This window comes from Chelon labrosus, assembly GCF_963514085.1.
Source record: "Chelon labrosus genome assembly, chromosome: 12".
NCBI classification, from domain to species: Eukaryota; Metazoa; Chordata; class Actinopteri; order Mugiliformes; family Mugilidae; genus Chelon; species Chelon labrosus.
The window spans coordinates 3,792,801-3,864,889 of record NC_140345.1 but is presented as its reverse complement, the minus strand read 5'-3'; the positions used below and the strand labels follow the sequence as shown (position 1 = coordinate 3,864,889).

Below are 72,089 nucleotides of genomic sequence, written 5' to 3'. Positions count from 1 at the left end.
TTGGCCACAAGGGGGCAGTGAGCAAACACACAAAAAAAGAGTATCATCAGCTTCATGGAGAAGAAGCCTAAATATAGTCACAATATGAATTTTCAAACATGTTTTCTCTGATATGTCTGTTTTGGTGCTTTTATATTATATTATATATAGGGTCGAGGAGCTCAGCAAATTCAGAGAGATACACTTTTTCACAATTCTTACTCAAAATGAATGTATAAATTGCCACACAACATTAAAAACAACAGATCATCCACATCTTCGCTGATATTTAGGGAAAGCAAAGAAGACAAAACGGAGTACTACTGTCTAAACGCTTTACTTTGTTCACCAGCAGGTAGTCTCAAATATGTCTGTTGCGTGGTAGCTCTGGTACAGTCAATTTCTAGAGCAGTTTTACTGAAAACAGCTGCCTGCTTCATCTGAAATTAAGAATAGTAAAGCAGTGAGGCTTAACCAAAACAAATAACCAACAAGCTGAAGCACAATATAAAGCTCTGTGAAGCTGACAGAAGCTGCAGTTTTGGGTGATAATCATCAGTTCATCAGTATGAACGACAACTTTTGCTATTTTGATGCATCTAAAATGATCAGTAGTTTTCAGATCAACCCAGTTCACATTTCTTTCACATTTTATTGAAAGGAATTACTGCAGCTTCACTAATCTTACAAACAAAGTGAGGTTCTTTGTTTAAGCACTCCTGCTTCCAGATTCCAAAAGCACACAGGTCCTCAAACTTAATCACATTTTAACGGTTGAAACAGTTAAATAAAATGTTCAGAGCACTCCCAGTTCCATACTCCATCCTAACTGAGCTGGTGTTAATTAGTTTGTAGTAAATTAACACACTTTTTATTAAACAATGTCAGTATACATACTTAATCCACTCAACCTCTGTATATATTGTTTAACAATGCAATGCTGTATATTATTAAAAAGTAAAATCAGAAAATATCTTTTCTTCCTTGCTGTGAAGTTTCAGCGGCAGTGACAATCTAAGATCACAGTTTGTGTTTTATGGTGCTTGATGTTTCTGCAGAACAAAAAGAATATTGTGTGTTGTTGGATACAGGACATCCACGCTGCCCTATACACACCTTCACCCCTATAGGGTATACCTATATATCGCTGAAGTAAGGATAGTTTGGATAATATTAAGCATTTGTGACAACAGAAGCACCAGGAGTGATTTCAGAAGATTCATTAATGTTTAGTTTGCTATTGTGACCTTTGCAAAGAAAATAGAGATTTTTTAATAGTGTTTAATAGGCCAAAAACTTAAATTGAATTCTAAGCTAATTGTATTTCCAAACTCAATTCAAATCACCTTCTCTGATGAGTCACAACTGTTGGTTCGATAGTATAATACATCGATCAGGGATAACATTATGACCACCTTCCTAATATTGTGTAGGTCCTTGTGCCTCCAAAACAGTTGTGACTCATCAGAGAATGGGCAAGAGCCTTCTGAGGGTGTCAGAAGAGTGTTAGTTGGGGCCTTTGGTCCTATGGGTTGAGGGGAGGGGCCTCTTAGGAGCATCCCACAGATTCTTGATCAGTTTGGGATGCCTGTGTCAGGCTGCATCCTGCTGGGGATGGCTGCTGCCATCAAGGAGTGTCACTACTATGGGGTGGGGGTGCCTGGTCTAGTCTAAGTAACATCCACATGAGTGAACGCCAGGTCCAAAAGTTTCTTAGCAGAACATTGTATTGTCACAAGATGGTCAATGTTATTTACTTCTCCTATTATGTTGTGGCTGATTGGTGTATCGGTGTACTCTGTAGACTCAAAATTGTATGCTTATGTAAGCTTGGAATAGGACTCATTCACTTTCTCACAGACTTACACTTGACAGCCAGGTACATTGAGGTGTTCATGACTCCGTAGCCGTTGTCTCCTATGCATGTATAAACTCCCTCCTGTGCAGGCGTCACATCATCCAGAGAGAGGGAGACATTTGATGCCGTGTCCCACAGCAGCTCCTCGTCTCCAAACATCCAGGTGATCCTGGGAAGAGGGTTACTGTCCACCTCACAGTGCAGCGTCACAGAGCTGCCCTCCATCACCTCCGAAGAGACGTTTACCCACACCGAGCGGGGAGCATCTGCCATCAAAAGTGAAACACAAAATTTCATTTTCAGGAGTCCAGATATGACTAGATGTCTGTATACACGGTCAGCCAGACGACAACTTTGGAAAACAATTAGATAGATTCTCATTAAATTTAGCCATATGTTCTATTCTTGCTGGTGATCTGAAAACTTGTGATGATCTTTGAAGCACCCTGATCAGATCAATCTTAATGATTATTCAATCTTAATCAATCTTAATCTTAACTTCTATCAAAAAACTTTAAAGAGAATGTTTGGGGCAATTCTGAATGACTCAAAAAAGAAGTCTCTTAAGAGTAACGAATGCAGGGACTCAAAGACATCCATCATTTTGAAAGTATATAAGGACGGTTTCTTTTTCACTCACACTTGACGTCTAGAGAGATGAGTCTCTCGTAGACCAGGGTGGTGTTAGGGTAGTAGACTCTACAGCCCAGAAGCTGTCCGTTGTGCATGGGTCTGGGAGTGAAGGTGAGGGTATTGGAGAGTACCGCTGTGTTGCTCTCCTCTAAGTAGTCATTGCTGAACTCTGGGTCAGGCAGGTAGTCGGTGTACATCCACTGGATCTCTGGAGTCATGTCAGGGCAGTTATCAGGAGCATAGCATGTCAGCTCCAGGCTCTCGTCACTGACAATCTCCTCTGGCACGTCAATGTTGGGCTGATCTGGAAGTCAAAAGAAGTTTTTCAGCTTTTGCGTGAAAGCGATTACAGGCAAACTGAATTACACTGAATGTCCCTTTTACTGTCAGCTAGGAAGCTATAAAAATTTTGGAGTTTACCAAGTTTAATTTAATTCCTATCATCATTCACTCACCCAGAACTTTAAGCTCAGCGAAGTCTGGGTACGTATACATGTTGGCTCCACCAAGGTCTGCACGAAAGTAGTATCTCCCTGAGTGTTCTGTGCCAATGTTGTTGATGAGCAGAGTGCAGTTCCTCTGGTGCAGATCACCCAGAAGCTTGGTACGGCCCTTGTAGCTCTCATGCACAACGTCTGTACGTGATTTGAAGACTACAGGGGGGAAGAGTTGAGGGTAGGGCTGGCCAAAGTACCAGATACCGTGAGTGCCACGGTACGGCCTGATGCCAGAGGGATACATGAAGGTGCACGGGATGACCACACAGGAGTTTGTCATGGCCGAAATATCCCGAGGTACCCAAACGTTCCACTGGCAACTGACATCTGGGGGAAGAGACAAATGCACAGCGAAATCTGAGGATATCTTCTCCGAAGGTGGTTAAGTGTAAAGATCAATACGTCACCATCGGACGAGAAAGAGTTACAGGAAATTATTACCCTTGATGATCAACAGCAGAGGTAAGAGCAGCTCCAAACACCACATGGTCTTTGCTCAATGCTGGACCATAGACAAAATCCTGTTAGTTATAACACATGCATCATCACAAGGGGAAAAAAACAACAACGCAGAAATCTCAGCGATGGTGGGTCCGCATGACTCAGAAACAGCATCGACCCCTAACAATCACACAAATTCAAAATGTTCCTGCGGTTTTACAGCAAAAGAAGGAGCATTACAGATAGTTTTTGAGTTCAGATTGTTTTAAAACCCCCAGTTTTGACACTGATGAAAATCGAATCTCTTAAGTGGATCACAGATCACCGGTTAGGCAGTGCTGTTTAAATGGCAGCAGTGACGCATTTCACACACACTTCCTCTGCTTAATAAAAGATGTCTCAATACAAACGCCCCTGTATCTGTATAACATCATACCATGGCCTTAACCAAAGCAAAATGAACATAATATTCCAGACATGAGTAAAAAAAACTACATATTTATCCACCAAAACACAACGATGTGCAAGTTTCTCCTGGAAATAACCTCACAGCAGTTAGAAACCAGGAGGCATCTCACACTATTTCATTTCAGTCTTTGATTGTTTAAATTGCTTTTCATTTTGTGGCAACAGAATAAAGACATCTGTTCATCAGGAAATATTATAATACATACTACAGAGGCACAGTGTAGTATGAAACACACTGTACTGTATAAGTACTAAAATCTAAATGGACAAAATAAAATTCTAGATTCACCTTTGTTGTATTGTAGATGATAATAGATGTTAGTGACTTATTTGTGATGGTCCAACATTTGTAATATAAAGGAATTTAAATGTATTCCAGTGAATTTAAAACGTAATTAAGCATCCTGTTACATTTTAGACTATGTAGCTATTTAAAATGTATTCAAAAGGCTGATTAGAATCAACACTAAGTAATAAAAACAATAATTTGTGCACATAAGTGATTGTAAAGTGGACTAATAAAAGAATCTGTAAAAAGTGAATCTCTAAAAAGTATAAAAACACCGTTTAATGCCTTCTAAAAACTCTCACTTGTGACTGTGACTTTACCTTGAAATGCTGATGGTTAGAAACAGACAGTCTCTGCAGGACAGCTTGTCAGCAGATCCACTAGAGGGTGCTCAGTCACACCCAGACAGCTCCACAGCCTCCTTCTCTGTGGAAAATAAACAAACCGGTGGTATGAGCATCATCACGCCATGACATCACCCCCCAGCCCCCTCACTCTCACAGACCCATAGTAATTCGCACAAACGCAGCGTCAGTCAGCACCTGCTCGCTCCCCCTCAGTGGAGTCACCCATTACGGTCGCCATACGTAAGCCCGTACAATGAATGACCCGCACTGTTGGCTGAGGGCTGACTCCAAGCCAATCTCCAGTCACCACACATCATGTCACCAGCAGATCACTGAAACTAACTGTGCGCTACTGGAAGTAAATAAGTAGGTAACAGGCACGTTCTGCTCTCGGCCCTTGAGTCAAAATCTTGAAAAAGCACCACCAGAGAAGGTTCTCAGTCATCCTCAGTCATCCTGGTCATGGTGTATCTAAAACAAAGCTAAAACGAAGGCAGCTGGACTAGACTGAGCCTACCTGCAACTTAGGTTACATAACACTCAAAGTAATTCCAAATAAAAACCTGAACTCAACCTCTCTGTTCTAAAGATTTGGCTATTTCGTTTTTTTTTTTACATTTTCCGGCTTATAAGAAAGGTGGTGTGTACTCTAACCCACGAGATATACACTCAACAGTAAAATAAAATGTCTTTGTTACGTTTTACATATTAGTATCTGTGTTCTAAAATAAATGCAGAGCTGCTTCACTGTAGTATACAAATAAAATGTACACCAATGCAATGGTTTTGAAATGGATGTGGAATTATTGCTTGCAGAAGCATGAGCAGAGGATTTCAGCCTCATGCTGCAGCAGCCGGCGCATGCAGATGGCAGGCCTCAGAGTGGATTGTGATTCTAGAGCTCGGCGATTAGCACATCCCAACATCACCCCTGAGAATCCATGACCAATATTAGCCTTGTTGATCGAGAGAAGTAAAAAAAAAACTCTGTCGGTTTGACATTAATGGGTCATCATGGGTGCATCAATCTGCTCGTCAAATCCCGTTCCACAGGTAACGTGCAAAGGTGTTTACTTTGCTAGAGGCGCTATAGCTATAGTTTCATTAAACCTGTAGTGATTGATTTGTTTTTTGCCACTTGGGGCAGTGGAATCGGGGTTTAAAATGTGATGAATTTAAGTTATCTCTCCATTTCCGGTATGGAGAAGCCCTCGTGTATCTGGCCACGTGGTAAATACCTACAGAGAAATACCTCTTCAGTGGCTAAACACTCCGCTTTCTACTATCTAGCCGGATGCTAACCCTGTCTGGTGCTGAGCAGGTATCATGCAGTGGGTTTTTAGATGACTGTTGAATACCACCTCACGCTGCAACTGAAAACAACAATTTGAAAGATGAAACTGAATAAGAACAGTTTGAGTGTTCCTGGCTCAGACGACACTTCTCGTTGTGGTTCATCTCTCGTAGAAAGTCGCTGAATATAAACACGTCAAAAAGGGGGTCACATTTCTTGGCGCATAATGTCACACCGCTGGCTGTGGTAGTTCTGAATATTCTCCAACGATGCGTCAAGCTGAACCATCTGCACCACAACAAAAGGCCTGCAACTAGGCGAGAGTGCGGGGCGAGAGGCTGTGCATCAGCAGGAGAGAATAGAGCCAAGAAGCCAGGCAGGGCCACTGACACCACCACCAATCCCAACAACAACGGCCTCATTGACGGGGCAGACAAACGGCTGGCACGGAGCATGCAGCATACGTGTGCACACTTTTAAACACACGCACACACACACACACACACACACACACACAGAGAGAGAGAGAGAGAGAGAGAACACTTGCCTCATACCAGCCTCAGCACCAGGCTCCTGCTGCCTCTCACTACTGACTTCTTCTTCCAGTTGTTTTCCCTGAGTTGGTCGTCGTGCTCTGAGTCCTAGATGCCAGACTCTGTGGGAAAAGGGCGATAAAAAGAGATGTTAGAAGCAGACAAGGGGTCGGGGAAGAGAGGGGCCTGTGTGAGATCTGTTTTACATGTGCCGTGGGCAGATCTGAATATGTGTTCAGGCATTTGTAGAGCTGCTCTTTGGCCCACTCGGAATTCCTTTCCTCTGTTCCACCATTTTCCTGAGCTGTTTCAATGTTTTTTGGACGTCTGCTCCTCTGAGGCCGAAGCAAGACATGTTGACATTACTTCAACTTTTCCACGCCACTTGCGACCTGAGACACAGCTGCAAAGGCTGCGTGGCGGAGAGATGACTCAATATCACTTTGACTGTGTCAGAGCAGCATATGAAATGTAGGCGGAACATAGAACTTGTGAAATGAATAGGGTTATGTAAATTAGAGATTACACAAAAATGGACTTTAGGGTGCATTTGTTTGCAGTTACCCACTAAAGAGTCGAAAATAATGTGAGAGGATGGCATGTCTTCAGGGCACGATCATTGATCTCTCCAGCTGTATGCAGATCTAATATTTCCCCTGTTGAGGAATGTTCGTAGGCAGGGAGCACAAGCATGGATCCACTCAGAGGTCCACCTAGTTTACATATTAATATAACAAAGACAAACTGTCTCTCCAATGAGGAAGTTTTTTTCCAACCTCATTGTTGCATGTAGAGCGAGTCACTGCGTCCAAAAGCCATTAGGCCCCCGGCCAAGTGATGGCATGGAACGAGACGTGGATAACCTCAAGGGAATCCCTCCACAAACAGTCTGGAGAGGAGCTGGAGAAGAAAACGGTGCTTTGATTCTCTGGAGCCGTGTACAAACGAATACGCAGCGTGCCATAACCCCCTACACACACACGCAGCATAAGGCGTGCCAACACACTCCTCAGTGTGGGGTGGGCAGCTATGTGACCTTCCTCTGCGCTGCCTCTGTGCGAGCGGTGAGCTAAGCATGGCTTAATCCATTGTCCATCCAGCGCTGTAGTCATTGTCTATGCAGTACATGTTCATAACTTGTGTGATAGCAGATGCAGTTGATATCTAGTGAGGGAAAATGACCTTTTGTTTGTAAGAAACAGAAAGGAATGGATTTGGTTTTACTGAGAACCAAATAACTAATAGAAATGTGACGAAAAGGCGTGCGGGTATGTTTATATTCATCTAATTATTTTGTTGCCTTGTGCAAAAGATCATTTGCTAATATCTGAGGCAATCAACCTTCAATAAAATCAGTTATTCCACATCACACTTCAGGGATTCAAGTATTATCTGAACAATCAGCCCTGCTAAACTGGGCCACGACACCTTGTATGAGTCATTTTGCATTATTGAAATTGCTCACACAAACCAAAAGTCTCACGCAAACGATCGGCTGAGCCAAGAAGAACATTTTCATTTTGACTGTCGTCTGCGGACGATGTATAAGAGCACCGCCGAGGCTCTCGGACGCGCGGCAGCCAGAGAATGGGAACCTTGTACGCAGAACACTGCCCATTGTGCAAGGGAGAAACTGGAGGAATTTTTTCCGGAACAGGCCCGCTCACAGCTTGCGCTTTGCTGCTTGCCTGTGACGTGCGTCGATCCACCACAAGCTAAGGCTCCCACTAAAATACTCAGAGGAGCAGATGGTCTTAAAACATGACTGCTCCCCCTCCCACACATGCTGCTGCGAGCTGCGATGAGACCAGCGCACCACACACACACACACACACACACACACACACTGAGATACAAACATAAACACAGAGATATGCCAACATCCAGTCACACAGTCTGTCCAAGGTACTGCAGAAAGTGGTGGCATAAATAAAAGACTGGACTTCAAGGTAATACGAGATAATGTGTTATTTTAGTTTCAGGGCACTTTTAACTTTGCATTTTCCTGACTCTGTCTCCTCTGACATGATTATTTTACCATATTAGCTGAAATTTCTCAAGGAAACCTTTGTTGGAGGTCTCATTTTTGCATTTGTCTAAGCATATGCATGGTTCTGTGGGAGTCTGTCCCACCCCCTGCTTGCAAAATGGTTTATGCTGATGCAACATACATGTCAATTTCCCATTACAAGCTTTTATATGAAATTGTTTGGTTTAAACTTCATATCACCACTACTTTTTCCTTCTCCACATAAAAAAAAAAAAAACATTTTACCAATACCTAGCAAAGTGTGCATGACCAAAAAATAAAAATAAAAAAATGTGAAAAAGAAAAGCAATCTCATGCTGGCAGATCACCAACATAACAAGAGACCAGGAGCACTAATAGCTTCTTTCTTTCTTCCTACCTGGCAAACCCAGTGACTCTGGCTATCCCCATCCCAGTGGGCAGATGGCGAGCTACAGGCCTCCTCTCTCATTAGAACGCTCTCCCTTCCGCTCTGAACTAGAGGGGGCGACTAACGGAGCCGTCACCCGTTAAGCCGCGTAGACAGAGAAAGTGAAGCCCGATCCTGGGGCTGATTTGAACTCTCCCCTTGACTTGATGTTTCAAACAGAGACTTTAAATGAGTATAAACCACCACTGGTGCGGGTTTGTTGAAATTGGGAAAATTTTGCACTTCAAAATAGGTGGGAGGGAGATGTTATCGTCGTCGCAAAGAGTTTTGAAAATACCCCACATTTTAAACTAAAAGAGAAACTTGCTGCATGTGTCCGTGGATGTTGTGAAGTGAAAGTCTCGAGTGACAGTTCAATTTGAAACTTAAATGCGACCACACCAGTGTGGGTTAGCATAACTTGAAAGGATAACGCCTTTTTGGCTCTGCAATCTTGTTTAAAATTCATTTACTAGAAAATAATTAAGAACTAAAATGACACTGTTGCCGGCTTCTCTACCACTACTGAAAAACACACTGCAGTAAACGCGTAGGTATCACACTGGTTTCTCTGTCATTAAAGAAAACATATATTCACTCAGAAACCACTGCTAAATCACGAGTAGAAACCCTTATACCTGGGATCACACGTCTCTTTAGATGTGGTAACATGCTCAGGCGGTTCTCAGGCTGCGCTCCGAGCAGCCTCTGCAAACTTCAAACAGCACACACGCTCACTCATGTGTGCACGCGTACACCATCATCACAAACACGTTCACTCACGGAGTCACACCGATTCATTACCTAACTAACATGTGACTCATCCGACTCTTTGCACGTACTCGCTCATCAGCTATGAACACTCACGCAAACAAGCGCACACTCACCCCAACTGTAGGTGTTTGAGCTTAAACACCAAAAATAACAAAATCAGATAGAATGATAGACAGATTTGTCCTCTCCTGGTTGCATAACCTTGTATTCTCTCGCCTTTTCTTGGCTGAAAAATTCCAACAGATCCAAAGTGCATAAAGATGAAGAAGAGAGAAAGAACCGTTGCTCCTCACCTGTGTAGGTGACTGTGGCTGACCTCCAAACGCTAAAGAGCCCCTGTATGAGCAGCGCCAGCAGCCGTCCCTCTGACACTCACATGCAAGGCGTCACACCAACAAGACCTCTCGCCACTCTCTGTACCAAGCCCCAACAGTTGGGAACAAACTGCCCTCCCCACCAGTGCCAGCGCTGCCTCCACCATCATCACCACCACCACCATCACCCCTCCCATATGAAAATCAGTCCTTCAGTGTTGCATTGTTCTGAAGCTTCGCCCCAAGCCACAGCCATTCATAAATACATGCGGGGCCACAAAGGGCCACTCTGTTCCCCCCTCACCCCGACAAATACGGGTGAGGCCTTGAGCTGCTAGGCCTTTCCATCCAACATGACCAATTGGTTAATGCTGGTTTGAACTGATCTTTTTGGGCTGAAGAGAGCATCCGCAGTTTTTTTTGTTTTGTTTCAGCTGTCAGTGTAACAGAAGGCAGGAAGTCAGTTAGGGAGGGAGTGATGAGGATGATGAGGAGGGGTATGAAGAACACAAAGGAACGGCGTGAGGAAATGTGTGATTTCTCTCAGTCAAATCTGTCACTAAAATGCAACCCGACACTTCAGAGATTTGAGGAACTAAAACAACGGAAAAAAGTTTATTTTTATTTTTATTTTTTTGCATGTTTTACTCCAGTGACCACAGATCAGATTTTCAGTGTTTGATGAAAGTGTTTCTTGCCTACTGAGGCTGACACTGGTTTCCTATCAGTTTACTACTACACAAAAGGCAACAAGAACATGGTAAATGGCCTTGCTTTTATATAGCACCTTTCTACCTATTGGTGCTCAAAGCAGTTTACAGTCACAGACACATTCACACACCAGTGCCACGCACTGGGAGCAACTTGGGGTTCAGTGTCTTGCTCAAGGACACTTCGGCATGTGGCACATGCTGGGGATCGATGGACAACCTGCTATTCATTCTGCTATTCAAGATCTGATCAGGCCAGTTTGTTCTAACTGAGGTGGTTAAATAAGACATGTTCATTCTTATTACTAGTTAATACTAGTGTCTATGTAAACACTGAAACTGAATTTTTGGAAACTGATGTTAAAAACCACACCTGTTTTTATCAGTTCTCCCCCTGGGTTCTGCCAAAGAAAGCAAAATGGAGACATTTGAGACTGCTTTGACCATAGGTCATGCTTCTGTTGGCAACACAAGCCCTAAAGTCAACCGCATTAAACAGGAACAGCATGAGTTTAAGAAGGAAAGAAGCAAACCTGTGTAATATGACTTTTTACAACCGCTCATACTACAAACTGCAACATTCAGTGTCACACCACAACCCAGCAACACTCAGAGGCTCATACAAAGTCAAAGGTAAAGCTATATAACAGAGATTCTTGCATTTTGTTGCGTTTTAAAGGATGAATGGCAGAGATGGGGAAGATTCCTTTGTTTACAACTGACAAGTTCAAAACAGTTATATATAAATATACAGACAACACTTAACGTGATGTTTCTTGGGCTTTCAGGGAAGTCTGTATTATGATGGATAGTTTCTCTTTCAACCAGTGTGACTGTAGCTGTTAGACACTGTCCGTCCATGTGTCTCCAAACATCAATAAAAAGCAAGTTGTATTCTGTGGAGTACTGTTGGGGTGACTTCAGTGTGGTTTCAGATTGCCCAGATTGTTCTCAAAGATTCTCATTTTTTATTTGTTGAATGTATGCAACCTGTTTTGTTCCGGATTACTTCTGTTGCTATAAGACAGCTGAAGATCTGCTCTCAGGGTCTTCCATACAAGTCTATGGGGTTCCGCCAGGGTCTCATAACGAATTGGAAATATTTTTGTACGTTTCAAACCACGTTGTGCTTGCATCGTTTTTCCTATTGCTCCCGAAAGCATCCCTCTTATGTACATTTGTCCATAGAATACCACGTCTTATTTCTGAATAAAAACTGTCTGCTCTGATAAGGTTAAAAGCAGTTTGAAGCACAGATGGATTTTTACTATATTTTCCAATCTTACTAATTAGTTTTTCACCCGTGCTACATGTCTGCTGGTCCTACATTTCCAAAGCTTGGGTTGCAATTGAACAGTTGTGTACAACATCTCCACTGTGACCGAAGACGCCACACACTCCTACTTGCTGTCTTGTAAATGGGTCACAGTGATCTGAGGTCACTTTACAGCTGCTTTTAAACACATTGGTTTTCTTTCGGTTTTGTAAAGTCTGTTTAATAGCTCCACTTTGCAGCTTTGCAGCCTTCATCACAATCAACAAGCAACAGTAACCTAAAGATATTCCAGGTAAATAAGATCGATATAGATTTTTTTGGCTGGTAAGATTCATTTAAAACACTCCTTAACGGTCCAACTTCACCTCATTTTCATTTGGATATTTTACATCAAATGCAAGCTGCAATCTGAAGCCAGATTGTCAGTCAATGTACCAACTCCTCCTCTTTTATTATTACCATTATTATTATCATCATCACACAGTTACATGGTGCCGTGACCGTGACATTAAACCCCAAGACTCGCTTACAAACCCGCTCCCTCCTCCCAGACACAGTAGCCATTGTCTCCAGAGGCCTGCTGGGACAGAACAGCTCAGCTCGAGCCTGACACCGCACAACACTGGGAAGTCGATGTGCACAGATAATTGTCTTTTAATCACAACAATCCCCTTTTCTATGCCCTCGCTCGTTTGTCTCTGCCTCTTGTTCGACGTTTCTCTCCTGGTTGTAACTCTTGTAGCTTTTAGCAACTTTGACCGGGCCACAGGCAGGGCTCAAACTCAGAAAAATAGCTCTTATACAAGCGGGGTTCACAAAACAAATGCTAGGGGAGTCTGGAGCTGAAGATAAATTTAGTGATCACTTACATTATCAAAACTTTCAGAATATCTAAATAATGGATATCAACAGTGTAGCATGTCGTTTCTTTAAGGCTTCCTTCTTTATTTGCCTCCAACAGTTTTTAAAACTTTAACCATGAACACGCAATTGCAACACTAAGAATGCCTTTGAGACAAAACGGTCTGGGAGTGCAAGCTTGTCTGCATTTGAAAAATTATTGTGTCTCTTGTAAATAATTAAGTCTAAGTCATAATACATTTTAAACAGATTAACTATATAATAAATCACACCTGTACAATTGTCATGAATGGGCAAATAGTTAGAGATCCAAAGTGTTTTATGTGCCTGGATGTTGATTTCTACTGGTTTCAGAGGTGTATGGGGACTGACTTGCCCCCCTCAGGACAACCTCAAGAGGCCACTAGAGGAACTGCAATTTCTGGCTCCAGGTATTGGCCTCAACTTTTCTGCCCTGGAGGAAAATCCTGTCTTTGGTTTGGTAATACAGTCTCGCACCAACAGTAAGTTTGATTTCTTGTCACCACGATCACAATCTTGTGTTTTTAATAAGACGGGAAAATGATCCTACTAATGAAGCTAATAGGCCCTGGACACCCATGATAAATCCACACAGTTGATTCTAATTGTTCTGGCTGTTTAGACTTTGTTCCTCTGGGTTGTGTGGTCGTGTACAGGCTGGACTTGACTAACACTTCACTCACTCTCCCATTATACTTATTGGTTAAGGAAAATTACACCTCCAAAGTCCTGTATGTCTGAGCATAAGTATAACCCAACAGGATGACATAAAACATCTGTGCAGCAGGACCTTAAAAGCCACAATGAAGTCTTGAAATTTCATTCACAAGCAGGTTTGCACAATTTTGTTTAGTTCATGATGAAAAGCTGAAAATGTGCACAGCTGAGAATCTGCTCATTGGCACGAAACACACAAACATGCTTTTACAGTATGATGGTGTGAGGGTGGTGTGGGGGGCAGAGGGTGTGTGTGTGGGTGGAGTTGTTGTACTGGACAGAGACGAGTGACAGAATAACACGCTCAGAATGGATCCATTGTCCCTCTGTCCACTTTACTGGACAGAAGCATTGGATGGCTGCCACTTGCCAGCAGATGAATAGTTGGAGAAATGATGAAGCTTTGTGTTTTTATTGTTGGAGCAGGTGTTAACTTATTATTTAGCAGGTACAAACGTTTTCATCCGTTATTACCACATTTATTCAAAGGAGGATATAGGGTTGTGAAAACAGCAGGCATAAAACGTACATTGCTGGCGTATTGATTTCTTCTCATTTGACTGAAAAATGGAAAGAAAAACGCTCCAACATCTATCTAATATCCACAGTCAACACTTAAATTTGACTTGGGGCCAGTCAAAAATCCATCTTAGAGGGAGTTTGAGACATTTAATAATTGTCATTTTATCCCAGAACAATGCCGTGATTTGGTGTTATGTTCAAGAGATTTTGAATTAGTTGGAAATTATACTATTTAGAAGTGGTGAGACGAGACTGTGCCAATATGTCTAAGTACTGCATTTAAATTAAAGCTGGCAATGTCTCACTAAGGGGGTTATTAACGCTATTTACGATGTTATGACCCCGAGCTCTGGCATGATTCCTTGTATTACATGGGACTTTGATTCCCAAAGGTGCACCTAATCTCAAGTTTGTCCTACTTGGCCAAAGTTCCCACAGTTCTCCGACTCTCATTGAGTGACTTAGATTTGGCATGTGTTTGATATGCAATTCATTTTGTAGAGACCAAATCATGGCTCATCCATCATGAACAGATTACTGCTATTTCACAGTGACTGATAGGTAATATCAGTATTTCTTCAAAAGGTTGCTTTAGTGTTTGACACTTTGACTTCAGCAATATTTGTCCAACAACTTAACATCACAGACTCCCAAAACATTCAAGTGTGAATGGCATCCATGTATTTGTGCAAAAGGCTCAAACATATTGATTAGATCATTTGTTAAGAACAACAAATACAAAATCCACTGAGTATGAAAAGCACAGGTCGCATCTTTAGCTGTAATTGATTATGATGTGTTCATTTAAGATCAAATTCAAATATACTGCAGTAATAATAATAACCACATAGGGAGGAGCAGATGCACAACAATTATACATACACCACACTGATGTGAAATATCTGCCCCTTGTGTTGTAACTAAATAGTCACAATGCACTGCTCTTCTGGTGAAAGGCAGGGTTTTAAAGTGAGAGATTTTATCCCAGATAAAATCAAATAAAAAAGTGGATAAAACAAACAACAGCATGTTGTAGATTTGCTAATAATCTAATCAAAAAACTAATGAGTAATAATTACAGAATCAGAGAGCAGCAGAGCTCTTACCTTATCAGCTGATCTGAAACCAGTGAGGAGCGTAGAGAGGCGTCTTCTCTCCTTCAGCATTCGCTTTTTCTACTGATCCCCCTCCTCCCTCCTCTATTTTGCTCTCTCTGTGTCAGCAGATTGGCTCTTTGGCATACAAACCTGTGATGGAGGGTGGTGGTAGGGAGCTTTCGGGATTAGTTTATTTAATTAAAGGATAATTCTGATTTTACACAAGCACAATTTCAATTGTTATGGCAACACTGTAGCCATAGTTGACCAGTTGTAGTTATAGCTGATTTGTGGGGGCACAGGAGCATCCCTACAGTGACGTTCTGAACGAGAAACGTGGCTGGTCATTATAATTGGAGGGAAATTAAAGGTAAGGAAATACAAACTAGTGTCAAGAATAATTCATCACTGCACATGGAGGCTACGCTTGATGAATACAGTAGCTGAATCACACCAATATGATCATCTGTCAGCCCCATTGGACACTAAGCCATTACTTTGTTGAATAACAATGAAGACCTAATAAATAAGACTGAGATGACCGAAACGACCATGCTTTAAAATGCTACCATGTATACTGACAAACCAGTCACACCCTATAATTCAGGTGCAATCTCAATCTAACACGGGAGCTGTATCCTGTACACAAAAAGGGGGATAGCTAAAATTTATCCCCCTATCTGGACTGAAAAATAGAAGCCATTTATTGATATTAATAATCAAATATCTCAATTTAAATGAAATAAACACTAACTAGTTATTACAAAATCTTGTTTTTTATAGATAAAGTACATTCATGGATTTGAAAACATCCCTGAGGTAAAATGGGACAATTTAAGAGTTAATGAAAAGACAGCGAAGCCCAGGCGCCGACAGACAGATGATGCACTGATCAGGCCAGTTTGTTCTAAACACAGGAGACACTGCTCCCATTTACATGGACAATATTTCCCCTATCTGACTGAAATCATTCTGATTAAAGATTCCAATTTAACTGTTTACATGCATGCTAAATAAAATGATCTGATATGGTAAATGGTCTCGCTTTAAAATAGTGCCTTTCTACCAGTTGGTACTCAAATTGCTTTTACAGTCACAGTGACACATCTACCCATTCACTCACACAATCGCACACACATTCACACACCAGTGCCATGCACTGGGGGTTCAGTGTCTTGCTCAAGGACACTTCAGAGTGTGGGCACGTTCCTGGATTGAACCGCTAACCCTCTGGTTCGTGCACAACCTGCTATTCATTCTGCTATTCAAGATCTGATCAGGCCAGTTTGTTCTACTTGAGGTGATTAAATAAGACATTTTCATTCTGATTATTAGTTAATACTAGTGTCCATGTACTGTAAACTTAAGCTCTGGAAACTGATGTTAAAAACCACACCTGTTTTTATCAGTTCTCCCCCTGGGTTCTGCCAAAGACAGCAATACGGAGACATTTGAGATTGCTTTCACCATGGGTCATGCTTCTGTTGGCAACACAAGCACAAAAGTCAAATATGCAAAAAGCAGAAGCGACACATCTCTTCCTGTCACATAGACAACCTCTACATTAATATTCAGGAAAACATACCTTCAATACCAGTAAGTTACAACCTTTCTTATTCAGCGTGATGGACAGTTTAACTGACTGAATCAGATGGGGATTTTTTTCTAATATGGCAGCAGGTTTTTACAGCAAACATGTAAAAATGATGCTTGTTTTATTACATCACACCATACATGTAACCACTGTGAACACATGAAGACCATCTGCAAAAACCCTGTGCATTTAAAGAAACCACAGGGTGCTGATAGGTAGCAACGCGAGAAGGAGACACCTAACAAGTGTGGAACCCACACAAACTGACAGGAATCAGGAGACCTGTAGCACAGACCACGGTTATTTTTCTATACACAGTTAAATAGTATTAACGGCTTGTCATAAAAATTGAAATGTTGTCTTACCTGTTTGTAACTGAAATATTTTTGTTTTGCAGGTCTCAGCAGCATTGATGCAGGACATTTTGAAATTAGACTTTTTGTTTATTATGTTAAAAACACAATACACCACGATTAATGTGAATATATATAATGGTTTATGTATGGAACTGTCAGTACGCTGAAAAGAAAAACAACTATAGTGTCAAAGATGATCAGCTCTATATCCTATTTCTGTGGCCTTCTCCTGAGCACCAAATCTGAAAACAAACTAGAATTGGAACGCTTTTGCAAGATAAGATAAGTAATGAACCGGTATCCTTATACAGGTAAACGGGTAATAAACTCCCACCGTGTCTAAAAGTTATTTTTAGTGATAATGTTTCAGAATCCAACAGCAATAAAAAACAACGCCACTGTTACTTTTGACAACTATTAAATAACAGACTGTCAAGATACTGACCTCTAGTGGGGAAACTATTAAAGTGAATTAAATGCCCAGGCAATGGAGACGTTTATTGTAAAATTTCAGCATATAATAATGAACATTTGCATTTTCAGAGCGTATTGCTGGAGGGCTGTACAATATACTGAGGGTTAAATCTGCAATAGTATGTGTAAAAAACAAAACAAAAAACAAAACAGAATACAAGCAGTCAATAAAAATGATACTTAATAGTATGTTTCTAAATACAGTGAGCAAACATTATCGTGACTAAAAGCAAAAATAAATGTACATTGTTTCTTATAAAAAATCAGAACAACATCACAAATTGTTAGATCCCTGTAAATCTACCTGTATCCATTAACAGAAACTACATAAAAGGTAAAAACATAAAAACCAATCAGAACATGTTTACCTGTCAAGATGAGAATTATTTCTCAACATGACTTACATTTCTACAAGTAAAATTCTGTACACGCTAAGGCACTTGTGGCAGCCACAAAGTTTTGTAAAAGAAAAGGCACATTTCAGCCATGCACCTCTTCACTGTTAGAAAAATATACAATTACATTTAGCATCAATTTGTTCAATATTAATTATGAAAATGAAATATGTAATATTAGCACAGCAAGTTAGCAATGTGACTAATATTTACACTCTGAGAAACCAGCCGGTCTGTTTCAGATAGATCAAAAGATATTAGACTTAGTTGCTCACTTCATGGTTAGCTTTATACAACCAGGCTCTCCCGACTCACAGCTCCATTCTGTAAAACAAAAAGTAATTTCTAGTTAACCAACACAGTGACATAATATGTAGTATACAAATGGGTCACAAATAAAAAATAAAAAAAAGTCCAAATTTCCTAAAACAGCTTAAGCGGAGCCATTTTCAGCCACGTATTGGTGCTGTATTAATGCACCATTGAGTCATCACAGAAGGCGGTGTATGTCTCTGAATTAACCACACCGTGAATGTGAACCGTGATGGCAAGCTGCAGCAACTGCAACAATGTGGTTAACTGATATATGCTTTGTGACTCACCTTGCGAAGGTTGCTTTTCTTTGAAGAGGACACACTTCCATCATCACTATATGGCGGGGGTGGAGGAGGTGGGTAGTCATCGTGGCGATTGTGATATCCAGAGGGTGGGCTCATAGGAAGTGGTGGTGGCCCACGTGGCGCCCTTCCCCGATCGGAGCGGTCACTCTCGCTGTCCAGGCGCTCTCGACTGCGTGCCCTCTGTTGCTCACCCATCTTCTTCCGCTCCATAGCTTCTCGCAGGAAACTGTCATCGTAATCATCCCGGCCACCCCTGGCACCGTTACCACGCTGGTGTCCCCTCTCCAGGTCCATTAGATCGTCACGGCTGCGGCTGCGGCGCCCTGGAAGGCCACCATAGGCCCCTTCCTCTCTTCTGTGCCGATCATCAGGGGAGTAGTCACGACGTCTGCGGTCGTCAACATCGCGACCGTAGCCGCTGCGAGCACTGCTGCTCGACTCATCAAACGAGCTAAAGAGACACACAGCAGCACATTGAACAAAACAAAAACAAGCTGTGGCTGTTGAGCTGATTTACAACAAGTTAAGTTTAAATCTCACTGCTGTGTCCTGAGTTCCAGTTTGAACTCTAGCAGTTTAAACTTCTGTCACTATCATTAGAAAAGCAAGGCAAGGACACTAAATGCAGTTTAACGCTCTATAGAGTGAGATTCACAATTAACATGTTTCAATGTTTTTTATCCAGTAACACATAAGACTTGATGTCAATCAGTGAGGAAATGAAATAATACTGGGTAAGCTATGGATCAACGTATCTTCAGTTACAAAACAAATAAGTAGATGTGTCCCCTGTATTTGCACATATCATGTAAATAATTTGATACAAAGAAAGAAGGAAAAAAGGAATGTGAACAGGATGTGAAGAATTCATTTAATAATATGTAATATGCAAAAAGGCATCTGCCATTATTAAGTATAACCAACACTTATTATATTTTAACACAATAATGTGGTAAACAAATTTCAATGGAAGTAATTCAGTTAAAGTTGCAATACTGAATGTATCGCCTCTTTGCCTTCGTGCCTCTTTTGCTTATGTGCCTTATTTTATTTTTACTGTCTGGTGACACAATTAACCACAAACACATGCTTCTGAAACCGTTAACCGTTCCAATTTCCGTAAGTATAGTAGGGCAGCGTTCATTTTAGCGGTTAATCTTTACAGCAAGCAGCACTGAAACCGCAAGCATGTAACCAGGAGAGAGCCATGGGGGTAGTTGTAAAGGTTTGTGTGGGAGGTTGAAAGGTGAATCAAATACGAATGATTTGCAATAAAGAGATGTTCACAAACCGGAATCCAATCGTGATCTTTTAAACTGCTAGGACCTCACTGAATCACCTGGTTTACAATTCATGAAAAATACATGAAGAGGATGAAGCTGCTCTGAGAACTCATGTGGAAAGTATTTCTTTCACAGAAGATGTCAGGTATAGCTGATCTACTTTATATTTACAATATTAGAGGAAACGGAAAACAAATAAAACAACACAGATTCTTGTCATGATTATTAGTGCACTTCAGTTTCAAAGCAGCTTCCGTGTTGCCTAATATAGAAGAAAACAAATTCTCATGTTGACTACTCGGGGAAGTTCCACCACATCGCTGAGATGTGGTTGAGTGATGGAATTTTATCAGTTGTCAAAAGTATTTTTATTTTATGTAACTTTATGGCATAAGTAATCTTCAATATCAACAACTTAAAATAACTAAAAAGCTGTTTACTTAAACCCTAAAAGGCACTTACAAGACATGTCAATGTGCATTATTTGTTCATAAAATTAAATTCATAAAATTCATAAATAAATATCCACTGCTAGGCAATGAGTGAAGAAATATTCACAATCCAAATATCAAAAACATTTTTTTTTTCTTTTTTCATTTTTGTTCATCAAACAGGTGTCCAGTGTGCGCTCTTCCACTACAATGTGTGCTTATGTCTCAGAGATGCAGTATTCCCTCGTCCATCACAGGGGTTACGTTCCAGTTCCCCCAGCGAAAAACAGAATAGGCAAAGTAGCGACCACATATTTATTTTATTATTTATGCTGTTTTATATGTATTTATTTTATTAATTACACTGTTGTATATGTTGTATTGTTAAACCTTTATGAACCCTTCCCACACTCTTATTACCTTTTCCATACTGTTATAAACACTTTCTATGCTCTGAAACACTTTCTACACTCATAAACATACTGTGGCCATTAACGTGTGACACTGTGACAGTCCTCCGTTCTTCCTCTGCTCCTCACTCATACCCCCTAAACCACTGACTGTATTAACACACCCATGACTCTCTCTTCCTCACCTCACCCCGCGCCCTCGCTTTCTCATCCAACCACATACCTAACCGTACCATACACATTCACACTAGGGCTGCCACGATTATGTCGACTATTAAAATCGTTGACAACTAATTTAATAGTCGACGCGTCGTTCTTTTTTTTTTAAATCTTTGTTTTTCTCTCAAAACTGCTGTGGCACATTCCACTGCCGCGTCTCCCTTGTAAACAAACCCACATGGCAACTACTGCCACCGAACTACACAGCTGCTGAATGATTGGCTGTTTGCCTGTTACTGGTGACGTCCGGGGATATAATAGGCTGTTTCCGCACGCTGGGTCCGCCCGTCTGTTAGCTGATTGGCTGTTCGTTTGTTTCTGCCGGCAAGAACGAACTCCATGAAGACAGCTCCGCTTCGATAGAAATTCGCTTCAAAACAAACAACAAGCTAAAGTTCTGTCTCGCCCAGACGCCGCACGGCTTACAGTCACAAACACGAGACGACACACTCACCACGGCAGAAGCACCTGGCCCGAGCGGCGAGTCTGCCGCGGCGTCGTCGTCAGTGGCACCACTAATTTTGCTCAACATTATAAGTAATTAATAAGTATTTATAACTTGTACAAATACATTGCAGTTCAAAAAAAAAAAACTAATAATAAAAAAAGGCAGCAGTATTGCGATAATACCCGGAACCGTGATACTTTGTCTGGTATAGTATCGTGGTTACTCATTTTGGTATCGTGACAACTCTACTTGTGACAACGATGAAGAGGGACCGTGGTCTCGGTAAGCTAACTGGCTAGTTAGCTGCTAATATTAGCGTGAACAGAGAGCTAACTTACTACTTACTCATATAGCAGTAAATGCTAAAGGTTTAATGAACTATCATCTTAATTGTCTTTATTTTTAGTTAGCGTATACCTTAAACACTTCAAGCTGAAAACTAATGATGGTTATATGCAGCTTCATGCTGGTGCGATAAGCTGTATGTTTTACATTCAATTTACGTATGATCCGATTAGTCGACTAATTGAAAAAATAATCGGTGATTAATCGACTATCAAAATAATCGTTTGTGGCAGCCCTAATTCACACAGTCAGAAATCACAACTTAAACATTATAACAAGAACATTAGTGCAGGGTCGCTACAATACATACGTAACAACAAATATATGTAATAATTTTAACAACAAGGGATGCATTGTAGGGCTTTAAATTAATTAATTAACTGCAACACGCGTTACCGAAAGTTCTCACAACACCGCTCAGAAACACTACACGCAGCAAGATCACGAGTTGAAATGGACATGGCGAGATGCTGAGCGCTTGGTATATGTGCAGGATGATGCGTTTTATTTATTTTGTATTTTCCCGTGACATAGTGAATTTTCCGCAATATAAAATTAGATATTTATGAATTAAAATCGCGTGAACTAGCGAGTCCGCAAAAAGTGAACTGCGAAGTGCCAAAGGATGACTGTATATCATTTTGATTTTTTTTAATTATAGTGTCACTGCTGAGCAGAAGGATAGCATCAGAATAACAACTTATCACTTGTCTACAATCTTTTCTTTTGTTGTACAAATAGCTCCATCTCTGCTCAACATCTGCAGCTAGATGGGTCAAATCTGAAATTGATTGTTTAAAACATATTTCCAAACCCAGGCTTTTTGACTGTGTAAATGAGTACCATGACTTTCCTAATATGGAATTTCCTTTCATCTGTGCCCCGTCATGTCAAATGAGGTCAAACAGGAAAAAATGAGTCAAAGAAGGTTAAGGTTGTGTTTCGGGTGCTGCCATAGTTTTATCGTGCTGCTATGTTTTGTTAACTTTAAGTTAATTTTAGACAGAACAGCAATCTATTCCAAGTCACTGACAAATGGAACCTTTGCTATATGATGAAAGTGGTATGTGGTCTGCTGGTTTTACGCCAGACTGGAAAATTCACACATACTGGTGATCAATAACATCAGGACGTCACAACAGAGAACTTGCCGGTGTTTAAGTCCAAAGTGACGGAAAAACTAGTTTGATTTTCTAACATAAGCCTTTTTGACGTTGTTCAGAATCAAAAACTCATTTGATATATCATCCTAGGTCAACGATTTGATACTCACCCTCGCCTGCCTCTGGTCTCATCTGGACGTCGGTGTGGCGGGTAGTCGTCTCGGGGGTAACGGCGTCCGATGTCATCAAGGTTATCCATGGAGCGGGCGCGTCCGCGATTCTCCATGTAACCTCTGCCACGGTGTGGGTAGTCATCACGGCGGTGGCCCTGTTGGGAAACGCTGCTGATAGTGCTCATGGCCTCATCCCGGTCATAGACTGTGGCCAGAGGTGGTGGCTGGGAACGACCACCACGGCCTCGAGGTTCCGAGCTATCATGCAGGGAACTGACTTCAGTCATATTGTCCACTGAGGAAAGAAAGCCACAGAAGTAGGCATGCTAATTAGAACAGAGGAAATAAACTTGTGTTTAGATGTTGAGTACGGAGGAGATTGATTGACAATTGTCTACAGTCCCTTAGCCAATCAGAACGCAGAAGACGACACGCGGACTCTCCCTTAGCCAATCAGGATGCAGAAAACAATGCGCTGTAAAAAAAAAAAAAAAAGCATGCAAAATTGCACTAAAAAAATCCGCGAAACTGCGAGGCCGCGAAAGGTGAACCGCGTAATAGCGAGGGACAACTGTATACACAGTCTGTAACATACTGTGTGGATGCCCATCAAGATGCTTGACATTATGTCTGCAGGGGGCGCTACAGGTGACACGCAAGTATTTTCTATGACTGTAAGGCCTATAACTTTTGAAGCATTCACCCAATCCGTATGAAACGTTGCAACCGTCATTATAATATGCTTGCGTACAATCATGCCAAGTTTTGTGAAATTCGGCATGTAAGGGGCGCTACAACAACTACATGTTTATATCTCACAAACCACCACAGTAAACTACTTGAAATTTGACAATAACAATCTGTGGATGACTCCTTACAAGCCCACTAAGTTCTGTGCAATACGGTCTATAGGGGGCACTACTGGAGACTTATACCTCTGGCCACGGCAAGGACCCCTTTATGATCGCTTGCGATCATCTGATTTTTTGAAGTTTTCATGGAGTTAATAATAAAAAATATTTCCTTATTTACTTTTCATGAGCAAACTGTAGTAAATGGTAATTACATTAAGCATTTTAGCATTAAGCATTGTTTAGAAAGCTCCGAACATGATAGAAAAATATTCCAAGTTGATAATTATTCTAGTCACCCCTCCCCATCACACCCCCCCACACACAAAATCACCTAATGACAAGATTCTACAGATGTGACATTTCATAACAGCAATTGTGAAACTCAGTTTAAACATTATGTAATGGTTTTTCCCCCATCACAATCAACCACAACGTAACAGGACCAGAAAGTCACCTCATATTACTCTGATTTGTAAAGCACACGGAACGTGAAAGGAACAATGAAACAAATGAAACAAATACCGTCTCTTTGTGGCTTTGATCTGTTTACAGGCTCCAGTCCATGTATAAACCTCGGAGATAATTCATCATTTATAATAATTTGACTTGCAAACTGAATCATGCTATGATGGTATATTATCTTCTTACTATAATTTACCAAATTAATAATATTCTTACTTCTGCCAAAATGGTATCAACAAGCTATAGCAGGGTGGATAAGACTATGTTTGGCACTGTATTTTAGTATGTAATAAATAGTATTTTAAGATGAAACTGTAATGTTCTAAGTAACTTCAAATTAGTGTCTTGTTTGGATGGGGCCTACCATAATACCTTTTCACTGAAATAATCACATTAATAAAATACATTAGTCTGAAAGTCTAATGTTCAAAACAAATTATATGTAAACTTGAAGCAGGATGTATTGTTTGGCATTACATTCACCTGCAGCATGATTGAAACTGTTACCAGAATAACAGGAAGTGGTTTGTCACTTACAGCGCTTGTAGTTCGCAGGTCTGGATGGGTCCAAATTAGCCAGCTCTTTCTCCATATAGTAAATAGCACGAGTGGCAGTTCCATCAGGGTCCACCTGGATACGATACCCACTGCGTGCTGGCGAGAAGAAGGGAGTGACAAATACACTGAATCATTTGGGCCTCATTTTTGTCTAGATTACATGGGTGTTTAGTGTAACTTGGATGCATCAAATACTCTTTACTGCTCAACTTGTACATTGCTCATTTCAACTTTATCGATTTCAATTGTTTATAAGGAAGTGTGATACAGCAAGGTGTGATTGTGTTCAAGCTGACAAAGTATTATTCACAAAACTGTGGTCAAGTTCAACCGAGAAAAAGAAGAAGTGGGTGATGTTGCCTAGTCGGTGGCAAGAAAAAAAAATCCCTTTTAATGGGAAGAAACCGTGAGCAGAAGACAGCTCATATGGAGGGACCAGCTAAGTCACTGAATCTGAAGTCCAAACTGTAATGTCAGTTTCAAAGCAAAACGTTTTAACTGAGAAGCTTCCCTTCATTTTCAATTCTTTCTAGTTAAGTGGAAATGGTGCATTAGAGAGAAATGTAATGTAAGAAATAAGATCACACGTGAGGAAAGCTATCTGAGAATATTGCAAAAATAATGCAAAAATACCCCACCCACATAAAGACTAACTCAGCAGTTGCGTATGTGTTTTTCCCCTGTCAGTACTCACTGTGTTCCCCTCCAGTGTCTTGATTGTGCAGCAAAGGCACCTGGGACCCCTGTCCTACTGCAGAGGAAAAGTTAACAAAGCCATTTAAAACATGTTTCAACAACTTTTTCTTTTTTTTTTTTTCTGTCATCACAAAACTCCTAATTGCAGCCAAATGACTAAAACTACTATTTAGATTTAACACATGATCACAACTACTACATAAAGTACTCATAAATTAATACTCCTTATAATACCTGAGCTAGCACCATCGTATTCAGGCCTGTAACCATTATAAGGGGCTGGGGGTCCAGCTCCATTGGGTAGAGGAAGCAGGGGCATAGCAGGGTGACCACTGTATGCTGGTTGAGCATACATACTCGGAGCATAAAGGGTAGGTGCGTATTGACTGGAAACACCTTTCTTCACTGCTTTTCCTGCCTCGTACACTGCAAAATAATGGAACAAAGTTAGTTAAAGTAAAAAGCAACATGGTTGTGTGATCTTTACTAGGCAGATGGAACATAAATGAACAGACAGTCACTGATTATGACCATTGAGTCTGGTGAGAATCCCAGGAGCCAGATGTCTCATTTTACACTTCAGCTGACAAACAAATAGTCCCTTGAAACCATGTTTAAACCCTTAACCTTTTGTAGGGATTAAATAAACAAAATGCAGTTGTGGAGTGGACTTTGGATGCGTTTCTTAAATATTTTCAGTTAAATGTTGCAGCTTTTTAATGCTTGAAATGTTCTCAAGTTTGTCAGTAAACCCGAGATTAGTACTGGCAGATAAGTGACACTTTAAGAACCGAGTTGTGTGTGGTTCAAAGTGTCAGATTACATACAGTTAAAGAACAACTGGTACAATTTCTTGGCTTTTCAATTTGGTACTTACATGCTCGTGGACAACAGCAACGATCAGGGCAGCAGGGGCAACTGACATAGCAACAGCAGGTATGTGGACAACACTGGCACCAGCAGATCCCAATCAGGAGCAGCAGCAATAAGAAGCCCAGCACCACCAAAATAACCAGGAGCCAGTCTGTTTGGGGCAAGATACATGTATGCCAAAACTTTAGATTATTAATACATAAAACGTGTTCTAATTAAATTTTGGATTTTTAATACTGAACTACAGATAAAGCTATCTAGGTATAAACACAATTATGTAGAAATATGAGATAGGGATTCTGTTTTGGTTTCACTTCCCTATTGAAAAGAAACTGTGTTGTATGTAAATGTATCCAAGATCTGTCAAAATGAAAAGCAGTAGTTTTTTTTGTTTTTCATGACAAAAAATCTGATTTAATTTTAGGTTTTTTTTGTGTTTGGATCAATATAGTATCTTGGATACAGTGGTATTTTTTAATATTTTGTCAAACTAGTAATACTGGTTCCACCATGTACGCAAGGCATGATTTGACTCAGCACAGTTCAAACAGCACAAAGAGAGGGGGAACTGCATATGGAAATAAATCAACTAAAACTGAATCTGAGCTAGAAAAGCACTGCGTGAGAAGATTTTCAATGCATACACAGATAAGGAAATGTGTGCAAAATTCCACTTTGTTAGTGCTAAATAGCCATCTGTACTCACCAGTGAAAGTCAAACATGAGAGCTATGAACATTAAGAAAAGATAGCTAGAGGTAGATGATATGAGAGTAAACAGGATGTTTGAGGCTTAAATGCAGGCATCTGCTCTTAAATGACTAGCTGCTACTTGGCCAGCTTTTTACGGTATGTCTCAACAGGCTTCATAGCTTTCGACCAGAGTTGTTTGGTTGGCCTGAGACTGAGCTATATAAAGTGGCTTGTACTACCTTCCATAACCAGTAAGTCAATGCCAGGCAGGAGGTCAGTAGTATTTGACTTTCTCTCTGTGAAAGAAAGATAAAGCCACAATTACTTTAAAGTGGTATCGGTCTACCTTTACTGCCTACAACGTCTGACTATAAAGATTTAGTAAGAACCCAGCTCCTGACAAGTATCCTCTGCTGACAGCCTAGTTTATCAGCCACTTATAAAATCTTTCAGGCCAAGTGTTGGTGGATGGGAGAAGAAATGAGAAGATGGGGAAGCATGGACAAAAAAAGAAAGAGGAACTGTGCTTTAATGGAGGAATGTATGACTACATACAGATCAGACTTACCCAAAACGATTAGCTCTGTGTAATCTTCACTATTTCCTGAAAGGTCTTGGGAAGAAGTCACAGTACAAACGTAGACCCCGCTGTCTCCCCATGCGGTCTGCGCAATATTCAGGTCTGCATCTGTGAGTAATACAGAAACCTTTATTATCGTACCGTTATTACAATTTAGAATGGAGAAGTTTAATAATAATAATCTTTGCTAAGTTTGTCTAACTAGAAAATATTAATCAGTTGATACTGCTATACATTATGAGTTCTCAAAAACTGGAGTCCCTTTGCCCTTAACCTCCACTCACTCATGTTGAGTAACTACAGAATTATGGAATACATGTTTAATCTATTTTTGTATTCATTTGTTTTGAACTTGTACTATTTTTAGGTATTATATCTCTATTCTGTATTTCACTACTCTGATCTGTTTGAGAGGTACTGTAATGCCATATTAGTTTAGTGCTACATTTTTATTGGCATTGTCAATACATACATAGAGTATATTTAATGTCCACCAGGTTCAGACAGGAGGAGTTATCACTGCAGTATAACTTTGGCACAGGCAGTAACTTTGCTGTTCATACCAGAACTATGTAGAGCTGATAACAACTTCATACATTTTTAACAAAAGATTTCTTACGCGTTCCTGAATAACAACTGCACATGCATCTATACTTTTGAAACCATTATTGTAATCATCTAGGGGAACTGAAACTGCTGTGTTTGAAAATGCATACTTTCGAAATCAATCATTGCCATCTTGGCCTAAGAAGCCTAAAGCCCGATACCAATCTGATCATTTTAAAAAGGCCTGATGGGATTTTATTTTACTATATGATTCCATATGTGCTTCTTAATAGATTCTGTATTTGTCTACAATGTAGAAAATAATCAAAATAAAAAGCATGTTTTTACTGTCTGGAACAGTAACTTTCATACAACTCATTCGCTATCAGTCGCTAAACTTGAAATGAAGTCATTCAAATTTCTAATGTAGCATTACACTAATCTATACACAATCATATACACTAATCAGGCATAACATTATGAATGCCTGCCTAATATTGTGTAGTTCTCCCTTATGCCACCAAAACAGTTCTGACTCGGAAAATGGACATGTGCCTTCTGAGGGTGTCTTGTGGTGGTGTCTGGTAACAGAATGTTGATTGGGGTTTATGAGCAAGTTGAGGGCAAGCTTAAAAAATTTCCCAGTGCGTTGTCACAAGATGGTGATGTTATTTACCTCTCCTATCATATATACATATATGTGGCAATAGAGAAGAGACCACAGCAATGCCTATAAAATGTGCTAACTAGAAGTAAAATATTGTGAAACAACAACAAATCTCCTAAACTGATGACAACATTAGTTTAGTGAAAATCTTTCGCTCTAAATGATTCAATGTTCAACTGAATCAAATCAAATAAGGAAATCAGTAGCAATACCCAGCCCTAATTTAAATATTTTAAGAATCGCAGTTACAAGTTTTCATTCTAACTCAACATGGTTTTCAACTTTTTGCTGTGGGAATGAACCCCGGCGTGGCTAATGATTGTCTAACCTTGCAAGAGTAACATAGGAAATGTAACATGTGAAATTAACTTTTCAAGTCAAAATATCACACTTTTAAGAATTAGAATTTTTTTCTGAGCTAAATGTACACTTCATGTGTACGTTCTTGCCTTTTACCTCAATGAGGTTAAAGTAGTGCCTATACTTCAACTTTACCTCTGAATGCTCCAAACGCATCTCTGATCGCTTGCTTGATACTGCTATGCGCGCGTTTGTGTGTAAACAACACCTTTGCAGCTCTTGTGGCTGGCTGACAGCGCAAGTAACGCACCACATTCAACTGTCGGTAACGGCGTTGTAACAGAGGAAATAGTAATTAGTTAGATTACTCGTTACTGAAAAACGTTAACGACACTGTTTATTTTAACGCCGTTATTCCCATCACTGATTGTATGTTTAGATGAACTCACTGTTTGTAATGGTGATCTTCCGACCCTGGTATTCATTGCTAAGGGTGATGGCATTGCCTTGCTTGGAGGCCACTATCCGCACTGTTCGCTGGGTGTCAGCACACTCAATGTTGGGGTCATAATTGGGGTTGTTCTGAGCCAGGATGTTATCTGCGCTGCTGGGATTGAGTGCAGCCTGGATCGGGTCCCGACAATATGATTTGTATTTCCATGTGACAACAGGAGGCTGAGTGGCAGTTGTCTGGTAGTTACAGATGAGGGTGACAGGCTGGAAGAGGATGACAACGTACTTCTTCTGAGGACATTGGACGGACACAGCCATGGTGGACTCTAGAAGAAAACATTAAAACGATTCACACTGATTAGCCTAAGCAGTTGACAACAAAGTTTGTTATATTAAATGCTTCTAACATTTTGCCCACCCCTAAGGCGTGGTGCATGACAAACAAATTATTTCTTCACTACTAGTTTCACCGAGAGTGGGTGTGATGAGTCACTTCAGACTGGAGTGTGTTTTCAGTCTGACCAGTGCCAGTGAGAAGATTTTGATGAAAACACTTTGAGAGCAAAGGATTTGGTATTTTTATGACATATTCTCACAGTGACCAAAGTAATAATTATCTGCTGAACTTGTTTTACTAGAGATGCTCACCAGAATATGTCTACTCTGGTTTAAGTAACTGTCCTGTTAACCAGCAACTGTTTCATGACTCCTTAACACTTAACATTAACATTCATTCATTCATTCATTTATCTTCTGTACCCGCTTATTCCTGTTAAGGGTCGCGGGGTCAGTATAACATTTCATCATGAAATGGATTACGCACGGTTTAACTTTGCTTAGTAAAGTAACATAGAAACCACATTTAAAAACACAACAACTCAATAATACTTCAAAATTACTACTAAAAACAACAATAATTTAGATGCTTTAATATGGATGTACCCATCCATGTACAGAGTTTAGGCAACTATATTTTCTGTCCATAAAAAACTAAAAGAAGTAAAGTAGGTCACAATAAAGTTGGTGGGATTGTTTGAACTCCAACCAGAAGAGACAGGTTCGCTCTTGTTAACTGCACTACAAAACTGAAATGTATCATTTTGTCTACGCTCAGCGTACCTGATCTTACTCAAACTTCCTCTCATCATTTGCTCTGTGGTTCATCTGTAACACTGCACCATTTAAACCCAAATGATGCAATAAGTAGCTTCTCATTTCTTAAACAACCATGTCGAAAGACACATCCCGTTGTCATGGAAAATATGTTAGTCTGCTTGAGAAGGGTCAAATCATTTGCATGCATCAAGCAGAGAAAACACCTAAGGAGATTGGAGAAACTACTAAAATTGGGTTAAGAACTGTCCAACGCATTATTAAAAACTGGAAGGATAGTGGGGAACCATCGTCTGTGAGGAAGAAATGTTGTTGAAAAAACCCTGATTGATCGTGATCAGCTATCACTTAAACGTTTGGTGAAATCAAATTGGAGAAAAACAACAGTAGAACTTAGGGCTATGTTTAATAGTCAAATTTGACCCTAAAACAATATAAGGGTTAAGAAAACCACTAATCAGTGAGGCTAACTGGAAAAAAAGGCTTCAATTTGTTAGGGAGCATAAAGATTGGACTCTGGAGCAATGGAAGAAGGTCATGTGGTCTGATGAGTCCAGATTTACCCTGTTCCAGAGTGATGGGAGCATTAGGGTAAGAAGAGAGGCAGGTGAAGTGATGCACCCATCATGCCTAGTGCCTACTGTACAAGCCTGTGGGGGCAGTGCTATGATCTGGGGTTGCTGCAGTTGCTCAGGTCTAGGTTCAGCAACATTAGGCGCATTCGACTTCATGCAGATCTGAGCAGATCTGACTTGACGTGATGCATGCTGGGTAGAACAAGTTCATTTTAACCAATCATATTCGAGATCTATGAGCATGACAACCCAGCATGCATCACGTCAAGTCAGATCTGCACAGATCTGCATGAAGTCGAACGTGCCTATTATGTGTCCAAAGAATGAGGTCAGCTGACTACCTGAATATACTGAATAACCAGGTTATTCCATCAATGGAGTTTTTCTTTCCTGATGGGACGAGCATATTCCAAGATGACAATGCCATTATTCATGGGGCTCAAATTGTAAAAGAGTGATTCAGGGAGCATGAGACATCATTTTCACACATGGATTGGCCACCACAGAGTCCAGACCTTAACCCCATTGTGCTGGAGGAGGCTTTGCACCGTGGTCAGACTGTCCCATCATCAATACAAGATCTTGGTGAATAATGAATGCAGTACTGGATGGAAATAAATCTTAGCTAAAGGCGGTTCAACGAAATATTAGAGAGTATGACCTTTTTTTTTTTTTTTGGCGGAGACTTTTTTTTGTGGCCAGGCAGTGTATGAGACCAATAGGTTTCCAGGTTGCACATTCAACAATAACATGTCCTGGTAGCATTTCCTCAGCAGAGAGATTCTTACCAAAAGCATTTTGTTTTTCTTTTGAATTTGTCTGAACATGTCGCCACATGTAATAAAATAAACAATAAAAAAAAAGTTAAAACATAACAAACAAAACAAAAAAAAACAAAAAAAAACAGGCCTATGTTTGCATATGCTTTGCATAACATTTAGAGTGCAGGTATTATTTTCTGGTATAGAAACAAACATTCAAATAACTGTCGATAAACTACAAATATATGTCATAGCCTATATGTTTTGTAAGCTCATATTTGAGACAACTATCAGCAAAAAGAACTATTACTCATTTCGACGTAAATGATTAATTATATGAATGTTAACAGACACAAAACAATGACTGCGCAGCAACAACAACAACAAAAAAAAGCCAGACAAACACGTCCAAATTATGAAAATATTGCGTATAGAGCAAGTATCGACGGAGCCGTTTTCACGGAAGAGGGCCCACCCTGTTTGAAAAAAAAAAAAAGGCCGACTTACCTGTCGCCATTAAGGCGGCGACGACTAATATCCAAAACATTTTTATTCTTATTTCCTCGTGGTTTCGGTCGATTGTAGTGTTATTAACTCGACTATAATACGAACGATAACTTAAACAAATGCATAATATTGAGGCGCAAATGTAGTTTTCCTCAGCCTTGTACCGTCAACTCCATTTTGTGTCTTTCAGCGTCGTAGGCGACGGAGTACCTGAACGGCCCACGTCACCCGCACAGCCAACAGGTGAGTTTTGATGTTGCGAAACAGGGGGGTGTGTATAAATACTTGTGTGTTGTTCCTTCTGTCGACGCAAGATTTGCTTCTCTAAAAAAACATTTTGGTGAGAGCAATACAAGCTTCCTTTGTCCCTATTTTGTTCGCTAAGTTAGAAATTTGGCTAAGAAGCATGTTATATCTACCCGCTCTTGGTATGCCCCAGAGACTGATAACGACATGAAAGCACTGTTTGTTAATGTTCAACTTGCGTGTTATCGTGTTTTTACCTTACTATCTTTGTGAGGACCAAGTTAGAGAACATTTAAAAAAGGACGATTTAAGCGGTATTCACCCCTTCACACTAGTTCAAAGTGCTTGAGGATTCATTCTAGAGGAAAGCATGTATTTGTTTGTGTTTGTGTGTGTGTTTCCTACAGGAGAGAGATTTCCATTTTAATCTCTATTTTCTTGCAGTAGTGGAATATTTTATAAATGACAGTATATAAAGCACAAGTAGCCTACTTGAGCATTTATTTTTCATCGTAGCCTATGCTTCTTTCATCGTAAGCACTTTCAGAATGTAGTGGAGCACTAATTCTGAAAGTGCTTATTTTATTATGGTTACATTTCTTGGCAACTATGCAATTCAAATCTTAGGACCTCATAGTATCAGATCAGGGATGGGAAACTGGCGGCCCACGGGCCGTATGCGGCCCGCGACCTCACTCAACGTGGCCCTTAGATTAATTTTTGAAAGTTATAAATCTGTATCCTCTGCGGCACTGAATCAGTTGTAATGACACAGTTAGCCACTAGATGGCGGCTCTAATGCAGACGCCGCCTCGCACACGCTTCCACCTGGTCTTCTCTACCAGTGAAGAAGAGGCGTTGAGCCGTGGTTCAGAGCGGAAGAGAGAGAAAAGTTGATCGAGAAAATCGTGTCTTTCAGGTGAAAGAAGGTTATCTGTTCACAGAATGTAAAGGCAAACCTATGTGCTTAGTCTGTTTGGAGACGCTGTCTGCCGTGAAAGATTTCAATTTAAGTTGCCGCTATAACGCTTTGCACAAAGCTAAATACGAGAAGTATACTGAAGCTGCAAGGGCTGCTATCGTAGCGGACCTTAAATCAAAAGTACGCAAACAACGGCGGCTTTTTACCAGTGCCCACTGCTGGTAGTGGTGAGGTAGAGTGGGTATACAAGGAAAATATTGAACTGTTTCTTGGTGTAAAAATGCACAAATAAAAAAAAAAAAAAATCGTGGTTATTTTTTGTTTGCCTCAATAAACACACACACACACACACACATATATAATTATAAATATATACACAGACAGACATATTTATAATGGCAGTTTTATCATATCTGGTTAAGTGCGCGGTCCTATGTGGCCCTCCGGTAGTGTCGATGAAAAATTGTGGACCCCTCCATCATTTAGGTTGCCCATCCCTGATATACAGTAGGTGATGTCACTCTCACGGTGCGTTCACACGGTGGCGTCAATTTAGTGCCAAAATCCGCGCGTATAAAAACCATAATTGGCGCGCATAAAGACCACTCTCTACGCGCTTGCCGACACTTGCTGCGCATTCGCCATCACTCGCTTTGCGCTCGCCGTCAATCTCTGCGTGCTCGCAGTCTCTGTATACGCGCTCGCAGTCTCTGCATACGCGCTCGCGGCCTCTGTATACGTGCTCGCCGTCACTGTCTGCGTGCTCGTGGTCTCTCTGTATATGCTCGCTGTTAAGCCCAAGTTATGCTTCCGCGTTGACACAGCGCGAGGGGGCGTACAGACCTATTACGTCCTTGCGGACCCCCGTACGTCCTACGCAAGGGCCAGACGTGCACCTCCCAAAAATCCTCGACGCGCGTCGAGGCGACGCAACAGCAACGCAGCAGCAACGCAGCGGCATTGGCTGTGATTGGTCCGCTAACTACATCCGCTGGAGACCGCTTTTCCGGTTTCCACTCATAAACACCGCCATTTTTAAAAAGTCTTCAGTTTGGTTGGTCTTTGAGAATGGACAACATGGAAGAACGTCTGGCGGAGGAGGAGGGAGGAGAGTAAATAACTATACGAGGCGAGATACGTCACAAGAGTCTCGGTCGGTCGGTCACAAAAAATCATAGCGCCCTCTACCGGTGTGGCATTGAATTGCATTTCGACACGTAAACCCCACGCAGAACCATCACGGTCTCACAACTGCGTCCAAGCAACTGCGTGGCCATTGCGTGACCACTACGCGGAAGCATAATCCAGGCATTACTCTCTGTGCTTTCTAGAGCAAGTATAGCCTACAGTGACGCGAGCGCGTATACAGAGACCGCGAGCGCGTAAGTGGTCTTTATGCGCGCTGATTATGGTTTTTATGCGCGCGGATTCTGGCACTAAATTGACGCCATACAGATGGAACAACTCAGTCATTGTTGCCAGTGACATTGTTGCCAAGTCGCCATTAGAGTCACTCAAGCACTTGGTTACATCATTACAGACAAGTTTGGGATATCAGTTTGTCATATCACCAGCTTCCACTAAAAATACATTTTAGCTCTCTCAGCAAGTGTGAACCTAGCATCAGAGTCCAGGCTTACTTGTGTTTCCTAGAACTACCAAAAGTAGCACTGGAGACAGAGTCTTCGGCTATCAGTCACCTTTTGTGTGGAACCAGCTCCTATTTTGAGTTCAGGAGGCAGACTTCTTGCCTCTTTGATACCTTTATTCTTGCTATTGGCTATTAATAGTCAATAGCAAGAATAAAGGGTTACCCCTGAAACCCTGAAACCATCCCTTTTATGCCGCTATAGTTTGCTTGATAAGCAACGGACCGACGCAGAGTATATTCCATGGTGGGTTATCCTGGTGTCAGCATTTATACTTGCGCGCTGGTGTGTTTGCAACATTTTGTAATGATGCTACTCATGGGGAGGTGCATATCAGGCTACAGCAAAGTCCACAAAGTACCTGTGGCGTAGATCAGACAACCATAAATCTGGTTTAAATGTCAAGGCTGTTTGCTTCCCATGATGCACTGAACACCACATGTCACCCCTTTGCTCTTTAATTCAATTCAGTTCAATTCAATTTTATTTTATTTATATAGCGTCAATAACAATACAAATCGTCTCAAGGCGCTTAACAAAAACCCGGCCTGAAACCCCCAGAGCAAGCCTGAAGGCAACGGTGGCAAGGAAAAACTCCCTTTTAACAGGAAGAAACCTTGAGCAGAACCCAGCTCATATGGAGGGACCCATCTGCCTAAGGCCAGCCGGGTACAGACAGAAGAAAGAGAGAAGAGAACAGCAAAGAGAGAAGAGAAGAGAACAGCAAGATAAACAGACATCTGTCATAGATACACATATCTGACTAAAGCGTACATGTGGAATCTTATGATTATACTTGCACGCTGTGGAGAACCCGCTCAACCAACTATCCATGCGTTTATATTTTTATGTAGCCTCCGTCATAACAGTCAGTAAGGGCTCTCCAAAGGGGAAGTTTTCTCTATGCTACTGCAAGATCATGACCATTTTTGCGAAGTGTCCTGAAATGACTAATGTAATATGTCATGTTATGTTATGTTATGACACAATATACCATATTTATACTGGCACTATACACTGTATAGAAAATTGGATCAAGTTTGATTAGATTCAGAATAATAATATCAATCAACCAATTGTAAAATATGCGACCCTATGGAGAGTAAATTGAGAGAAACTTTTACCTCCCACAACATAAAAGTGATGCTGGAACATATATGTATCAATAATTATAATACAATGATATATATTATTCTGAAATGGGCCATTTTGCATAATGATTACTTAAAATTTTAAATAAATAAATAATTCAATGGCCTACTTCTGTTTTTTTTTTAAATTCATTGAAGAACACATTGAAATGCACAATTTTATTCTTAGTCATCTTTATTCATCAAATACAACTGATGTTAATAATGACACAACCACAAGCTTAAAGCATTTTTAAATAGGACAAATGGGGGGAAAAAAGGCAAATTTTGTCCATCGCTATTTGCTAGCAAGCAAAGCTGAAAGCTAATATAACATTTTTAAGATTATCATCAGTTTTAACCAATGCTTGTTATTAATCCATAGACTGCAGATACAAACAATGACGCTTCTTCCCTATCCTGGGGATACGGGTGGCACTACCTTGTGATTTTGGAGCCAGAGTCTGAGCAGTACTGTCCGAGAGTGGAGCACATAACTGCACTTATTTTATTTCTATTTATTTATTTATTTGCTTCACAAAGTGATTGACATAGCAGCTGTCAACCATCAAGATGTCACATCCTTTTTTTTGTAACTAAAACAAAAATACCTAAAAGGACAGGAATTGTCCTTGAAAAAATGTTGTTTGAGGTGTACTGTATGTGCCATCCACTAACATGGAGGAGGTGGAGCTTATGACCTATACTGCAGCCATCCACCAGGGGGCTCTCCACTTGCTTTGGCTTTACTTTTAAGGAGCTGTCATGGTGTCCACTTTTCCACAGTCAAAGGATTAAACAAAAACAAACAAACAAAAAAAACTTCATGCAATGCAGCTATTTTCTATATGTTGTCTAATGACAGCAAAGCAAAATGTAAGAATCTTAATTGGACGGCCGTGGTGCTGGTCACACAGGGTTTGTTTGCTGATGGCCGTTCTCAGCTCTATTTTAGAAAAGAGAAAGAGAAATGTGTGAATACACTTTTATATTAAATGTTCACAGTCTACTAGTAAACATCCTGTATTTATGGAATATTACAACAATCCTCTTTCCCTGTGTCTTTAGTTCATGAGCTCCTCCCTCATTATTCTCACCTGTGTCTTGTTATCTCAACAGCACCTGTGTGCGTGTGCGTGTGTATACATATACTCCTGTCCCTTCCTCTGCCCTTTGTTAGATTTTAGTCTGTCAACCTTTATGTTTACCCAGTTGGTTTTCCCTGGATGTTGCACCACCTAGTTGTATTACCCCTGTGTTTTTCCTGCTTCCCCGTGAATTAATGTGTCCCATTTCCATATGTTTTGGCTTCGTTGCCTTTTTCTGGTTGCCATTTGTAATTAACCATTAACAAAATTAACTTTTGTTAGACCTATAGTGGGACTACCTGCTTAAGCATAGCAGCTCCTTTTGTTTCTCACTTCCTGTAAGTTTTATTTAAGATTCCTGTAATGCTCATCCTGCCTAGTTTCCAGTTGGTTCCTCCTTTTTGTAGAAACACAACACTAAGGTTACTTAAAGAGAGAGGATAATGGAAAAGTAGGTGATCAAACATGTGAACTTACCTTCTGAACTTCCAGCACTAAAAGGAAAGAATAAAAAAATGAAAGTTAAATGCAATTCTTCATATCCAAAAACACATAATTGTTGTTTGTATGTTTTTCTTAAAAACTTCTTCAGGGACAACAAAAACTTAAAACTGCAGAAAAGAATATATGACAATGACACAAATGATAATTAAACTACAAGAATAACTAAAATCTATGACTCCTCAACGGTATTTGTATTCGTCGCGCGGTGTCATGGTACAGGTGTCAAGGTTTGGTGCACGCAGTCATACAGTGAATACGTCTGAGTGTCATTAGCCTACACAAGAAGAAAAACGGACGAAAAAGAAACGTAATGGAGAGTGTGGAGCATGGATGTACTAAAAGAAGAATGGAGTTGGAAGAGCCGCTGGCTTAATTTAAATCACCACTGTGGGAACACTTTGGTTTCCCGGTGCAACATAACGGCGATGGCACGCGAGTGGTGGACCGGACAAAGACTGTCTGCCGACGATGTTTCGCGGAGGTGTGGCACGTTGCTGGAATATCACTGTTTACATACTGTGTAATACAACATTGAAAATGTTAGTTTCTTATAATGAAGTTACCAAAGTTGCCAGTTGCTACCTGACTACCTCAGTTTATCCCTACAAGAAATTGTGCTTTTTCTTTTCCTCTGAATGAACAAAATGAATGAATGGCATGAGAACCCTATTTATTTGTTTTATGTTTTATTCTATTTTTTACTTTTATAACAGGAGGTGTTTTTTACTTTTTTCAGTCAGTTTGTGTTTGTTAAAAACAAATGAAACAAGCTAGTCTATACATGTGTGAGATTTTGTCTCTTTTTTCCCGTTGTACTGAAACGTGACTCCCACACCGAGGTATGTACCGAACCATGACTTGTGTGTACCATTACACCCCTAATATATATACAGCTCTGGAAAAAATTAAGAGACCACTCCCACAAATGTTTCTTAAATCAGCATCTCTACATCTATGGCAGCCAGTCCATTCCAGTGTTTGTTCGATTCCAACACAAGCCTCCTCATTCTACTTACTGAGATACTGATCAGGTGATCACCTGAACCAAATCTTATTTTATGAGGAAGATTATAAAAAACACTGCTGTGATTAAAGATTGAGATTATCCCACCAATAATGATTTCTAAACTCTTCCTAAGTTAAAATATTAGTGTTGTGTTGTTTAAAAAATGTTTTCTTTGCATTATTCGAGGTTTGAAAACACTGCATCTTTTTTGTTATTTTGACCAGTTGTCATTTTCTGCCAATAAATGCTCTAAATGGCAATATTTTCATTTCAAATTTGAGAGAAATGTTGTCAGCACTTTATAGAATGAAACAAAAATGTTCATTTTAATAAAAACATAGCAAAACCAGCAAAACTGATCATTTTGCAGTGGTCTCTTATTTTTTTTCCAGAGCTATATATATATATATATATATATGCACACATATATACACACACATACACACACGGGTATTTAACAGAAGGCTATTTAATGTTGAGTCACACTTACTCCATAGAACACAGCAGCTCCAAATACAATCAAAAACACAACTGCAAGAAAGAAAAAACACGCGCTTGTGATTTTGGGTCAATTCAACAGTTTTCTTTAAGCCAGTATCATCAACACTGTTGTCTAATCGACTTTCAGTGATACGTACATCCCACACTGCAAACCAATCCCATATGCCCATGGCTAGGACCTTCAAAGGAAGAAAGTAATTAAAACAGCATGAGGAACAACACTGGTCACATGTGAGATTGGAGATTATAAATCAAAAGAAATTATGTTATGCAATGATGTCAGCATGGACTAGGTTCTCAAAGGGAGACCATAGCCAACAGACATCAGGCAGGTGTTAATAGAATGAGGCTACGTACTTGGAGGAGAATTCATTTCACCACCTGGACTCCTAGTAGTCACCTCCTGGTCACCTAAAGAGGATATGTATAGTAATATAATCATTAATGCGTGAAAATGCATAGAATGCCAGAATGTGAGCCAATTTAAAGATTAATAAAGACTGCTTCTACTATGATTATATATGTAACATTTAAGTAGTTTGATGAGACAAGTTAAAACCCAACATCTTGGTGGTTTACCACCGCCACAGTTAAAACATTTCCGTAGGAAAACCCTGAAGCTCATTCCACGAGTGAGGTGTGTAGGTGGACTGTGACAGTGAAATATTGTCAATGAAATGATGCGCCTCAATATTAGAAAATCATTCTGTTTTCAAAAATTTGAACATCTGTTTTTGCTATCTGTTTCTGCAGTTACATGTTCAAAGTGGCCATATATTGTATATATATGACACATTCAGGCATCTCTCCTTGTTCATGCTAGCTTGTAATCAAGCTCAAATTTTCCCGGCCCACAAAATGTTTGTGAGAGAATGTTGGTCTGAACTGGCTCCGTTGGGAACGCTCCAATTGGTTGCACCTACCGGGAGCAAAGGTGTTTAGGTCTGTCTACGCCATGTTATGTCCATGCAGGTAAAACACATAATTGAGCAAATAATGTGAACAGATGACTGTTATCATATAGGCTGTAGCACACATACAAATATGGGTTATAATTTACATCTAGCTCTGGGCCAAAGCTACGCCTGGGGTTTTCCTAAAGTCTCAAGAAGCTCTATTGAGGAAAACCCCAATCAGAGCTAGTCTCAATAAGTATTTGTAGGCTGGTGGTGTTTCACAAATAGATACTGTCATTCAAAAAACATGCCTCACTGTATTTAGACCAGCACACGACTGAGAACAGCCGAAATGATCTAAATATATCCATGGAATACGTACACCCCTCCGAGATGTTTGAGATGCGTCCACTCTTATCCTCTGCGTCTATACTGTACGCACTGACACAATAGATGAGGATGTGAGACTGTCTGTGGCAAACGTCGCAAGAGGTGTTCTGAAGTGGACGAATTCCAGAGCAGTCTGGAAATCTCTCATTGTTTTTTCTGCTGTACAGTTGAGTGTCGTCATTCGTCCCGTATATCACAGACAAATCCTGGCATCTCTCCTTGTCCATGCAGGTAAAACACCCCACAGCTGGAAAGAACATTATTGAGTAAATGTGAACATGTAAAAAAAATAAATAAATGCTTGCTAGTATTCTGCATGACATTTGAAATGTGAAAGCACTGCAGCTAGGTTCGGAGAACATCTTAACTCATGCACAGGTTGAGTTTCTACTGTGATAAGGAAAATGTGAAGTAATTCAGTTCATTTTTTAATTATATTTTTCAGTTACAGTCCAGATTGTCTCAACATGCTTTACAGAACCCAGCCTATAAAAAGTTGAATGTGTGCAATGTAGAATGGTATCAAAAGTAATCTCAGCGCCTATTCATGACAATTAAACCTTCATAAATACTTGATATATTTATCAGATTAGATTAGATTTGATTTTAATCACATACCTTCAGATCCTGCACAGACAGTGACACACAGGAATACTGCCAAAATGACCACAAGGCCCACTGGAAATACAGACAAGAAAATGAAAATGCTTCCACATATTCTGTGTTTGTGAGCGGACTAAAAGTTAGAAATGCCTTTCAGTATAACACACCGCCTTTAGCTATGACCTCAGCAACCTTAACTAAATTTACACATTCATCAAAATACTGACAAACATTCTCATAGTACAGGTAAAATTTATGGCGAAGATGTTAAAATAAATTGCACAGACTGTAGTAAATTGGACACCAATTGTGTATTAGTGGGCTTCAATAATACTGCATAGATTAATTATTAATATTTTAGAAGCACATATACTATATATTGATTTTCAGGATTAAATTTAAAAAAAATTATGTCTTTAAAAATATGATATCTTTATAAGTGTATTTGTGATCATTTTAAATAAATATGAATTGAAAATATATTTACAGTTTCCAGGTCTTTTCTTGAAGGGGTTGCTCTTCTTCCTTTCTTCAGGACCCACTGGTGGACTTTTCTGTGGGACTTTCCCGGTGTCCATCCTGACGTCCATTTTGGGTTCTCCTCCACCTTCCTCGTGTGAAATGGTTGTCTTGACTGCTTCCTCTTTGCTGTCCTCTGTCGCATGTAGATGTTGATCTAAATGTTTGAAGCCCTCCTTAGCAGATGCAGGCTGTGATGGTGGGAAAATCTGCAAAGTGACTGACGTAATTTCTGCCATCTCAGCACACTGAGACATGACAGAGTCTTCCCTGAGAATAGGTCGCACAAAACCACCTGTATCTTCCACAGGAAGGGCAGTTTCTTTGTAATGTTCATCAAAGGTGTGGTACATGTTGGAGGACAGGCCAGCATCACTGTAATATATACAAAAATAAGGTTTCTTGTACAAAATACAAAAAAGGCTTAAACATTTTATCGGATTAAAAACAAATACATTAATGGACATCAAAACGACTCCAGCATCACTGGCTGAGCACTGCATTCAGATTAATCTTATCGATATGCTTTAAATGAATAATAAACAGGACAAAAAAACACAAAAAACATACCCGCTCTCCTGTGTGTGGTCATGCTTGCCACCTTCAAGTGTAAAACACAACATAGTTTCATTATTATTTTTTTACTAACAAAACAGATGCTTTTAGCCTTTATACGCTATTAGATTCAGTTATTAATAAATACTAGTCAGTATTATTTTTCTAAAATGTACATGGATCTTAATCAGATATATTAATATGAATGACTGAGACAAAGTTTGATTGGTGATTTCTGTCTCAGCAAATATATAATAAAACCCACGAGTTGATCAAAAGCTGTGCGAGTTTTTTTAAACTACAACTTTTCCTGTTGTCCCAACACATACCAAGTTGTTCAGGAACTCTGAATGCAACACATGTGCTTGTAAAATTTGCTAAATTCGACACCAGAACATTTTAGGCCTAAAAAAAAGAACAGGACGATTTTTTTCTCCAATAATACACTTGAACAAATGGTATAGTACTCAGTCGGTCTTATTTTACTAACTTTTTAAAATGCAGAAACAGGAACTAAAGAGCTTGCTTTGGAAATGTAACTGCATCCTGCCACTGACATGTGCTTCTCATTCTCACTTGTTAGCTGAACATCAAAACTATTGTAGTTGTATCAAATATTCACAAAACAATTTCTTTCTCCACTAAAGTTAATAAAAATTGTAAATTGATGCAGAACTTCGTGAGTTTTGGTCACAGAGAGCAAAGAGATTGCAGGCCTCGGATAAATGAAGGGCTTGAAAAACCTTCCTATAGCCCTGGCACACAAATAAATGTCCCTGACAAAGAAACACAACCATAACAATAATATCCAGCACGTAGGTAATATTGCATGAGAGGAAGTGTTTCTCTAGAAATGTTATCGCACCATGTCAGTAACATGTGTTTCTCCTACTTCTTATTTTGGCCCCAAAGTCGGTTTGCAGGCCTAGAATGAATGAAGACAAGTAAACACTTTCCTACTGCATATTAGTATTAAATAATGGAATTCAAACACACAGACTTACTTTGTGGCTGTGGGTTGACAACGTCCACGGGGTTGGCCATTGCAGACAAAAAGTGTAAAAGCTCTGAAGTTATTTTTTCACGATGAAACGGTCGTGGAATGAAACAGGAAATGAAGAGCAGCTCAGCCGCCTCCCCGGTTTGTCATAGTGAGTGCAGTACAGCAAGATCTCCACCGCGTGGTATATTTAAATCACACAGGCTGAGACAGCACATCCTCTAGTGCAAACTCTAGTTTCCTCCAGTGCTGCTAAAACAAGCACTGCTTAACAAATAAGTTAAATCAAATCTCATTGTAACTCATACGTGCTTTGATTCAAGTTTAAAACAAGAGGACAAAAAAAAATCCAAACAAATACTACACGGAAGTCAGGGAAGTGGAAATCATAGTGCATAACAATACCAACAAAACCATGTCACCTACTTGTTTCATATAGCTATACATACATGTGTGGAAACAAACAAATAACCATGAATGAATAAACTGCAGGGAAAGAAAACAACACTCCTTCTCTGATCAGAACTAGACAGGCCAACCAGGCAGGTTCAAATTCACAGCCTCTGCTTTAAGTGACTGGAAGTAGCCTTTTAAACACTACATTTCCAGTGCTAGTTTGTGACCAGCATCTTTAAACATCTGCGAGCCCTACGCCTCAACCTGACATGCACCTCCTCAGAAATGATACTGTAGTTTATCTACAAAATGATTACATTATTAGGAGAAACACTTATTCCACCTATTTCACTGTGATAAAGACCATCAGTTTAACTCAGTACAATTCAAACTCCAAAATAACAAGTTTAAATACTAAAAAATATTATTGCTGTGTTGGACTGCACTCATGTTGAGCAGGGTACCGAATACACTGGCAGCTGAGTGTATAATCTGGCAGAAACAATTTAATAATTAGCAAAGACTGCCTCCACTAAGAATATAGATTTCAAAATGAGAATATTTTCGACTGTTACAATTGTGTAGGTTGTCATGTACATTACTAACATGCAGCTAATTAAATGCTGCTTGATACAGCTACTAACATTACCAGACAAGACACACACCCAAGGTCTTGGTGGTTTACCACCACAGCTAAACTTTTCTTATGGGAAAACCCTGATGTCTGTTGTAGTGGATAAGCATGTGTAGTCTGGCTTGACTGCAGTTGACTGCAGGCAAACATTAATAAGTAACAGATTATAGGTCAGATGTGTCTCTCATCATCGTAAGGTTCAATGTGTTTCACAAAACCTCAGTGAAAGTGAATGTCATTCACATTCACTTACGTTTTATATCATGTTATCATGTTTCTGATATACTTAGATTTGTGCTATTTTTGTAAAACATTCAATTGGTTCTCTGTGAAAATAAAGGCAGTGAGCTGGATGAATTTTAACATAACAGTATTTGTGTGTGTGTTCACATTAAAAACTGTTAGCTTCCTCCTACAGCAGCTGGTTCAAAGAGAATCTCTTGTCTAGTGGGCTGACCAGTTGGTCAACTTTGAAGTGTCCAAACATGCAGCTCAAAGTGCCTGGAGGTCACCCTTGTATCAAAATTCTTAAAATGGCAACTGTGTCTAAAGACGAGAGTATAACACGAGTTGAACCATGGCTCACTTATGCAGCTGCCTGAACTAAAGATTCCAGGTTTTGTGTTGAGGGTTAGATTCATTTTGAGTGGAACAAAATATCACTTCAGTCAGGTTATTACAGTGCTGCACTTTTTCCCCCCTGCCCTTACTCAAGAGATGAAACACTAACTTCCAGAGAGTTTTTATTCCTGCTCATGTGAACCTATTTTCCGAAAGAGTGTAATGTGACACATTACCTCTGTGGTGATAAACCTCAAATTTATTGATTTGTCTCATGTTCCCATTGAGAGAGGAAGAGGAAAACGTACTGAGACATTTGGTTTAAGTTACGCTATCCGTACCTAAAAGTTAAAAAGCCCCAGTGCAAGATCTGCATTCATGGATGTGTTACTCTGTGTCATAATTCATGTTTATTAGATCATGCTATTTACTATATTATTATTATTATTATTATAGATAAATGCAGCATTTTATTATGTATCTGTCAGATCTGACTGGATTCTGAGCTACTTTAGTATCACTGTGTTGTGCAAGATGGCAAAGGAAAGCACCCAAGGTACCATCTACTATGATTATAGATGTCACTTTTTTTCTTTTTTTTCTTTCTTTTTTTCTTTTTTTAACTGTGCAGGTCCGATGAGGCAAGTTACAACCCAACGTCCTGGTGGTTTACCACCACCTCTATTAAAACATTTCCACAGGAAAACCCTGAAACCCATTCCATGAGTAAGGTGGAATGTGTAGGTGGACTGTGACAATGAACTATTGTCAATGAAATAACGTGCCCCAATACCAGAAAATCATTCTGTTTTCAACATTCCAAATATGTGGACATCATCTGTTTTTGCTGTCTCTCTGCAGTTGTATATTGTTTATATATGACAGATTCGGACATCTCTCCTTGTTCATGCTAGCTTGTAATCGAGCTCAAATTTTCCCAGCCCACAAAATGTTTGTGAGAGAATGTTGGTCTGAACTGGCTCCGTTGAGAACCGAGTATGCCCCAATTGGTTGCACCTACTGGGAGCAAAGGTGTTTAGGTCTGTCTATGCCATGTTATCTCTATGCAGGTAAAACACATAAGTGAGTAAAAAATGTGAACAGATTAAAAAAAATAAATAAAAAAATAGAGGCATTTATTTTATTCAGCCTATTTCACTGATATGAGTTCAGTTGAATCAGTTTAAGTCAATACAGTTCACCAGCAACATACAACAACTAGATCATTTAAATTAGGACAGGGAATTATTATTGCTGTGAGACTGTATTGATTTTGAACAGGTGAATATAATAAATTGGCCAGTGGGTGCATAGTCTAACAGAAGGAGAGCCTGCTTAAAGATGAACAAAGACAGTCTCACTACGATTATATACAATACATCAAAAGGAGCAAGAGCACATATTTTTTGACTGTTATCATATAGGCTGAAGCACACATACAAATATAGGTTATCATTTACCAAGACAAAATGTGACACAAGGTCTTGGTGTAGCACCACCTCATCTAGCTCTGGGCCAAAGCTACGCCTGGGGTTTTCCTAAAGTCTCACGAAGCTCTATTAAGGAAAACCCCAATCAGAGCTAGTCTTAATAAGTATTTGTAGGCTGGTGGTGTTTCACAAATAGATACTGTCATTCCAAAAACATGGCTCACTGTATTTAGACCAGCACGCGGCTGAAAACAGCCGAAATGATCTAAATATATCCATGGAATATGTACACCCCTCCGAGATGTTTGAGATGCGTCCACTCTTATCCTCTGCGTCTATACTGTACGCACTGACACAATAGATGAGGATGTGAGACTGTCTGTGGCAAACGTTGCAAGAGGTGTTCTGAAGTGGACGAATTCCGCATTCTGGAAATCTCTCGTTGTTTTTTCTGCTGTACAGTTGAGTGTCGTCATTCGTCCCGTATATCACAGACAAATCCTGGCATCTCTCCTTGTCCATGCAGGTAAAACACCCCACAGCTGGAAAGAACATTAAAGCATTAAAAAAAGCTTGCTAGTATTCTAAGTGATATTTAAAATGTGAAAGCACTGCAGCTAGGTTCGGAGAACATCTTAACTCGTGCACAGGTTGAGTTTCTACTGTGATAAGGGAAATGTCAAATAATTCAATTCAGTTTTATTTATATCGTGTCAGTTATAGTCCAGAATGTCTCAAGATGCTTTACAGAACCCAGCCTATAAATAGTCGAATGGGTGCAGTGTAGAATGGTATCAAAAGTAATTTCAGCGCCTATTCATGACAATTAAACCTTCATAAATACTTAATATATTTATTAGATTACATTAGATTTTAACCACATACCTTCAGATCCTGCACAGACAGTGACACACAGAAATACTGCCAAAATGACCACATGGCCCACTGGAAATACAGACAAGAAAATGAAAATGCTTCCACATATTCTGTTCATATTCTGTGTTTGTGAGCGGCCTAAAAGTTAGAAATGCACGTTCATCAAAATACTGACAAACATTCTTGTAGTACAGGTAAAATTTATGGTGAAGATGTTCAAATAAATTGCACAGACTGTAGTAAATTGGACACCAATTCTGTATTAGTGGGCTTCAATAGTACTGCATAGATTAATTATTAATTATTTTAGAAGCACATATAAAATATATTGATTTTCAGGATTAACGTTGCTAAAAATATGATATCTTCAAGTGTATTTGTTACAATTTAAAATAAATACAAATTGAAAATATAGTTACAGTTTCCAGTTCTTTTCTTGAAGGGGTTCTCCTCCACCTTCCTCGTGCGAAATGGTTGCTGTTCCGGGTAAAGTCTCGACTGCTTCCGCTTTGCTGTCCTCTGTCGCATGTAGATGTTGATCTAAATGTTTGAAGCCCTCCTTAGCAGATGCAGGCTGTGATGGTGGGAAAATCTGCAAAGTGACTGACATCATTTCTGCCATCTCAGCACAGTGAGACATGACAGAGTCTTCCCTGAGAATAGGTCGCACAAAACCACCTGTATCTTCCACAGGAAGGGCAGTTTCTTTGTAATGTTCATCAAAGGTGTGGTACATGTTGGAGGATAGGCCAGCATCACTGTAATATATAAAAAAAAATAAGGTTTGTTGTACAAAAAAGGCTTAAACATTTTATTGGATTAAAAACAAATACATTAATGGACATCAAAACGACTCCAGCATCACTGGTTGAGCACTGCATTCAGATTAATCTTATCGATATGCTTTAAATAAATAATAAAATGGATGAAAAAAAACAAAAAACATACCCGCTCTCCTGTGTGTGGTCATGCTTGCCACCTTCAAGTGTAAAACATAACACAGTTAAACTTTTAGCCTTTATACACTATTAGATTCAGTTATTAATAAATAGTAGTCAGTCTTATTTTTCTAAAATGTACATGGATCTTAATCAGATATATTAACATGAATGACTGAGATGAAGTTGCCCTGGAAATTGATTGGTGATTTCTGTCTCAGCAAATATATAATAAAACCCACGATGTGATCAAAAGCTGTGCAAGATGTTTTAACTAATAACTTTTCCTATTGTCCCAACACATACCAAGTTGTTCAGGAACTCTGAATGCAATACACGTGCTTGTTTTTAAATTTGACACCAGAACATTTTAGGTCTAAAAAAAAGAACAGGACGATTTTTTTCTCCAATAATACACTTGAACAAATGGTATAGTACTCAGTCGGTCTTATTTTACTAACTTTTTAAAATGCAGAAACAGGAACTAAAGAGCTTGCTTTGGAAATGTAACTGCATCCTGCCACTGACATGTGCTTCTCATTCTCACTTGTTAGCTGAACATCAAAACTATTGTAGTTGTATCAAATATTCACAAAACAATTTCTTTCTCCACTAAAGTTAATAAAAATTGTAAATTGATGCAGAACTTTGTGAGTTTTGGTCACAGAGAGCAAAGAGATTGCAGGCCTCGGATAAATGAAAAACCTTCCTATAGCCCTAGCACACAAATAAACGTCCCTGACAAAGAAACACAACCATAACAATAATATCCAGCACGTAGGTAATATTGCATGAGAGGAAGTGTTTCTCTAGAAATGTTATCGCACCATGTCAGTAACATGTGTTTCTCCTACTTCTTATGTTGGCCCCAAAGTCGGTTTGCAGGCCTAGAATGAATGAAGACAAGTAAACACTTTCCTACTGCATATTAGTATTAAATAATGGAATTCAAACACACACACTTACTTTGTGGCTGTGGGTTGACAACGTCCATGGGGTTGGCCATTGCAGACAAAAAGTGTAAAAGCTCTGAAGTTATTTTTTCACGATGAAACGGTCGTGGAATGAAACAGGAAATGAAGAGCAGCTCAGCCGCCTCGCTGGCTTGTCATAGTGAGAACAGTACTGCAAGATCTCCACCGTGTGGTATATTTAAATCACACAGGCTGAGACAGCACATCCTCTAGTGCAAACTCTAGTTTCCTTCAGTCCATAAGTTGAATCAAATCCCATTGTAACTCATACGTGCTTTGATTCAAGTTTAAAACAGGAGGACAAAAAAATCCAAACAAATACTACACGGAAGTCAGGGAAGTGGAAATCATAGTGCATAACAATAACAACAAAACCATGTCACCTACTTGTTTTATATAGCTATACATACATGAGTCAACCAGGCAGGTCAAAATTCACAGCTTCTGCTTTAAGTGACTGGAAGCAGGCTTTTAAACACTACATTTCCAGTGCTAGTTTGTGACCAGCATCTTTAAACATCTGCGAGCCCTACGCCTCAACCTGACATGCACCTCCCCAGAAATGATACTGTAGTTTATCTACAAAATGATTACATTATTAGGAGAAACACTTATTCCACCTATTTCACTGTGATAAAGACCATCAGTTTAACTCAGTACAATTCGAACTCCAAAATAACAAGTTTAAATACTAAAAAGTATTATTGTTGTGTTGGACTGCACTAGGGTTGAGCAGGGTACCTAATACACTGGCAGCTGAGTGTATAATCTGGCAGAAACAACTTAATAATTAGCAAAGACTGCCTCCACTAAGAATATAGATTTCAAAATGAGAATATTTTCGACTGTTACAATTGTGTAGGTTGTCATGTACATTACTAACATGCAGCTATTTAAATGCTGCTTGATACAGCTACTAACATTACCAGACAAGACACACACCCAAGGTCTTGGTGGTTTACCACCACAGCTAAACTTTTCTTATGGGAAAACCCTAATGTCTGTTGTAGTGGATAAGAATGTGTAGTCTGGCGTTGTTTCACAAAGAAACATTTACCTTGATGTCTAGACCGCAGTATATGCATACCCTTTAGACATGTTAGTTATCTGCTGCACTTAATGATGTCGGATTGAACACGGCAAACAGTGCAAGTAGCAGTAAGTGGAGGAATTTCAGAATACTCTGGAAAGCTCTCATTGCTTTTTCTCTCGTACAGTTTAGTGTTGTCACTGTGGTGAAATATCATTGGCAAATTTCTGTATCTCCTTGTCCATGCGGGTAAAACAGTTGACTGCAGGCAAACATTAATAAGTAACAGATTATAGGTCAGATGTGTCTCTCATCATCGTAAGGTTCAATGTGTTTCACTAAACCTAAGTGAATGTGAATGTCATTCACATTCACCTACGTTTTATAACTTATCATGTTTCTGACATACTTAGATTTGTGCTATTTTTGTAAAACATTCAATTGGTTCTCTGTGAAAATAAAGGCAGTGAGGTGGATGAATTTTAACATAACAGTATTTGTGTGTGTGTTCACATTAAAAACTGTTAGCTTCCTCCTACAGCAGCTGGTTCAAAGAGAATCTCTTGTCTAGTGGGCTGACCAGTTGGTCAACTTTGAAGTGTCCAGACATGCAGCTCAAAGTGCCTGGAGGTCACCCTTGTATCAAAATTCTTAAAATGGTAACTGCAAGATCTGCATTCATGGATGTGTTACTCTGTGTCATAATACATGTTTATTAGATCATGCTATTTACTAGATTATTATTATTATTATTATTATTATTATAGATGAATGCAGCATTTTATTATGTATCTGTCAGATCTGACTGGATTCTGAGCTTCTTTAGTATCACTGTGTTGTGCAAGATGGAAAAGGAAAGTACCCAAGGTACCATCTCCAAACAGTGCTTGAGTGAAAACTGTAAAAGCTTGCAGAACCGGTTATTACCCCGCAGCAACTCAAACCACAGAATCAAAGACGGTCTCAAGCTTGTGACAGCATGTCAAGAAGTCACAAACAAGCACTGTGGTCTCTCAATCAGTCAACCCAGTCTGAGCTTTGACCTAAAAACAAACAAATCATCAAAACTGTGTCAGGAACATATTTTGTTACAAACACAAATGCAATGATAATTGCCCTCAACACCTAATCAATAGGTAAGACTTGGAGAGAGAGTGTAAGGTGAATCGGTTAGTACAAGTGGCTTTGTTGATGCGTGGTGACTCAGAAAAGGTTGGATGAAAATAACTACTGTGATTACAATGAGGGAAAAAAGAGACCTCAACATATCAGTAGTAACACTAATAGGTCAGGAAATAATCGTCTGTCATAGTGTGAGGGGTGTAGATGAAGTAAGATGAAGATAGAAATGTTAAACCTGTTTAACATGGCCATGGTATTAAAACACGTGTCGTATTTCAGTCACTGACTCCGCATTGTTCTCCACAGTTTGAGGTTTGACTAGTGCTCTATTATATTACCTCTGATTCTTTTATGATTTAAGGGCACTTAAAGGGGGAATTTGTGCCACCAACTCTTTATCTTGACATGCTTCTTTCTTCTAATACACAATTAGCTTAATATTAATGCCATGTATTTACGTAGTTGCAAAGCCAAACACCACAGTACCATTGCTGGCTCATTTTGGTTTCAAGTCAAATGAAAAAGATGTTTGCTAGCACTAGTCAGGACGCTGAACCCACAATGCAGACCACAGCAGGAATGGCTTTTCAAAGGCTTTATTTCCAAGACAAACTAAAATGGGGGAGTTTTTGGAAAGGATCTTGGGTGTATTTAACACAACTGCCTCATGTTCTAAAGTTAAACATAACTGTGTTGTGTAGAAACTACATGATATGCAGAGAGGGTATATGAATTTGTTCAGATCCTGTTGGGATGAAGTAAGTCAATAATGTAGAGATGCTAATTGTCACGATACAGCATGCAATCTCATCTCCAATGGCACATGACACGGAACGTCACTATTTTGGTTGGTCTGGATTTTTTCTGGGCCAAATGTAGTTTAATGTTTTGAGAGTCACCATGTGACGTTAGCGTTAAATAATTGCCGTCACTTTATTTTCTCACGTTGTTTTATCGGCATGTCTCGTAACTTAACTCTGCGGCGCTCCTTTGGTCTTCTGTTTGAATTGGCTTGCCAAGTTCAACGAGCTCTTCAGTTACATTGTGTGTTAACGTTAGTGAGATTTGGCCATCAAGCAGCCTCCGCTAATGTCATCAGCGGCATTGAGTCAGCTAACTCCACTCCCCAGTGATTGTGCATCTAATATATGTTTATTGTAATACAGTTTTGCATGGCCTAGAATTATTAATTTTTTTCTGTTTTGCTGCAGATTGACAGACAAATTCAAGTCCGCACCTGGAGTCAGCTGATGTGAACGTGGGCTCAAGTTTTTGTGGTGAGAACAGGACGTTGTACTTGCTTTTATAGTTATGGTAATTATAATGCATCACATATTTTAATGAATCGCCCAGCACGTGCATACACACACTGGCCACGTAGACATTATGGGACTAACAATCGTATTTCATATGTGCATGCAAGCTGCCCATGCACATTTAGAATGTGGAATGCACTGTTAATTCATCTGAATAGATGTCATGTTAAAACTAGTTGTGATCAGTCAGAGAAATGCTGACAGTTTAAAATACTGACACATGCTGACTGTTTAAGAAAGTCAGAGTTTTTGTCTTTGATCACTTTCTTCCGTGCTACTGAAAATTTTAGTTCAAATATCTCTAATTTCTTTGTTATAATTCTTGAGGATGACATTGATGCCAGACGGGAGTCCCTCCGTAAAGGACTCTGCATCTATCTGAATGAGAATCCCGATGTCTTGGTGCAGTAGTATATGGTGAGTGTTTTGTGAGTGGATTGTGGCTTTACTACATTTCAAAATGTATTCAGTTAACCCTGTGACCCTGCTGGGACAGTTTAGGTCCATTTACACTCTTCATCACCTTGGCAGTGATTCTAGTGCTGAGACTAAAAAAATGTTCAACCAGACGAAAAAATAATCTTTCTCTCACATTAGGGGTTACACCAGTGGGAAAACACTTCAAATTTGTGATTCTAGTGAAAGAAGGAATATTCCACCATATTCCTACACTGCACCGATCCTCATCTGACCCTCATCAAAGGCAGAATTGGGACTGGGATACAGCCCTGGAGTAAGGGTTAATGATAAAAATCATCCAGGAACATAAAAACAACTTCCAGAAAAAGTGAGGAGAAGAATTCAATCTTTACATTAAGTTGTAAAGCTTGAAGGCTCCTCTTCATTTGTCTTTTTTTTCTCTCAGAGATTGACCATTAATGGCAGAACATTCTTTGGCTGCAGTAATCTACTATGCTGTTTACATGGGTTCAAAAAAAAACTATAGCATAAGAACTGCTGCATTATTTTATCTTTAACCAGGACATGACTGAGGCCACTGCACTGAATGCCATCGAGAAAACAACAGTGGGATCTACATCGCCAGGCAATGACTTTAATGATGTTGGCATCATCATCGAAGGTGCGGCGGTTCTTCTTGCAACGGCCATGCTGTTTGAACTTTTTTACTCCTTGAACATGAGCTGTCTGTCACAGCTCCGCTACACTTTCGAAGTGATTCAAAAGGTGGTAATGAAGTTGGACATGACTCAACTGTCGAGGAGACATAGGAAAACAAAACTGCTCCAGTAAGTAGAGCTCACTGTTGTTGTGCGCGTGGGGCGGTTAGCTAGAGGACATTTAAAGCTCACAGTTGCTCTTGTGTATTTTGGAGATTGAATTTCCAGGTTCCAGTTTATTCCTTGACTGGCCCTGTCCACTGCATGTGGACAGGGCCAGTTTTTTTCTCTCTTCCTCTCAGCTACAAGTTCTTTGATTGGCAGCATTCTTCAGTTTTAGTTTCTATTTGACTTTACGGGTGAAGGGAAAGAGAACTGTGCAGTCTAAACAGCACCATCAGGGCCATGTGAACTGGGATGTTTAGTTTAATTCAGTTATTAAACTGTTATAAAATTGTTATTTAATCTTGACAATAGAGGTCTTTAACATAATGTTTGTATTGATCTCTTTCAAGAAAATGTCTAATTTCTGTGCTGTGATTGAGTCGATAAAACACTGTAAACTTGACATTACTTATTCACTGTTGATTTGTATTACAGTAGAACAGTAATGTCAGTTCAGTTCTTGACGTACTGTCACTGCAGTGAAATTAGACATTTTGTTTTGAAAGGTTACTACTGGTTACGGGTCTCCATTGTAAAATTGTGTAATTGACACTATGTAATACTAACATGTGTTACGACCCAACGTGAGAGACGCAACATAATGACACATGGCGGAGTTACAAAATAAGGGTTTATTTCATTCAAAAGAAAATAAAAAGGCGACAGGTCAGACATAGTGAGCTTCTGCAGCTGAAAAGTGATTCCTCCTAGGCCTCTTCAACAAGGCCCTAGTCTTCTCAGGTGTGGCTGGTTAAGGTGTTAGTTATTTATAGTGTTGAAATAAAGTGATAAAATTGTGAAGGATTAAAATGTTCCAAGAACACAAATTACTTTATCAAAACATGTTTCAATCACTTTGTGTCAAGACAAAATATACAGGTTTACTGAACATGAATAACTTGTGTTAAACATGTTTTGTTGCCAAAGCAAAACATCTATGTGCAACTAATGTCCACTACTGAATTAAGTAAACCCAACATGTTAATTTGGCGGCAGGTGTTCGGAGGGAGGGCACAGAGGACCAGTGGAGACCGGTTTGAGTTGGGAGCCTTAACAAACTTGTTTTCAAGAAGGTGGGTGAGTACTTGGCATGTGAGACGTGCTCCTCAAGACATCTGGAGAAAATCAGGATGTTGTCTAAATAGACCAAAACAAACCTATTCAGGAAGCCTGATGAGACGCATTGCTGCGGGCACAGGTGGTACAAGCCGCCACATACACTACCAGTCAAAAGTTTGGGCACACCCTCTCATTTAATGTTTTTTTCTTTATTTTCATGATTATTCACATTGTAGATTCTCACTGAAGGCAACAAAACTATGAATTAACACATATGGAATTATGTAGTAAACAAAAAAGTGTGAAATAACTCTAAATAAGATTCATATTTTAGATTCTTCAAAATAGCCACCCTTTGCTTTTGATTACTGCTTTGCACACTCTTGGCATTCTCTTGATGAGCTTCATGAGGTAGTCACCTGAAATGGTTTTCCAGCAGTCTTGAAGGAGTTCCCAGAGATGCTGAGCACTTGTTGGCCCTTTTGCCTCTACTCTGCGGTCCATCTCATCCCAAACCATTTCGATTGGGTTTAGGTCAGGTGACACGGCAGAGGCCAGGTCATCTGGCGCAGCACTCCATCACTCTCCTTCTTGGTCAAATAGCCCTTACACAGCCTGGAGGTGTGTTTGGGGTCATTGTCCTGTTGAAAAATTAATGATGTACCAACTAAATGCAAACCGGATGGGATAGCATGTCGCTGCAGGATGCTGTGGTAGCCGTGCTGATAGAATTGAATAAATCCCCGATAGTGTCACCAGCAAAGCACCCCCACACCATCTCCTCCATGCTTCACAGTTGGAATCATGCATGTAGAGACCATCAGTTCACCCTTTCTGCGTCGCACAAAGACACGGTGGTTGGAACCAAAAATCTCAAATTTGTACTCAGACCAAAGCACAGATTTCCACTGGTCTAATGTCCATTCCTTGTGTTTCTTGGCCCAAACAAATCTCTTCTGCTTGTTGCTTTTCCTTAGTAGTGGTTTTCTAGCAGCTATTTGACCATAAAGGCCTGATTGGCGCAGTCTCCTCTGAACAGTTGACGTAGAGATGTGTCTGCTACTAGAACTCTGTGTGGCATTGATCTGGGCTCTAATCTGAGGTGCTGTTAACTTGCGATTTCTGAGGCTGGTGACTCGGATGAACTTATCTTCAGCAGCAGAAGTGACTCTTAGTGTTCCTTTCCTGGGGCAGTCCTCATGTGAGCCAGTTTCGTTGTAGCGGTTCGTTGGTTTTTGCAACTGCACATTCAAAGTTTTGCAATTTTCTGGACTGACTGACCTTCAGTTTTTAAAGTAATGATGGACTGTTGTTTCTCTTTACTTAGCTGATTGGTTCTTGCCATAGTATGAATTCTAACAGTTGTCAAATAGGGCTGTCAGCTGTGTACCAACCTGACTTCTTTACAAGACAACTGATGGCCCCAACCCCATTAAGAAGGCAAGAAATTCAAATGAATGAATGAACCCTGACAAGGCACATCTGTGAAGTGAAAAACATTTCAGGTGACTACCTCATGAAGCTCATTGAGAGAAGTCCAAGGGTTTACAGTGCTGTCAACAAAGCAAAGGGTGGCTACTTTGAAGAATCTAAAATATGAATAATATTTAGAGTTATATCACACTTTTTTGTTTACTACATAATTACATATGTGTTCATTTATAGTTTTGATGCCTTCAGCAAGAATCTACAATGTAAATAATCATGAAAATAAAGAAAAAACATTAAATGAGAGGGTGTGTCCAAACTTTTGACTGGTACTGTATTCCCAGGTGTCCTGATCCAGAGTGGGCCACCAAAAGTGTTGCATCGGAAATGATAAAGTTCGGTTGGATCCGGGATGGCACGCAAAACGGGCCCACTGCAGGACCTGCGAACGGACAGAGTCAGGGACAAACAAACAATTGGCAGGGCTGTTAGCAGGATCAGGTTGATGCTGCTGAGCCTCTCGAATTGCCTTCTTGATACCCCGGGTAAGCTGAGCAATGACACATTGGTAAGATGTGGTCTAGCATGGTGCAGGAATCCTCAGTGGAGAAAAGGCGAGAGAGAGCATCTGGCTTGACGGTATGAGAACCCACTCAATCTGGCCTGATGAGAGTTCAGTCTCTTGGCTGGATGTAAACCCTGTCTACCTCAGGAGACCAACAGAACACCACATTAGAGGAAGTGAGTCTGGTGAGAGGTGAGGCAACCTTACTGCAGTCTCGGATAAAATGTCAAAACTGGCGAAGCCCAGGAAGTGCTGCAACTTCTTCAGATCCGCCATGACTCTCCCGCCATGAACAACAAAGAAAAGAGACCGTGTCAACGTGAAATTCACATTTCTCAGCCTGAACAAACTTGTTTTCAAGAAGGCTGGTGAAAGCGGACATGTGAGATGTGCTCCTCAAGACATCTGGAGAAAATCAGGATGTCGTCTAAATAGGAAAAAAAACAAACCTATTCAGGAAATCACAAAGGAAATCATTAATAAGGGCCTGGAAGACAGTGGCGTTCATTGGTGAGCCCGAAAGATATGACTAAATACTCAAAATGCCCTAAAGGGGTATTAAAAGCAGTCTTCCACTCATCCCCCTCCTGTATTCGCACCAGATGGTATGCATTGCGCAGGTCCAACTTTGAAAATATCCGGGCTCCTTCCAGAGATTCAAAAACCGAGTTAATAAGAGATTGAGGGTATTTGGTCTTTATCGTGATGTCCCTGAAAGGCCCTGAAAATTAATACATGGTCTGAGAGTCTTCTCTTTCTTTTCCACAAAAAAGAATCCTGCTCCAAGTGGTGAGGAGGACGGGCGGATAATACTTGCAGCTAGAGACTCCGTGATGTATTTCTTCAATGCATCTCTTTCCGGCCGAGACAGGTTGTACAGACGACTGGAGGGGAGCGGAGCCCCTGGGAGCAGGTTGATGGCTCAGTCATAGGGATGGTGAGGTGGCAAAGATAGGGCTTTACTCTTGCTGAATTCTATTCTGTAGGCACGTTGGAGAGATTGGGGTGGCTAGTCTCAGCAGAGGAAGGCATACCAGCTACGTCTGCGGGAGGTAAAGCAGTTTTAAAACACAAGGCATATCAATGCGTACTCCAACCCAATATTTTCCCCAACGCTCAGTCAATGTGTGGGTTATGGAGTCTGAGCCAGAGGTAACCCAAAATCAGGGGAGTCTGAGGAGACGAGATCAGGAGAAACGACAGAGATTCATGGTGATTACCGGAGATTACAAGGGACACAGGTCCAGTCTTGTGAGTGACCTCCGTGAAGGCTTTGCTGTCTAAGGCAAGGGCAGGTATAGGTTTGTCCAAAAGTTCCAGGGTATAGTCCAGTTGTCTCGCAAGGTCTTCATCGATCAGGTTGTCCTCGGGACCTGAATCAATAATGGCTTGCAAGGGAAGCACATCATTACTAACACACAGAGAGGCATTAACCAACAGCCGGACCTGGGATGGGGACGTTTCACGTGGAGATTTCTGGCTTGTTAGTACCCCCATATTTACTGACGAGCTGACCCTTTTGGGAGAACTGGGCAGGCAGAGACAAAGTGACCAGGTTTTCTACCGTACAGACACTCACCAGCTTGAATCCTGATTGTCAATCTTGATGGTGAGGGAAACGAGAGAGTGAAGATCGGTGGGCTCATCTTGGGTGGCCAACTGATCCTTAAGTTGCTCATTAAGTCCCCTGGTAAAAACAGCCTTGAGAGCTGAGTCATTCCACTGGGCGTCCGCTGTCAAAGTCCAAAAATCCACAGAATAGTCCACCACAAAATAGTCTGCCACAGAACGACTTCCCTGCTGGAGACTAAGAAGTTGGTTGGAAGCATTGCCGCTGTGTCTGGGGTGGTCAAAAACAGACTTAAGTTTAGCCTCAAAATCACAAAATGACAGGGTGCTGAGATTCATTCCAGAGCTCACAGCCTCTGCCAATGCCAAGGCTCTGCCTTGCAGCAGTAAAAGCACATAATAAATGTTAAACGAGTTGAGGAAAAAGAGAGCGGCCGTTGATGGAAAATCTAGCAAAAATCCCCGGCACTTATCCAATTCCCCAAAAAATGGGTCAGGGTCACTTAAATGATTGTCTGATTAAATGATCACCACCTGGATGGGAAACTGTACCAGGCACGACTTCCTGGCCCTCAAAAGGGTGGTCCGTTCAGCGGAGCGGACCATCAGAACCCCCCTCCCCAACCTGCAGGACATTTATACCAAACGTTGCAGGTTAAGGGCCAAGAAGATCCTGAAATAGCCCAGTCACCCCGGACACTCTCTCTTCTCCCTACTGCCATCAGGTCGACGTTTCCGATGCCTGAGGACAAAGACTGAGAGGCTGAAGAAGAGTTTCTACCCACATGCCATCCGCCTGCTCAACTGTGAGCCTTAATCGGACTTAAATACCACTGCACCACTGCACTTTACTCACATAGCTGCTCAATACTGTAAATGTGTGTATATATACAAACTACCCCCCCCCCCCCCAAGTTTACACTTGAGTTTTACCGTCTGTATTTTAGTCTATATTACAGTCTATATTTTATTCTATTTTTGCACTTATATTGTTTACCTTGTGTGTTAAGGAATTTGCAATTACTACTGTTTTACTGTAGTACTTATTTTTTTACTACTGGCTGCAGGTACAAGAATACATTTCACTGTGCATTGTACTATGTGTAACTGTGCATGTGACAAATAAAAACCTATCTATCTATCTATCTATCTATCTATCTATCTGTCTGTCTGTCTGTCTGTCTGTCTGTCTGTCTTTTAGTGTAGGGGAACAAACTGGTGCTTCCACAGGAGACGAAACCACGGATTGAACCGAACTGGAGAGATTGGAAACCAGCTGTGTTAGCTCCACGAGTAGGTGTGTAGGTTTCCCTCGAGAAGAGCCCGGATCAGCTGGTCATGTTGGCCCAGCAGGGCTCCCTGGAAGGACAAGACCATGTGAGTCTGGTCTGCGGGATCCATTGTAGATGCCAATTCGTACTGTTAAGCTAGCACTAGTCAGAACGCTGAAACCACAATGTGGACCACGACATGAATGGCTTTTCAAAGGCTTTATTTCTAAAACAGAAAATCTTGAACAGACGAGTGAAAGCTGAGCTTGGCAAGCAGGGCACAAAAGGTACAATGACAAACTGCTGGAATATGAGAGCGTGAACAGGAGTTAAATATTGCATGAACTTGGTGAGAGGATGAGATGGAGAATTGCGTCAGCCACGCCCAGCCTGCAGAGACAAGGGAGACAGACAAAAACACACACAGAACAAGAAGGGACAGGAAACACCAGGAAAAACACAAAGTGAAAGACAACCCTAGCACATCCTAACAAAAGAAAGGCCATTTGCAGCAAAATGTTGGAAGATAAGGAAACTAATATGAAACACTATTTACCCAATTCACTGAACTTAAAAAGACAGCCACGGTAGCAGTTTCGCCCAAGCAACTGGCTGTTGCGGATGTTAACTAAAAACAGTCACAACTGCAGCACAACTGTGCAGTCTGGAGATGAATCACAGCTCATAAAGCTGTGAAGTAGACCTTCTGCAATCACTATAATGAATAATACCAGACAAATTTTCCGTTACATACTCATATTGTTAACAGTGTTTCAAGTATTTCTAGATCACAACATGAGCATAAATATTGCCAATGTGACTTGAAGCAATCTCACAGGACAGCTCGGGTAGCCATAGACCATTAAGCTGAAGTGATGAATTTTAAGTTTGCAAGAAAATATTTTGTATAAATTTTCGTTTGTTGTTTCTGACAGTCTAAACTGCAATCGACTGAGAATAAGTTTGACTATTCAGCTAAGGAGGTTCTACAGAGGAGCAGCCAGCAGAACCAGTGTTCAGATGTCTGGGACATGGACAAGATAATTGCTCTGTACACGCCCAGCATCTGTTTGACAAGATCATAGAGAACCTCACAGCATCAGTCCTACTGCTACAACATCAGTAAGGTTGAATCAGATCCTTTTCTGGGGCCCTTCATGTCATATGTGATCTTCAGTACGAAGAGACTGTGTATCATCAAAGATACACCAACTCAAAGAGAGCACCTTAAGCCTCCTTCACCGCACATTAATGTCAGAGAGCAGTCTCTACTTAGGAGGGAATTTAAAAACATTTTCACTCATTTGAAGAGCAAGATTAGTCATTATGCTGCAAAGTTTATGAGTTGCTTACCTGCTTGCTAAAAATGAAAGAGCTGCAGGTGTCTGCCTATCAGTGTTTTTCTTTATCATTTGAATGTACGAGGATGCAAACATGATTTAGATTTTTGGATTAACAACAGCATTAGTTTTAATCTGTATAACATCTGAAAATAGTAGGGAGTGGTACATTCATGTCCCTCTGACCAAAACCTAAAGTGTCATGGTGTTAAGTTTTTTTGTTTGGTTTTTCTGGTGTTTCCTGTTTTATTTTGTAATCAGTTTTCCTGTTGAATTTATATTTTACTTCCTGTCTGTCTCTCCCCGCCTCTATGATTCCACTCACCTGTCCTGCCTTGTGTCTTTTGTCTGCGTGCTGTTCTAAGATGTACCACTTCACATGTACAAACTGTGTCCCAGATCATAATATATACCATTCAGTTGATTTGTTGCTGTTACCACGGATATTGGATATATTTTATTCATTTTGTACACAAATGAGACAGACATTGCACATCTACAAGCCCCGGAACGTGGAGGGCTCTCAGAGATTGCAGGTGCTCTGAAGCCCATAACCACAGGTTCTCCACCATCACTAGCAGGGCTGCGGAATGTACACCGCCCTGTCTGTTGATGTAAGCGGCCGTGGTGCGGTTGTCGGTCCTCACCAACACATGTCTCCCCCTTAGCAGGTGATCGAAGTGTTGGAGAACTAGGAACACTGCCTGTAGTTCGAGGAGGTTGATGTGACGGTCCTCCCCCGGAGGCCACACACCACCTACCGCTCTCCCCAGGCAGGTGCCTCCCCACCCCCCCAGGGAGGCATCCGTGAACACCGAGGTGTAGGAGGTCACTCGTCCCAGCGGTGTCCTGGTCAACAAATGTCGTGGGGACCCCCAGTACTGCAGGTTGCCCTGCACCGTTGGGGGGACAGTCAGCAGCCGAAAGTTCTGCCTCCTGAGGTCTAAGCGTAGCCTGGCGAACCATCTCTGCAGGCGACGCATGTGTAGCAGTCCCGGTGGAACCACCGGGTGAGCTGCTGCCATGTGTCCCAGTGCCTGCATCACCGTCAAGGTTGTAACACGTGGGCCCCGTTGCAGCTTGAGAACCTCCTGCTGTAGGGCCGTCCGACTGGACTCCGACAGAACGGCCCTCAGGCTGACAGAGTTGAGCACAATCCCCAAATGCTCGGCCTGCTGGCTTGGTTGGGGGTTGCTCTTCTTCCAGTTGATGGCGAATCCCAGCTTGGTCAGGTGAAGTATCAACTGAGCTGTGTGAAAAATGGGATCTATGGGATCCATGGGATAATCAGACATGGCGGCGCCCGACGTTTATGGAGTATGTGGTGTTCTGATAGCGTTTTTATTATACGGTTTTGCTATCAAACTCTTTGCCGCTGGTCAAGTTTTTAACCTTGTCAGATCTGACATAAATGACCACTATGCACAGTTTCAGACTTCAAACCTTTTTAATCTCGAGAGACCTAAAGTTTGTAAACACTTTGGACTCGGAAACAATGTACTGCTCAATACCTTTCTCCATTCCTCCCGGCGCAATACAGCAAAAAAACGGACGATGACAAGTCCAAAATACAGGCGAAGTGACAAGTTTGTCATAATACTTTGTCTGTTACTCTCCAGCGACATCCTGCTGCTGGCGACTACGCGACCTGACAGTGGCGTGGAAACATCCCCGCGCTCCAAAGGTGGCTACAAGGAAGCGGTGAACACAACACTCGGAACAGACAGCGAAATGGTAGTGAATAGTCCTTGTATGCGGGACAAGTTTGATGTACTCAAAGCAAAAGGCTTGCATTTTATGCACTTAAATGCTAGGAGCATTTTACCCAAAATGGAAGAGATTCGATTCCTGTTGAACAAAACGCAGGTGGGCATTTTATGTATTTCTGAAACCTGGCTTGATCCCAGTATTAATGACTTTAAGATTGAAATGGACAACTATAGCCTAATTAGGAAAGACTGAAACAGGAACGGAGGCGGGGTTTGTGTGTTCATTCGATCGGACCTACACTTTTTAGTAAGGGAAGATTTGATCAGTGATGAGGCTGAGATCCTAATGATAGACATATGCCTTCCAAAAACCAAGCCCATTCTTTTAGGGGTCTGTTATCAACCTCCTCAGCAAAATTCATTTTATGACCACTTGGAGAATGTATTAAACAAATATCCTAAATGGATGGAGAGGGAATGCATTCTAATAGGTGATTTTAATACTGATGTCATTAAGAAAGCTTGCCCCACTTACAATGGTTATTTAAGATGTTGCAATATATTCAGCCTTACCCAATTAATTAAAGACCCCACCAGAATTTGCAAATCTACCCAGAGCATAATTGATCTAATTATGGTTTCAGATAAGGAGAATATCTCCCAGAGCGGGGTAATAGAGTATTCCTTGAGTGACCACTTTCTAACATATTGCACTAGAAAGATGCAAAGAGTCACATTTAACAAACACAAAACAATCAAAATTAGGTCATTCAAACGCTATTCAGTAGATAGTTTTAGAGAGAAAATCCAAATGCTGGATTGGTTACCAGTCCTAGAAACTAGGGATATCAACCTGGCCTGGGTCAAATTTAAAACCCTGTTCCTTTTTGCCATTGACTCAGTGGCTCCGGCAAGATCAGTCAGGGTAAAGCAAAGGTCCCAGCCTTGGTTTAACTCAGAGGTACTTGAAGCCATCAGGGCTAGGGATAAAGCCATGTCAAAGTACAAACGCACAAGGGACCCAGCTGACTTCTCACAGTTTAAATTTTGTAGGAATGAGGCCCAACGTATAATCAAAGAGGCCAAAAGGACCTACTTTGCGGAACAGATAAATGAAAACAAGGACAAACCCCAAAACTTGTGGAAGGTTCTGAAAAATCTAGGATGCTAACTAAAAGCACTCCTAGTTCTCGTATTACTCTCTCCATTGATGGAAAAGAGGTAAATAAGAAGGAGGATATTGCCAATCACTTTAACACTTATTTCAGCTCAGTTGCCCATAAACTTGTGGAGAAGTTACCACCCAGCCCAAGTTTGTACGGGCCTGAACACATTCAGGATTTTTATGCCAAGATCGGTGTGACTCCCAATAGTTTTTCCTTCAATCCTGTGACAGCAGGTAAAATCTGTGACATGCTAAAGGGCCTTAACTCTGCCAAAGCCACAGGGCTAGATAATATCTCAGCCAGGTTCTTGAAAGATGCAGCTGATCTCATATCCCCTTTTATTGTTTATATTATTAATCTGTCCTTGGAGCAAGGCACTGTTCCTGATGACATGAAACTTTTCTAAAGTCATCCCACTTTTCAAGAAAGGTGATATTTTGAGTGTATTCTCCAAGGTCCTGGAGAAAGTAGTTCATGAACAATTGTACAATTACAGACTTAGCTCATGGTATGGTGGTCTAACTAAGGCCCTAAAAGACAAACTGCAGGTTTCTCAGAATGGATAAGTTAGGGTAGTGCTGGGGCTCACATCAAGGGATCATGTGGGTAAGCTCCAGTTCCAACAGCTGGGCTGGCTCCCCCTGGAGGCTAGGGCAGTACAGCTCCAGCTCAGGGTGGTCCATAATGTTTACAATCATAAGTCACCGGCATACCTTAAAAACCACTTCACTAGGAGTAGGGATGCTCATGCTTACCACACCAGAGCTAGTAATGTAGACTTGTACTTGCCTAAGTTCAAAACAAACATTGGCAAGTGTACTCTCAAATACAGTGGTGCGGTGAGCTGGAATAAATTACCATTGGAAATTGAGAGTATAGATAATTATCATTGTTTCAGGAAAAAGGTAAAATCCTGGCTCATGGACAATTTAAATCCATAGTGACACTAACATGTCTTCCTCCATGTGAGTTGTTTGTTAGTGTTGTCTTTGTATGCACTTTGCACTTTAATACAGAATGGTAGGGTTAGGGAAAATTCTTTTATTTGTTTAGCCTCTCATAGTCTATTTTTATGATGTTTATGATGTGGATATATGTCCTGTCTTGTAACATTAGGGACCATGATGGAAATAAGTGCTTGCACTTTGTCATGATCTATCCCTTGGATATGTCTTTATTCCAATGAATCAAAAAAAAAAAACATAAATAAAAAATGGCCCATTGTTTGGACCTGGCCATAACAATGAGGTCGTCCAAATAAAAGAAGACCCTCATCCCGTGGCTGCACAGCGGTTGTAGAGCCGTGTCCACGCACTTGCTGAACGTACGGGGGGCCAGGGAATAGCCAAATGGGAGCCTGTTGTATTCGTAGGCTGTTCCCTGGAAGGCGAAACGCAGGAACTTGCTGTGTTTCGGGGCCACCTCGACATGAAAATAAGCGTCCCTCAGGTCAATGGTTGTAAACCAGTCCCCTGGTCTGACAAGTTCCAGCAACTTCCCTACAGTTAGCATGCGGAACGTTTTGCGACCAATTCGCGTGTTCAGGGCACGGAGGTCCAAGATGGGTCTGTACTCCCCCGTCTTCTTGGGAACCAAAAAGTATGGAGAGTAGAACCCCCATTCCCTGTCGTCTGGGGGAAAATCCACCTCCTGCTGTGAGGATAGACCCTTCTCCGGTATGCCCCTGAACGCTGGGGGGAGCCCTCAGAACTGGAGTGGGTATCCCAGTCTGAGGGTCCTGTCCAACCAGTTTGTCAATACACAGCTGCTCTGCCATGCTTTGTAAAACCACGTGAGAGGGCGTGCAGGCAGCTGTGGAGCGGCTTTTAGAAAGCTGTGGTACGCCATTTCGGCCCTCTCCGCCACCAAACCCACCATAAAAGGGAGTTTGGCCCATGGGGGGCCTCTGTGAAAGGGCTGAGTCGTTCCTGAACGACGTTCACGAGCTCTCGGGATCGTCCGTGAACGCATTTCTGTTGTCCGAGCCAGCATGGTGTCACCTAAACGCACCGCCGTCTTCCGGCGCTTCACAGCCTCTAAATCCCCACCGCTATTAGATTCGCTCGAAATAATAGCAGGGGAACAAATGGGAATGTTCAGCTCAGCGTTACGGTACTCGTAACCAAGAGTGACTGATAAGTCCTCGAACCCGGGACATCTTTTTATCGCACTGAGCTATTGCTCAACACGTGATCCAGTTGGCGCTTGCGAGGTACCTGCCAGCGAGCAGCCAGCTATCATCCCCTGTATTGTGGAGCAGCTAACAACCTTGACCGCTCCGGTGTCTTTGCTGTCCGACGGGGCGATAGCTCGTGCTAACCCGAACATTTCACTATTTGTTTAGCCTCTCATAGTCTATTTTTATGATGTTTATGATGTGGATATATGTCCTGTCTTGTAACATTAGGGACCATGATGATAGCGCTCATATGAGGGAACAACGGCAGAGCGTTCCCGGTTGAAAGAGACAACAGTGCTCCGCTCTGCCGAGTCTCTCCCAACGGGGGAGGCAGAGGGTGTGTTGTAAGAGTGTGCTTGAGTAACCGCGACCGAGGGGCCCCGAGTATGAGGCCCGCTGCGGGGGTATAACAGTGGAGCACATGTTACCGGCAGTCCGTCAGACGGCGCAGCGAAAGCTACACCGGCTGGGCCGCGCGGGAAGCCGGGGGCATGGAGGAGGTGGGAGGGGAGGCTAAAGCTCTTTAAGTGGAGTAATATGTTTTAATAAAAACATTTTGAACATCCACAGAACAATAACACTCGGTGGCTTCCTGACTTTCTCACCAACAGACCACAGACAGTAAGAGTTGGCAATAACTCTTCACAGACCATCATCATGAACACTGGGGTCCCTCAAGGATGTGTGTTGAGTCCTCTGCTGTTCACGCTGATGACTCATGACTGTTGTGCCAGATATAATTCAAACCACATCATCAAGTTTGCAGATGACACAACAGTGGTGGGCCTCATCGGCGACGACGACGACTCAGCCTACAGAGATGAGGTACACCAACTCATCAACTGGTGTGACACCAACAATTTACATCTCAATGTCAATAAAACAAAGGAAATAACTGTGGACTTCAGGAGAAATCACAAGCCACACACACCCCTCACCATCAAAGGCAGCGCTGTAGAATCAGTGAAAAGCACCAAGTTCTTGGGGGTGCACATCACTGATGACCTGTCTTGGTCTACCAACACCACTTCCCTGGTCAAGAAAGCACAGCAATGCCTTCACTTCCTACGCAGGATGAGAAGAGCCAACCTCCCCCCAATGGCACTCACCACCTTTTACAGAGGTGCCATTGAGAGCATCCTCACCAGCAGTCTCTCAGTTTGGTATGGTAGCTGCTCTGCTGCTGACCGGAAAGCTCTACAGAGGGTGGTGAGGTCAGCTGAGAAGATCACCAGATCAGCCCAACCATCCATCCAGGACATATACCCATCCCGCTGCCACAAAAGAGCCACCAACATCATTAAAGACCCCACCCATCCCACACACAAACTGTTCACTCTCCTACCATCTGGCAAACGCTACAGCAGTATGCGTTGCAAGACTACCAGACTCAGCAATAGCTTTTTCCCACAAGCCATCAGGCTGCTCAACTCACTCATGAAAACTGGACCCCACCCCACAACCCCCACACACAAAGATCTGTGGAACTGTGAAAAGGCAAAACCAATGTTTGCAAAATACTCTTATGCACATATGCCATTAGAATGTAACAAGCTTACAATACTTATCTATCTCCATGCTGCTACTCTGCACTTTGCACTTTGCCATATTGCACCTGTATTACACTACTGTAAAATACCTCAACATGACCATATTCTGGAACAGTAGGATAGTCTGGTAACTGTAAGCTCACTGTCTGTCATCTGTCTATCTGTTACATATCTATTTGCACTATGTTTAGTCTATGCTTAGTTTATGCTTAATGCTTAGTTTATGTTTAGTATGTGTAATATCTTGTTTTATATTGTCCGTCATTTGTCTATCTGTTAAATATCTATTTGCACTACGTTTAGTCTAATAGTATGTGTCATATCCTGTTTTTAGTATGTGTCATATCCTGTTTTTAGTATGTGTCATATCCTGTTTTAATATTGCACATTGGAGTATGGGAGAAACGCAATTTCAGTCTGCTGTGTAATGTACTGTTGCATGGTTTGATTGACAATAAAGTTGACTTGACTTGACTTGACTTGACTATTCCCTGACCAGCTGGCTGAGTGCGGGATAATGAGCGCAGCGAGAGCCTCTTCGAGCGGGAGCACAGTCTCCGTCTGGCCCTGCACACGCAAGAAGGGAGCCATACCTACGACCGTTGCCTTGGTCTTCAGCGGCTCCTGCCATGACGCCTTGACACATTGCCAGATGTCAGGAAGCGCAGGGGAGACGAACACGGGTCGGGGTGGTTGAGCCAGGCTGTAAAACCCTTGGCGGAGACGGCTCACTGATTTCGAAGGCAGCGGTGGGGGCAGGGGGAGCCCGACACACTCCGCTGCTCTAGTCATGATCTTAGGGAAGTCTGGCTTGATTGAAGCGGCGCCGCTCTAGCCCGGTGATGGCGTGCTCCATCCCGAGACACTCGAAGCATAGTAGATGCAGGTCTGTCGGAGCGAAGATACCGCTGGGACAGGCCGGACAGTTGCGTTGTTCTTGTAGCGGCGATTCCATCCTCGGAGATGCTTTTGTCAGTGGGCACTCGCCGACGCTGAAAGTAGAAGGAAATGAGGGCAGATGGCGATGCACCTGCTTATATACCCGCTGCAGGGTGGGAAAAGTAGGCACGCCCCTTGGGTCGGCTACGAACATGCTAATTTTCAGTGGGCCATCGCGTGTATGCGATTGGAGGAGGGTTATACCCATAGAATCCAGTAGAGGGCGAAGCCTGTGTGAGATATAACTTGAAGTTGTTGTTACTATACCTTAAACAAAGTGTAACCATACCTTAAACAAAAGTGCTGCTTTGCACTTTAGTTGAAATTCTGTAACACACTTGCCCATTTCTGCAAGACACTTGCTGCTGCACACTACACACTATTTCCTACATAAGAGAATTAGTTCAAAAATGAGATCTCAGGGAACCATTGGGAAAACACATCTATTCAAAATACAACACACATTGGTTAATTGAAAGCACTTAGACACACACCTGAAAATACTTACTTAGAAAACTGAACACCAATCAGCCAGCTACAAAAAGATGTCAGTGAAGCCATTTTGAGAACTTTGCAAGCATGGAGGCAGGGAGAGCTAGAGGCAGAGGAAGAGGAAGACAGAGAGAGAGAGGAGGACGTGGTCGAAGAGGCCGTGCAAGGGCCATTATTTCGGATGACATAAGAGCAACTTTGGTGGACCATGTCATAAACCATGGCCTGACTATGAGGGAAGCTGGGAAGAGAGTCCACCCTAATCTAAGCCGTATCACAGTTTCATCCATAATAAGGACATTCCGACTGGAAAAAAGGTATGTCTTCAACTCTCTACTCTACTCAGACTGTATCTAGAGTATTTACAGTACTGTATGATATCACGTTACCATATCACATGTACTGTATTGCAGGGTGGCTAATGCTCCTTTTTGAACAAAAGTGGTAGTTTTGTGAAAAATACCGTGATAATGTGTTGAGATGTTTCAGTACTGTTTATGGTAAATACAGTAAAGTACAGTATATTCAGTACTGTAAAAAAAAAAAAGAAGCAAACAATAACAATTTGTGGTTGCATTTTTCTACAGAATGGCTAGAAGACCTGCTGGGGGTGGACGCAAACAGACGGCAGGATCCATAAGCCCAGAATTATGCAGAATTGTGTTTTTCTGTGTTTACAGTAGTGTATTGTTTGTTTTATTTTTAATTTTATTTTTTGCTTTAACTGAATTTACTGTACTGTAAAATACACTACTGTAACGTAATAATTTTGAGTGTTTCACTTTTTGGTTGTTGTGAAAACTTTCCGTCTGTGGGACTGAATAAGAACAGTGAAAACAAAAGACTGCAGTGTTTTATATAAAGGAGACTAGTGTGTTGCTTCTGATATAACAGTGTATTCATATGATGCAAGTCATTTTGTCATCAGAGTGACATTTTGACAAAGGATTGTTAGGTTTTGATAGCAGAGTTTCAGTTTGACATAGATGTGAATGGTTTATTTCCCAGTGTTGTGTCTTATTTGCTTGCGTGAAGAGTTTTGACACACTGAGCCAAGTTTTGCAAAACGTGTTCAAGCAACGGACAAAAACTGTAATATATTAAAAAGATTTCAAACCATCCATCTAATATTTAATATTACAACATTACAAGATAACATATCTGAATGACAAAAGGTTTTTGTAATAATTTCAGTGAAAATGGTTTCTTGTTTAGGATGTTTTTAAAAAAGTGTTGACCGTTTGTAGCAGACACAACCATTTTACTTAACATTCATAGTTTCGACAGTGTATACAGGTGACTTCTGACGTACATGAATAACTAATGACATTTCCATGAACCTGCAGCCAAGTTGTGGTGGTTAGCAAATGTATACGCTAACATGGAATGAGTTTTTTTTTTTTTTTCTTTTCAGACCGACTACTCTGAAAACTGATTTTTGTTCATATTGAAATTATTTGAAATAGGATTTTAAATACAGGTCCAGGGGTAATGGCTATAGATTTGTGTCTTTTAGGATACTTTTTTTTTTCCAAACTCATGCTGTGAGACTGGAGTGGAACTGTGAGAAACCAAGCTGGCCAAAGCATGAGGATACTCAGGTGGGTTAAAGAAAAAAATAAAAAAAGGTTTTATTTACCCAAAAATGCAAAAAGAAATAATCTACAAAAAAAATGAATTAAGGGTCTGAGGCCATAAAAGAGGTCAAATTAACAGAACAACTTAAGCAGAACAGACCTAAAAAAATAAACACAGTGGGTCACATATAGTGGCTCAGTCCCCCTCCCACTTAGGTGTTGGTTGAGTTGGTGCAGTCCAATTAGCTGGGCCAACCCTTTCACTCAGCCTTTTGCTCCAGGCCTCCGGATGCAGCGCCACAAGCAGACCCCACCAGCACTAGTAATTCCTAAAAGAGATAGAAATTAACACCAAATTTAAATGGTTAGTCTCCACAAAAGTTAACTAAATGTGTGCACTCAAATAGAACTAATGTACCATTAACCTGCAACATAAAATAATTGTAATGTGTGAAACAAAACCTGTGTCATGTCTTTTACCTGTAAACTATATGGATGTGAAAAAGGAAGAAAACCATTTAAAGAAAACTAATTGAGAACACAAATGAACAACAAACTAAAGGTGTTAGTCCCAGGGGGTTACCGGCTTTTCATTTTGTTATGTGACTGTGGCTGCAGCCATCACAGGAACATTAGTCCATCTTGACTCGCATGCAGTTCTACAGGAATGTCAGTAAGCAGCGATAATCAGCACAGCAGCATGCACAGGAAACCCACACCTACCACTTCCTTCCAATTTGTGGCTATGACAGACTGGAGGATTGACATGCTCACTGAGTTGTTGTAATGTGGAAAGTTTAAGGCCTCAAATCACTTATGACATTTTAGAGCTGGTGCTCGTACTGTAAGTAAGTAACACAAACAGGACTGGATGATTCCATGAGTTCATGTTTAGGCATGCTAACCTCTCTGATTTCCTATCTTTTCTATCTCTGTGACTCATCTCACAGGACAGCTGTGCATCACAACATTGTGGAGTTTGTGGAGAGACCAGTTATTCAACATGTGGCACAATCCAATGGCATTCATCTTTGGTGGAACCTTGGAGAACATCATATTCTGTCTGCGGGAATCAAGCACACAGGTGTTTTTTTAACAGCAGGTATCCTGACTTGGATA

General features: G+C 40.9%; 2 protein-coding genes and 1 long non-coding RNA gene across 4 annotated transcripts in view; all 3 read right to left on the bottom strand.

The window, feature by feature from the left end:
- mag (myelin associated glycoprotein) overlaps window positions 1-3,454 on the bottom strand; it is a gene marked incomplete at its 5' end in the record, with an annotated part of 9,665 nt that extends 6,211 nt beyond the window's left edge. The window contains 4 exons of the mRNA XM_084557453.1: window positions 1,846-2,103; window positions 2,478-2,774; window positions 2,926-3,294; window positions 3,409-3,454. Of these exons, the coding sequence (XP_084413579.1) occupies window positions 1,846-2,103; window positions 2,478-2,774; window positions 2,926-3,294; window positions 3,409-3,454 (970 nt within the window). The remainder of the gene's footprint in view (window positions 1-1,845; window positions 2,104-2,477; window positions 2,775-2,925; window positions 3,295-3,408) is intronic.
- A 14,042-nt stretch (window positions 3,455-17,496) lies between these two features.
- On the bottom strand, window positions 17,497-33,202 carry lsr (lipolysis stimulated lipoprotein receptor). Of its 2 annotated transcripts, XM_084556943.1 has the most exons (11): window positions 32,558-33,202; window positions 29,598-29,927; window positions 27,624-27,743; window positions 27,295-27,351; window positions 26,368-26,514; window positions 25,725-25,916; window positions 25,489-25,545; window positions 24,774-24,890; window positions 22,918-23,215; window positions 18,491-18,959; window positions 17,497-18,212 (listed from the first exon to the last, which is right to left on the bottom strand). In XM_084556943.1, exons 1-11 carry the CDS (start codon window positions 32,595-32,597, stop codon window positions 18,177-18,179), a joined length of 1,863 nt encoding a protein of 620 aa, XP_084413069.1. In that variant the 5' UTR covers window positions 32,598-33,202; the 3' UTR covers window positions 17,497-18,176. The 2 variants fall into 2 exon arrangements, with proteins under 2 accessions (XP_084413069.1, XP_084413070.1); XM_084556944.1 differs by lacking the exon at window positions 27,295-27,351 and having other exon boundaries at window positions 32,558-33,128.
- A 13,111-nt stretch (window positions 33,203-46,313) lies between these two features.
- On the bottom strand, window positions 46,314-48,424 carry LOC311497661. Its single transcript, XR_014699387.1, has 3 exons — window positions 47,883-48,424; window positions 47,473-47,532; window positions 46,314-47,129 (listed from the first exon to the last, which is right to left on the bottom strand). It is a non-coding gene; the product is annotated as an uncharacterized lncRNA (long non-coding RNA).
- Between the last annotated feature and the right edge of the window lie 23,665 nt (window positions 48,425-72,089).

Excerpts from the sequence above, each read along its gene's own strand:
- lsr (XM_084556943.1), bottom strand. The coding sequence starts at position 32,597 with ATGTTTTGGATATTAGTCGTCGCCGCCTTAATGGCGACAG. Across the intron at positions 27,744-29,597 it reads GAAGATCACCATTACAAACA|ATGCAGACCTGAATATTGCG; the intron begins GTGAGTTCATCT and ends TATTACTCACAG. Across the intron at positions 23,216-24,773 it reads ACCTGCGAACTACAAGCGCT|TGGACAATATGACTGAAGTC; the intron begins GTAAGTGACAAA and ends TTCTTTCCTCAG.